A 60,948-nucleotide genomic window follows, 5' to 3' on the forward strand; every position below is an offset into this window, starting at 1 on the left:
TCGGAAAATTGCGAGCCATGGAATCGAGAGTGAAATACTTACTTGGATTAAAAACTGGCTGGAGCCTAGGAAACAGAGAGTGGGGGTAAATGGACAATATTCGGACTGGAAGAGCGTCACCAGTGGGGTGCCGCAGGGCTTGGTGCTTGGACCTGTGCTCTTTAACATCTTTATAAACGATCTGGACATAGGTACGATGAGTGAGGTGATTAAATTTGCGGACGTTACGAAGTTATTCCGAGTAAAGACGCAGGGGAATTGCGAAGATCTGAAACGTGCTATAATCAGGCTCGAGGAATGGGTATCGACATGGCAGATGAGGTTCAACGTGGATAAGTGTAAAGTGATGCATGTCGGTAACAAAAATCTCATGTATAAATACAGGATGTCCGGGGCGGTACTTGGAGAGACCTCCCAGGAAAGGGACTTGGGAGTTCTGATCGACAAGTCCATGCAATGTGCGACGGCAGCAAAAAGGGCAAACCGAATGCTAGGAATGATAAAGAAGAGGATCACGAACAGATCAGAGAAGGTTATCATGCTGCTGTACCGGGCCATGGTACGCCCTCACCTGGAGTACTGCGTCCAGCACTGGTCACCGTACATGAAGAAGGACATGGTACTACTCGAAAGTGTCCAGAGAAGAGCGACTAAGATGGTTAAGGGGCTGGAGGAGCTGCCGTACAGCGAAAGATTAGCGAAACTGGGCCTCTTTTCCCTCGAACAGAGGAGATTGAGAGGGGACATGATTGAAACATTCAAGGTACTGAATAAGGTAGATAAGGACAGGTTGTTCACCCTCTACAAGGTAGGGAGAACGAGAGGACACTCTCTAAAGTTGAAAGGGGATAGATTCCATACAAATGTAAAGAAGTTCTTCTTCACCCAGAGAGTGGTAGAAAGCTGGAACGCTCTTCCGGAGGCTGTTATAGGGGAAAACACCCTCCAGGGATTCAAGACAAAGTTAGACAAGTTCCTGCTGAACAAGAACGTGCGCTGGTAGGGCTAGTCTCAGGGCACTGGTCTTTGACCTAAGGGCCGCCGCGTGAGTGGACCGTTGGGCATGATGGACCACTGGTCTGACCCAGCAGCGGCAATTCTTATGTTCCAGGAAACTGCAACAATCATGATGCCAGCCGCAGAAGACTAAGAGAACAATATTTGAAGAGCTTATATTTAAAGATGCAGAAGAATGGCGCTGATGTGTGCTTCACTTCAAGGTTTGTCTGGCCCATGCGGACAAGAGCTGCGCCGACTGTGAAACTCTTATGCAAATGTACCAGCCACGTTTCTCCCTCTTACTTTCAGTCTCACAGTACGCGTATAATTTGAATCCCATTAGCAGATGGGGCAGGCACTGTTTGCTGTAGTGACCGAGCTTCAGCGCTGCATGCGCCTGGCAGGACTATAGAAATGATAAGTAATAGTAGCTTTAAGCAGTGGGCCAAAGAGGGAAAGAACAAGGACAATTTCTAGATTCTGCTGTAGTAACAACCCCCCCCCCCCCTCACTAACTCTTTTCCAGGCTCCCCTGAAATCCAAAACTGTCCTTCAGTCAACATACCTAGGGTTACCAGACGTCCAGGAAAACCCAGATATGTCTTTTTTATAGAGGACTGGCCGAGTGCTCAGATGGATTTTCTAAAACCCAGCAGTTTGTCCGGGTTTTGGAAAGCCCCAATCTCCGGCCGTGTCTGAAGAGCCTTCAACAAGCATGCACAGATGACGTCACACGCATGCTGGAAGCCCTCCAGATGCGACTCAGAGGTCAGGAAAGAAGAGATGAGGCTTTGTGGGGGTGGAGCTCGGGGCGGAATGGTGCGGGGATTGAGGCAGAACAAGGTGGAGCTGGGGGTGGAATAGGATGTGGCCTTGCATCTAAGATTTTACGACGATAAATGGTAACCCTAAACATACCTTCCAAACCTCCTGCATCCTGGAGCTCTGTTCCAACCACTCTAGAGTCCAAATCTACAGCTCAGTTTTAGCCAGAACCGAAGTTGAAATCCAAAATATCATACCTACCCCCTTCCCCTGATGGAAGATACACCCCTCACTTGAATGTACACCTCCCTATATTGCCCTCCAGTACATCTGCCCTGAGCATCATTGGGCTCTACCTCTACAAGTCCTGATGGTCCAGTAGTGTCTTTGGGGTCAGGAAAGAACCCCACTCTAGCCTATCCAATGCCACTGCACTGAAATATTTACGACAGGGCAACGGATGGCTTATATTTTTTTTTAAATGCAGCAGCCTTGCGAGCCTTTTCCTGCAGCAGCTTTGTGAGCCAGTTGTAAAGTGCCAGCAGATATATTGAGAGTGGCACTGGCATAAGCAAGGGAAATTTCCAATCGTTCTTGCTCAGGCCAGTACTGATCTCAAAATGGCTTCCGAGACCTCCTGCGGCAGTCTCAGCAGCCGTTTTAAAGCAGCAGTGACACCAGACAGGAAAGAGTGGGGTTCTTTTTCTGCCACTAGACCACCTTAACTTGTTAGGGTGGACCCGAGAAGGGCCTACTGATGGTTGGGTTGCCAGGTTGGCAGAGGGACTCATTTTCATCAGGGCTCAGGGAAAAGTGGTCGCTCTGGCAGCTTGGGGAGGGGGGCCGATAACATACCTGCATTTTCACTTTTTCAGTCAAAATCTGAACCCAGATTTTGGTCTGGTTTCAGTGCTGAATCTGAAACTGAAATTCAGTTGGCCTCTATATAAAGTAGCTCCTCACACTTTTAGTGTATGCTCTGGTTGATCCTTCTCCTTTTCTTTCCCACTGTCAGTCAGCATACCTCAGGGCTCTGTCTTGGGACACCTTCTTTATCTATACTTATTCCCTTGGTACTCTAAATCTCCTCCTATGCTTTTCAGGAACACCTTTATAATGATGATTCCCAGATCTATCTCTTCACAACAGAAATTTCAGCAGGAATCCAGGCCCAAGTCTCAGCATGCCTGTCTATCTCACTGCCATCTGAAACTGAACATGGCTAAGACTGAGCTTCTTATCTTCCCCCATCCTCCATTTCTGTGGATAACACTTCCATCCTCCCTGTCATGTCAGCACATAACCTTAGGCTCATCTTGAACTTCTCTCTTTCCATCAGACTGCTATAACTTGTCATTCTTTTTTTTCTATGATATCACTACAATTTGTTTCTTCCTTTTTGAGTTGGTTAGCAATAAGGCTGTTCCAACTATATCTGGATACCAGTCTGAATATTGCTAGTACATGGATAAGTGCTAGTGACCACACTAGACCTGGATATACAGCTCTGTTTTCCAAGTATAGCCTGGTGCTGAATATCCCAGTATAAAAAGCCCACAATGGCAGCATTAAAAAAAAACCCCCAAACCTAACCCTTTAGAGCAGGGGTAGGAAAATCCAGTCCTCGAGAGCCGTATTCCAGTTGGGTTTTCAGGATTTCCCCAATGAATATGCATTGAAAGCAGTGCATGAAAAGAGATCTCATGCATATTCATTGGGGAAAACCTGACTGGAATATGGCTCTCGAGGACTGGAGTTCCCTACCCCTGCGTTAGAGTTTAAAGCACTACATCTGAAAGCCTAGTTAGTATATACCAGGGATCTCAAAGTCCCTCCTTGAGGGCCGCAATCCAGTCGGGTTTTCAGGATTTCCCCAATGAATATGCATTGAAAGCAGTGCATGCACATAGATCTCATGCATATTCATTGGGGAAATCCTGAAAACCCGATTGGATTGCGGCCCTCAAGGAGGGACTTTGAGATCCCTGGTATATACAAATTGAGAATTGGTACAGTTGCTCTTTGAGACCCAGAAACCTGACCAAATGTATATCACAAATATCAAGAGAGGAGAGCAGCAGGGGGAAAAAAAATAAGTGCATAGAAATTGGCAAATTAATAAATCAAATATCGGATGGATAATGGATCAAGCATGCTCTACGCCAGGGGTGGGCAACTCCAGTCCTCGAGGGCCGGAATCCAGTCGGGTTTTCAGGATTTCCCCAATGAATATGCATGAGATCTATTTGCATGCACTACTTTTAATGCATATTCATTGTGGAAATCCTGAAAACCCGACTGGATTCTGGCCCTCGAGGACCGGAGTTGCCCACCCCTGCTCCATGCTGAACGAATGCCCATTGAATTCTGAAAGAAAGAAAATATAGGCCCCCCTTTTACTAGGAAGTCTATGAGCATTGGTGCAGCGTCAGAGCACTTAGTGTTCCAGGCAATGGTAGAAATCTCTACCATGGCTTAGTAAAAGGGGAAGGGATAAAGAGGTATGGGAACAGCTGATAATATGATAGATAATGCATAATTTTTTGGAATCAACTGAAGAATCAGGAAGAAGAACAAACATGAAGAGTGGTACATTAGCTGATGCAGAATGGTCATGCACAAATAATAATCTGAATATATCAGTGTTAGGAAAATAACAGATCGTGTGGCATATAAAAAAAATGTGAAACAGCAAGACACCACTGAGGTGGTTTCTGAAGATACAGGTCTGTGCAGTGTGTTCACACTAGAGAATGACACGGTGAAAAAATTTGTCCCAGTCCTTGCGAGCTCGGTCCCTATCCCTGCCCCATTCCTGTGAGCTCGGTCCCTATCCCTGCTCCCTCTCTGTGAGCTCGGCCCTCTCCCTACCCCGTCTCTGTGAGCTCGGTCCCTGTCTCCGCTCCTTCCCTGCAAACCGTCTGATCCCATCCGCACAAGCCTCAAATAGTTATGATTTTATATTGAACTTATTTTATTAGAGTATAAAAAGAAACAATATTCCGTACAATTGTGATTTTATAAACACAAATAATACAGAGCAAGGATCAACAAAACCCTGTCTCCCCTCCCCTTCACAAATATCCCCTCTCCACTATCGAGACAACTGAATAAGCCACATTATTACAGAATGCTACATAGAAAAATCATGCTAACAGAATACTGCAGCCACACATGACAGGAAAAGTGTTAGGAGATTGCAACTAGGTCAACTACCCCCAGTCAGAGAGAGCCCTAAGCCAACTGGATAAGGTAGGGAGAACGAGGGCACTCTCTACAGTTAAAAGGGGATATATTCTGTACAAATGTAAGGAAGTTCTTCTTCACCCAGAGAGTGGTAGAAAACTGGAACACTCTTCCGGAGTCTGTCATAGGGGAAAACACCCTCCAGGGATTCAAGACAAAGTTAGACAAGTTCCTGCTGAACTAGAAAGTACGCAAGTAAGGCTAGTCTCAGTTAGGGCGCTGGTCTTTGACCTACGGGCCGCCGCGGGAGCAGACTGCTGGGCACGATGAACCACTGGTCTGACCCAGCAGCAGCAATTCTTATGTTCATACCTGTATTTCAAATCTGATATATTCTAATCACAAAATAGAAAATATTTTTTCTACTTTTTGTTGTCTGGTCATTTTATTCTTCACATCACATTGGTCTCAGGCTTGGTTTCTGTTTCCATCTGTCTACTCTTAACTCACTTGCCAGAGTCTCCTGACCATTTGACATGTCTTCTTTCTCTTCCATCTCTGTGTATGTTTTTTCCCCCATGGTCAGCAAGCATCTCCTTTCTCTGTCTCCTATACATCCCTTTTTAGTATTTTCCCTTTGCCCATCTCTCTGCCTTCATCATCTCACTATTCTATGATCCCCTCCTCCTGTGTACAGTATCACTACTCTATATCCCTATGCCCCACCTGTTCAGCATCTTCCTTCTGTGTTCTTATTCCCCCCCATGTCTAACCATCTTCTCTCTAGGTCTATCTACCCTCCCAACATCTGGTAGCTATGGTTTGTGTTATTCTTCCCAATGTGCATCACTTTGCATTTGCTCGCATTAAATTTCATCTGCCATTTGGATGCCCAGTCTTCTAGTTTCCTAAGGTCCGCCCAGTGGCGTACCTAGGGTATGTGGCACCCGGGGCCCATCATTTTTTGACCCCCCCCCCCCCATGTAAAAATTTTTTTTTTTTTTTTTTTTTTTTTTGCAATAACCATGAAATGGAATAAATGGTCAGAATAGAAACAGGCAGTGAAAATTTTCTTTTATTGAACCTCATATATGTAACCATTATTCCAAACATAACATAACATAAATTATGTCTAAATTGTCATGACATTAGAAGTACATATGGAGTAGTTGCAGGTGATGCTTGGGACAGTTCTGATTGTGTTAGTTCGGTTTTATGTGTTTTTTGAATAGAAGGGTTTTTATTTCTTTTTGAAGGTTTTGCAGTCTGTGGTTGATATCAATTGGTTGTAGAGTTGGGGGTCGAGTGTTGCAGCTCGAATGGCTAGGAGGTTGTCGAACAGTTTTTTTCTTTTGACGTTTTTGGTTGGAGGGTGTGTGAATGGTGCACAAGTTCTCCTATGTCTGTTTGAAGTGGATTGAATTATTTAGCTGAAGAAATTAGTTACCCCCCCCATTCCACACACATTAATTCTCTTCCATTTTTGTTCCCATTATAAAAAACACTGATAAGTTCCCAGAAAAAAAATACATTAAAATAAGAAGTGAAAACAAAGGCCCCTACAGATGAGAACATAACATAAGAATAGCCTAACTGGGTCAGACCAATGGTCCATCATGCCCAGTAGCCCATTCTCATGGTAGCCAATCCAGGACACTAATACCTGGTCAAAACCCAAAGAGTAGCAACATTCCATGCTACCGATCCAGGGCAAGCAGACACTTCCCCCATGTCTTAATAACAGATTATGGACTTTTCCTCCAGGAATTTGTCCAAATCTTTCTTAAAACCAGCTACACTATCTGCTTTTACCATAACTTCTGGCCACTTCATTTTTAAGTTTAGATCTTTCCTTTCAAACAGAGACCTTGCTAGATGTCAAATACAGCACAAGGTAACTTCACATGGACTTAGCTGTGCAGGAAATGTGAATCTCCTCATACACCCACCATATAGTGCAAAAATGTGCAAAGGTCTGTTTTTTTCTTTCGATCACTACATAGCCTAATGCCACACAAGCAGCGCTGTTACAAACATATTCTGTAGGTCAATGCTAAGGATAACAAAGTTTCCTTCCTTGGACCAGAAGGAGATAAACCACTGGAAGAGATCCCAAAACAACACCCAAAGACCCACTCAGTGTGTGAATCAGTTGAGTGGAGTGGACTAACTGGGGGGTGGAAATGGGCCCGGAGTTTGCTCAGCAGAATTTCCCAGACCACCTCTTCCTCTCAACACATTGACACGCTGCCACCATCACCACTAGGAACACCTCACTGGGTAGGCCAGCTATGCTATAAACTTTATAAAACACATTATTATATTTTCTTATAAAGCACATATTTTAACTGACCTCTCTGACATCCTCAGCCTTTCCATTCACAAAAATAGAAGGAAGAAAAGTTCCCATTTCCTGCTGTCTCATGTCCCCGGCCTATACAATATTTTTTTTCTGCAGACCCTTCAAAAGTCTGACCAAATCCTCGTTTCACTTGCATTATAAAGTACTGAGGATGCCATCTCTCCCCAATCCCAGGTCCTAAAGTCTAAGACAGTAGCGCAAACTAATGCTGCCAGATACAGGAAAAAAAAATTTTGATTCGATTCAGCCCTATTGAATTGGTTTTTCAATTCGATTTTCCTGCCCAGTTGGGTGATTTTTTTCAAAACTCCTGGTGGGTTTTATAGCTTTTTCACCCCCTTTGGCTTCTCCTAACCACACTGGCGCTGTGGTGTAAATAAAATAAAGAAACAAAAAGGACTTTTCCTCTTTCTGTTAAATCCTAGCTCACGTTTGCAGTCCAACACCAGCTCTGGCAGGATACACATTTCAAATCTGACATGTTATAATCACAAAACAGAAAATAAAATTAATTTTTCTACCTTTTGTTGTCTGGTTATATTTCAAATCTTGTTGGTCCAAGGCTCTGGTTTTCTTCTGATAACTTGCTTGCCAGGGTCTCCTTCTTTCTGCATGCTAACCATCCATCTGCCAACTCTGTCCTCCCTTTCCATTTCCCTTCCCTTCCCAGGAAGTCTGGTATCTTTCCTTTTTTTCATCTCCCTCCACAGATCCACCTTTTCTTAAATACCCTTTCATCCGGCATCTCTCCCTCCTTCCCCACCATCCCAGAGTCCACCATCTCTCCGTTTCTTTTCCTAATTACCCTCCTATCCAGTATCTCTATCCCTCCTCCACACCATCCCTTGTGTCCAATTTCTCTCCCTTTCTGTTCCTTCCCTCCCTAAATCCCATGGTCCATCATCTCTCTCCCTCTCCTCTATTTTCAGACCCATTATTTCTTCCCCCCCCCCAAAGTTTGGCATATGCATGTCTCTTTGAACACCCCCTTCCCTCCGTGTACTTCTAAATCATGGTCCCCCCCCAAAGGCCTGTCCCCCCTTAAAGGTCTGCCTGTCCCACCTTGAAGGCCTGCACCCCCCTTGAAGGCCTGTCCCTTCCCCTTGTAGGCCTGTCCCCCCCTTGAAGGCCTGCCTGCCTGTCCCCCCCTTGAAGGTCTGCACCCCCCGAAGGCCTGCACCCCCCCGAAGGCCTGTCCCCCACTTGAAGGCCTGTCCCACCCCCTTGTAGCTTCTCCCCCCCCCCCTTGTAGGCCTGTCCCACCTTGAAGGCCTGCCTGCCTGCCTTTCCCCCCTTGAAGGCCTGTCCCCCCTTGAAGGCCTGCACCCCCTTGAAAGCCTGCACCACCCCCCTCGAAGGCCTGCACTCCCTTGAAGGTCTGCACCCCCCCCCCGAAGGCCTGTCCCCCACTTGAAGGCTTGTACCACCCCCTTGTAGCTTCTCCCCCCTTGTAGGCCTGTCCCCCCCTTGAAGGCCTGCCTGCCTGCCTTTCCCCCCCTTGAAGGCCTGCACCCCCTTGAAGGACTGCACCCCCCCCCGAAGGCCTGCACTCCCTTGAAGGTCTGCACCCCCCCGAAGGCCTGTCCCCCCCTTGAAGGCCTGTCCCACCCCCTTGTAGGCCTGTCCCCCCCTTGTAGGCCTGTCCCCCCTTTAAGGCCTGCCTGCCTGCCTTTCCCCCCCTTGAAGGCCTGTCTCCCCCTTGAAGGCCTGCACCCCCCTTGAAGGCCTGTCCCCCCCCTTGTAGGCCTGTCCCCCCCCTTGTAGGCCTGTCCCTCCCTTGAAGGCCTGCCTGCCTTTCCCCCCTTGAAGGCCTGCACCCCCTTGAAGGTCTGCACCCCCCCAAAGGCCTACACCCCCCCCGAAGGCCTGCACCCCCCTGAAGGCCTGCCTGCCCCCCTTGAAGGCCTGCACCCCTTGAAGGTCTGCACCCCCCCCCCCGAAGGCCTGTCCCCCCTGACGTCAGAGGAGGGGCGGGATCGCGGCGCAGGAAGCAGCGCAGGGATGCTGACGCTGACTTCGCGATCCTGCTGCGGGCTGCTTCACAGGTGGTGCAGGAAGGTCAGTGGGGCGAGCGGTCCTTCGGGGATGGCGGGGGACTGAACGGCAAGGCCGGGAACACCCCCTTAGGGCTGGTACCCGGGGCGGCCCGCCCCCCCGCCCCCCCCCTAGGTAAGCCACTGGGTCCGCCTACAATTTTTCATAATCCACATGCGTTTTAACAACTTTGAACTGTTTGGTGTCATCTGCAAATTTAATCACCTCACTTATTCCAATTTCCAGATCATTTATAAATACGTTACTGTAAATAGCACCGGTCCCAGTACAGATCCCGGTGGCACTCCATTATTCACCCTCCTCCACTGAGAAAAATGGTCATTTAATCCTACCCCTCTTTTTCTATCCAAGAACCAATTCCTAATCCACAACTGTACATTGCCTCCTATCCCATAACTCTTTAATTTTCTCAGGAGCCTCTCAAAAGTAACTTAATCAAAAGCTTTCTGAAAATCTAGATACACTGCATCAACCAGCTTGCTTTTACTCATATGCTTATTCATACCTTCAAAGTCAAGCAAACTGATGAGGCAAAATCATGCGCTGAATCTGTCCCGTTAAATGATGTTTGTCTACGTGTTCCACAATTTTATTTTTTTATAATTGTTTTTAGAATTAATGCTGTCTGTTTCTACTTGTCCTGATTTGTTTTAACATTTTATGTATGCAACCATTTTTAAACTGTTTTGATATAAAAAAAAAAAAATATATATACAGTGGTACCTTGGATTATGAGCATAATCCGTTCCAGACAATAGTGGCAACAGCAACGATTGGTTCCAGAACGCGGGGTCTGTACCTGTCGGGACGGGTCCTCTATCTGCCTCCTCCGTCCGTCATCGGAAGAAGAACCCAAAAGTGCCGCTTCGGGGGGGATGCCAGCCGCCGGAGAACCCCACGGTGCCGCTTCGGGGGTGGGGGATGCCAGCCGCCGGAAAACCTCGCAGTGCCTTCAGAGGGATGCCTCCTCCATCCGCCGGCCAGCCCTCCACGTCGGATGCCCCTCGCATGCTGCAGAGCCCCCACCCGAGCCCACGCAGCTGAGCGCCACCCCATCCGCACGCCGCCCACAACACCGATGATTGACGCTGTGCGCGTCACATGCAACGCACAGGAGGGACAGCACCCGGCCGCACAGGCCCAGACAGAGGTCCTCCAACCTGCGGAAGGCACCCGATGTAGAAGGCTGGCCGGAAGATGGAAAAGGAATCCCCTGTAAGTGCTCGTTGATTGGGGCAGTGCTCGGTTTGCGAGTCAAAAGTTTGCTGAGTGTTTTGCTCGTCTTGCAAAACACTCGCAAACCGAGGTACCACTTTATTTTGCCCAGCAATGAAGTCAGGCTTACCGGTCTGTAATTTCCTGAATCTCCCCTGGAACCCTTTTTAAAAAAAAAAATCAGCGAACGTTGGCCGCCCTCCAATCTTCAGGCACTACAGACGATTTTAGCGACAGGTCAGCAATTTCAGTATGACAGTATCATAAATCAGATGAATAGTTGCAAGGCAACAGGTTGGGCATTCCTGACTGCCTATGTTATTTGCAGACCCAACCACGGTGGGGGGGGGGGGGGGGGGGGAAGAGCTTTCTTAATTGCTTCTTTTTGAAACTTACGTGTAGCTTGTAATTCATCGTTTTTGTTCTTGTCATTAATTCTGTTTATTTGGATTCCTAGCGATTCCCTAACCTACCCCTTCTTTTACTAAGGTGCGCTAACCGATTAGTGTTTAGCACGCGCTAGTGTGCTAAAGCCCTTCCGTTTCTTCCCTCCCTTTTAACATTTTAGGTTTTCATTGTTTTCTTTCCCATTTTTCCCATTTCCCATTTTTCCCTTTTATTCCAGTAAGTCTATTTGTTTTGTTGTCCCGTCCCCCCTCCCCCACTTTTTTTACTTTGAAGTTTATATTTTATTTTAACAATATTTTGATAAACGGTATATCAAATAGTAAATAAACTTGGAAACTTCTCATTTGCCATTTTCCTATAGTACATTTTTCTTTACCTTGTTGCTCTGCTACTTGTTTTGGTTAAATCAATGGCACATGCACATACGTGTATATTTTGTGGGGCAACAAAGTTTCTACATCATTGATGTTTTCATAGCAGCACTAGTTTGACGAGTTAAGTTGTTTTAGTCCAGTCTTTCATTAATAGAATCCGTAATACATGGATAGGGTTGCCAGATTTTCCATTTGGAAAATCCAGATCCCTAGACCCGCCCACAGGCCCGCCCATTTCTGCCCATCCCCGCCCTGTAATGCCCTAGCCCTGCCCCCGGTCCTGTCCTAGCCGCCCCCCCCCCCCACTACCTGCTCTTGTCAGGCAAGAAGTCCACGCATGCATGCCGCAAGACATCATCGCATGGCATCTGTGGACTTCCTCCCTGCCCGACGCGATTTGAGGAGGCTTTTCATAACCTAGGCAAAGTGCTTGGTTTTGAAAAGCCATCCGGACCCCCGAACATGTCTGGGGAAATCTGGACGTCTGGTAACCCTACGTATATAAAGCTTTTTTTCCTTCCCAAAGTATTTTTCAGCAGTCAAATATTTTTCACGTTGGGCTTTCTCATCTAGCCTTTACCTTGTCCTCCTTTTTTTTTGGTTTTGTTTAAGTTTTAGAATAAATTGGCTATCACTTTTAGGTGATTATGGTGTTGTGTTTCAGTTGTAAGAAATGTTATGCGAGCCACACATTTAGGACCAGGAAGTGATGTCAGAGGGACAGCCGAGGCCTGCGCGGGCAGCAGGTTGGAGATGCTGCCTGTGCTGGTGAAGGGTTTAAAAAAAGTACGGGGAGAAGGGAAGGTGCATGTGCGGCAGAGGGGCGTGGGTGGAGAAGAGGGTGGGGGGCACCACCGCCCCGGGCACCCCTACCCTCGTTCCGTCCCTGCCTACGGTGAGGAGTTAAAAGCAACCGCGAAGAAGTGGGTATTGAGCCTGAGACGGAGCTTGACGATATGATTCAGGGAGTCTTTTCCAGGCGTGTGGCACAGCAAGAGAGAAGGAACAGAAGGGCTAGATTCACTAAGCAAACTGATCGTGTACCGATTGGTTTGCGACCCCTTTGTGACCCAATTTTACTTCGGCCCGATTCACTTACCTCTCTGCTGACCGTCCTCCGATCCACGCATGCAAAGTAGGCAGGGATGCGATTCACTAACCAAAACCCTGCAACACTGACTGGACTGGCCGATCACAAACAAGCGACTGCTAAAGACCAGTCGCTGAGGTCCTTTCCGACTGCCCTGCTTCTTGCTCTCAGCCCCGATCTTCTGCATTCGCCATGGACAAGCAATATAAGTCAGCCCCACTTTTGGTGACGTCATCTACGTTCTACCAATTCAGTGTGGCTGACTTATCCTGCTGTCCACGGAGAACTCCCGTTACAGGTAAGTAACTTCGCTTTCTCCTGCCTGCCCCAAATCTCTCCTGCTGCCCCGCTCTCGCCCCAAATCTGAACTCTAGCCACTTTCTGCAGGGATTGAATGCAATGCAAACCCCCCTCCAGTGCTGGAATAGCTGTTCTTCTCCTGCCTGCTCTGAATCTCTCCTGCCCTTCCCCGCACTTTGAGCACATGGTTTTAACCCACGGAGTAAAACCCAGGGCTCCATAAAAGTGAAAAAAAAAAAAAAAAAAAAAGATCTACAATGCACGGAGGTCCAGCGTATGCGCAGACCATCTACAGGTGGTCTGCGCATGCGCTGGGATCGCTATAGAGCGATCTGGGCAGGCAGTTGGGGGCGTGATTCCGATCGCCCTCATTTGCATGAGGGCGATTTGTGAAATCAGCCCCCCCCGGACACAGATCGGATCAGATCCCTCACGGATCGGATCTGATCCGTGCCCTTAGTGAATCTAGCCCAGAGTATGGAGCTGGTATTAGTGGAAAAGAGTACTGATAGGAGAGACTTACCCGACGAATGGAGTTTCAGGGGTTCATAGACAACGGCGCGAAAGACAAAAGCGCGTGCCGACAATTGAGCGCAGCGCGCGCCGCCGCGCCGCTCTAAATTACAGTTTTTAGGGGCTCCGACGGGGGTTTTTGTTGGGGAACCCCCCTAGTTTACTTAATAGACATCGCACCGGCGTTATGGGGGGTTTGGGGGGTTGTAACCCTCCACATTTTACTGTAAACTTAACCTTTTCCCTAAAAACAGGGAAAAAGTTAAGTTTTCTGTAAAATGTGGGGGGTTACAACCCCCCAAACCCCCCACAATGCCCCCACAATGCGGCACAATGTCTATTAAGTAAAGTGGGTGGTTCCCCCCCCACGCCCCCCCCCCGTCGGAGCCCTAAGAACAGTAATTTAGAGCGGTGCGCACCTCCGCGCTGCGCTCAATTGTCTGGGCGCGCCTTTGTCCCGGCGCGCTTTTGACCTGACACCGACAAATGGAGTTTCAGGGGAGGAGTATATGAAGTGGGAAGAGATATTTAGGAACTTCAGAGTGAATGCATTTATGTCAGTAAGAGGAGTGTGAATTGTGTGAAGTCATGGATAGGGCACTAATGGAGTGATTTGAGGAGAGGAGTGATATGGGTGTAGTGACTCTGTGGAATGTAAATTGGATAGCAGAATTTTGGATAGACTGAAAGAGAGAGATGTGGTTTCGAGGAAGACCTGTGAAAAGCAGGTTGCAGTTGTTGAAGTGAGAGGTGATAAGGGAGTGGATATGAAAGTTTGTGCTCCGAGATGAAGAGTCAGACTTTTGATGATATTATAGAGAAAGAAGTGACAGGTTTAACTGCTCTTATGAATCTTAGGAATTTTTCTACTAAGGTGTGTTAACAGATTTAGCACATGTTAACTAATTGGTGTGCATTATGTGCCAGCTGCACAGCATTTAGCATGCCTTAAAAAAGGACCCCAATGACCTAAATGTGTGTCCCCTTGAAAGAAGGGGGGCATTTGATATTACAGTTAAACCTTGGATCGTGTTTTGCAAGACAAGCAAAACATTTGATTAAATTTTAACTTGATATACAAGCAATATCTTGCAATACAAGTACATACGGTATACACACATCACAACTGAGCCGATGGTTCTCTCTCTGACACTGCAAGAGTGTAGTGACTGTTCTAAACAAGCAAAGTTTTGCAATACGAGTACGTATAATATTTTGTATTAAAGTTTTGGGATTGTGGAATGAATCGTCTGAGTTTCCATTATTTCCTATGGGGAAATTCGCTTTGATATACGAGTGCTTTGGATTACAAGCATGCGGTTCATAGACAACAGCGCGAAAGACAAAAGCGCGCACCGACAATTGAGCGCAGCGCACGCCGCCGTGCCGCTCTAAATTACAGTTTTTAGGTGCTCCGACGGGGGTTTTTGTTGGGGAACCCCCTCAGTTTACTTAATAGACATCGCGCCGGCGTTATGGGGGGTTTGGGGGGTTGTAACCCTCCACATTTTACTGTAAACTGAACTTCAAGCAATGGAAAATTAAATGATTTGCCCAAAATCACAAGGGGCAGTAGTGGGATTTGAACCCTAGCATCTCTAGTTCTTTAAATACTTTAAGACATTATCGATATAGAAATGGCATTTTCCATGGAAAGAAAGTTCTAGAAGAAAGATGACAAAATGGCATATTTAATGTATATTATATTATTTATTTTATTTATTTATTTTGCCCTTCCTCCCAAAAGAGCCCAGAATGGGTTACAGGAGTACATACAGAGTATAGTTAAGACAAACATGGACAAGACGTATTTGGAAAGCTAGTGGTACAATGACCAAGTTAAGGTGAATAGAAAATATTTGAGATACACTAAGGGAGAAATAAACAGCCGAGATACATTAATTAACTATACATGCTATAGTAAAAATATACATCCAAGATACACTAATCAACTATAGTATATTTAATCATCTGAGATGCTCTAAATTAACTATACATGCTTTGGTGAGGAACTTAGCGTTATGGTCTAATCGATGACTTTATCTGTGTTCAAGTTTCAAGTTTATTCAAAATTTTGCTAAAACGCAAATCAAGGCTTCTAAGCGTTTTATTACAATTCATATTAAAAAAGGGCGAGACAAACAGGTAGATACCCACGGGACAATATTTGACCAACATAAAACGATGGGAAAAATTGGGAGAACTACAAAATATGAGTAAAAAGTACATAAAAGGTAACTCCCAATAGGGAATATAGGAAATAAGAATTATTGAACCTCTCTGGCTGTAACCTAGTCTGTTTAATAGTCAAATGCATCTTTGAAAAGGTAACTCTTTAGAATTCCCTTAAATTTATCTAAATTTTTTTCTGCCCGGATGTAAAGAGGTAAGGAATTCCATATCATTGGTGCCATTATTGCGAATGAGGTGGCCCGGCGTGTGCTAATGATTTTTAGAGATGGTGTATGAAGAAGGTGCTGGGAAGAGGATCTTTGGACTCTTGTAGGTTCATGTGGGATAAAAAGTTTATGGATAAAGGACGGTTCTTTAGTGTTTTGAGTCTTGAAAGAAAGAATAGCTATTTTATATATGAAACGATGTGGAATTGGTAGCCAATGAGCAGTTTTTAAACAGAGGAGTGACGTGATCAAATTTTTTCCTGTTCGTTTCCTGTTCATTTATGCTTGTTCTTTTCACGGAGCCGGATTTGTGAAGAGGAGGGTTTTCATGGCCTTCCTAAAGTTCCATAGGTCGTCCAGTTCTCTGATAGATTGGGGGGGGGGGGGGGGGGGGGGGGGGGTGGAGAGATGAGGTTCCATAGTTTGGGTATGAAGTGTGAGTAGGTGTGCCTGCAGGCTGATTCTGTTATTATTGTCGAACATTGCTGTGAATGCTTTCAGTTTTTTGGGGGGAAGGCAATTTATAAATGTGTGAAATAGAAAAAAAAAATCTGTAAAGAAACTAAATGAAATGAAGTGGATCCCAGGGGCAAGGGCAGTGGCAGATGCATGCATCCATGTAGTGCAGGGCTGCCCAAGTCTGGTCCTCGAGATCTACTGGCAGGCCCGGTTTTTAGGATATCCACAATGAACATGCATGAGAGAGATTTGCATACCAAGAAGGCAGTGGAGGCAAATCTCTCTCAAGCATATTCATTGTGGATAGCCTGAAAACCTGGCCTGCCAGTAGATCTCGAGGACCGGACTTGGGTAGCCCTGATGTAGTGTGTAGGCTTATTTTGGGGAAGGAAATCATTCACAGCAGCGATAGGACCAGTTCACTATTAGCATCTGCAACATGGGGAGAGGGGCACTGCCTCCATATACCCACCCCAAACTACATCTATGGATGTATGGAACAGCCTCCCATTGGGGCCAGCACCAAGTCGGCTGAGGCTTGGGATGGTTTGGAAGCAGGGTTCACAGCTTCTGGGAGCGAGGGAGACATTTGATAACCAGCTCTAGAGACCATAATGCAAGGTTCCAGCCCCCAGCTCAGGACCATTGCTGCGGTGACCAGGATAGGAATGGTAGGAGGGAAGATCCTATAGAATGTGTAGGGGTGGGGAAGGTGGAATCCTTAGGGAACTATGAATAAAGACTAGTAATGCCACGTCCCAGCACCGGTTCTCATTTAGCCTTATATAAAAGAAAAAAGAAGGAACTCCTAAAGTAGTGGTCTCCAACGCCTGGCCTCGGGGCCACATGGCCCTCAAACAGTTGGCTGAAAGGCTCTTCAAATCCTGTAAATGTGTTCATTTCAGTCTTGCCCACATTCTTTTCAGGGTGTGACCCAGGTGTCTCGTTTATGGAATTTGCTGCTGTTGGCAATTCAAAATAAAGTGAGTTTAAAAAAAAAAAAATATCCTTGAGATGTTGTAGCATCAATGTTAGCATTAATTTTTCATGTTTAATACCCAGCGGATCAAGGTGGTTTACACTCTGCCCGTCCTACTATGTCTGCCTCACTTTTGTCAGTCCACATGTTTTTTTTATTGTGCATAGATCTTACTGGACGCCAACTAAGCTTTGCTACAATTGCATCTCAGCCCTTTTCAAATCTATGTCGGTCCTGTAAAAGTGAAGCCGGTACACTTTCCCATGTTTTAATGCATTGCCCCAATGGAATCTAATATGGTGGAGAATCAGAAAAATATTGAACCGTGTTCATTTTTTTTACCCTTTTCTTATGAAACTCTTATTCTGCGTTCCTCAAACCCTAATATTATCATTCCTAATAGTCAAAGGAAACTTTTTAACATTCTCCTCGCTACTGCCACTCATCTTATAATCCATAACTGGAAAGATAACACTAAGCTTAATTTTAGCGAGTGGTGGAGTTATGTGTACCCTATATGAAAATATGAAAGTATTATCGCTTTAAAATCTTGTAAAATAGCAAACTTTTGTAAAACTTGGGCATCCGTTGATAATTTCTGTAACTGCTTCTGAGTTTTTTGCCTTTTTGTATAGTTTGCAACTTGACCGCATATTTAAGTAAATATCTATATAGATATACATATATCATATATTGCTTGTAAATATTTATTACATGTTACTTATAAACCACTTATTATCCTAATTGGTTTACATTCAGGTACTTTATCATATTTCCCTATCTGTCCCGGTGGGCTCAAACTCTATCTAGTGTACCTGGTGCAATGAGGGGATTAAGTGACTTGCCCAGGGTCACAAGGAGCAGCGAGGGATTTGAACTCACAACCTCAGGGTGCTGAGGCTGTAGCTCTAACTCCTGCACCACACACTCCCACCACACTGTTTATGCGCTTCTATTGTTAACTTTAAAAATGCAATAAAATCTTTTTTTTAATTTTTTTTTTTTAAGGTGGTTTACAAAATTAGTAGTATGTGTAAGCTTGAAATCTTTTGGTGGCCTCTCAGGACTTTTTTATAGCCACACTCCGGGCCTGTACATGAAAAAAGTTGGAGACCATTGTCCTAGAAAAGGGGTGTCAAAGTCCCTCCTCGAGGGCTGCAATCCAGTCAGGTTTTCAGGATTTCCCCAATGAATATGCATGAGATCTATTTGCATGCACTGCTTTCATTGTATGCTAAAGGATTGTGGTCCTCAAGGAGGGACTTTGACACCCCTGTCCTAGAGCAAAAGAAGAGCCTGTGAGAAATAAAGAGAGCTCTGGAATTAAAGTACCGTAATCCTGAAAGAGGATTTTTTTTTTTGCACACAGCACATAATGTAGCTGTGGAACCTGTTGTCAGAAGACAGAGTCACGGGTGACTAACAAGAGGTTTGAACAAGTTCCTCAATGAAAAGTTCATACAAAATGATTAACCAGGTTAGGAAAACCATCACTTAACCCTGGAAATGAGTTAGAAGAAATATATTTGCTTTCTAACATAAGAATTGTCATACTGGTCCATCATGCCCAGTATCCTGTTTCCAACTGTGGCCAACCCAGGTCCCAAGTACAGGCAGAAACCCAAAGAGTAGCAACATTCCAGAACTGAGACTGTGATGTCATAATGCCTCATTCCACCAGTGCCTAAGAGTCAAACTCATCAGTGATGTCACAATGGCTTGATTGTCCTATACCTGGCTCACATAAGAACATAAGAGCTGCCATACTAGGACAGACCAAAGGTCCATCAAGCCCAGTATCCCATTTCCAACAGTGGCCAACCCAGGTCCCAAGTACCTAGCTAGATCCCAAGTAGCAAAACAGATTTTATGCTGCTTATTTTAGGAATAAGTAATGGATTTTCCCCAAGCCATTTCAATAATGGCTTATGGACTTTTGTTTTAGGAAATTATCCAAACTTTTTTTTTTAAACCCTGCTAAGCTAACAGATTTTACCACATTTTTTGGCAATGAATTCCAGAGTTTAATTATAGTTGAGTGATGAAACATTTTCTCTGGTTTATTTTAAATCTACTACTTAGTAGCTTCATCGCATACCCCCTAGTCCTAATATTTTTGGAAAGAGTAAACAAGTGATTAACATTTACCCATTCCACTCCACTCGGTATTTTGTAGACCTCTATCATATTTCCCCTGAGATGTCTTCTCCAAGCTGAAGGGCCCTAGGCACTTTAGCCTTTCCTCATAGGGAAGTTTTCCCATTCCTTTTATCATTTTGTTTCCCTTCTCGGTACCTTTTCTAATTCTGCCATATCTTTTTTGAGATAGGGCGACCAGAATTGAACACAGTATTTGAGGTGCGTCCAGTATGCATGACCTGGACTGGGAACGGCCTGAGGAAGGAGGCTGTGCTCAGTGAATTTGGGCCACCTCAGCGTGGCTTTTCTTATGTTATTATGAAGGGGTGGGGGTTCAGTGGAGCATACAGAGAGAAACTTTAGCTGTCAGAATAGGGGATAAAACATGGGAGAAGCACTGAGAATTCAGATCTGTGGGTAAATGGGTGAAATAGACTAAGCAGGATTTGTAGTATTGCAATAGAAAGGAAAAATCAAGCAGATGACATGAATCTTAGGGCTCCTTTTACAAAGCTGTGCTAGCGGTTTTAGCGCATGCTAAAATGCTGCGTGTGCTAGCCGCTACTGCCTCCTTTTAAGCAGGCGGTAGTTTTTCGCCTAGCGTGTGCTAATCATGTGCGTGCGCTAAAAACACTAGTGCACGCTAATCTTGTGCGTGTGCTAAAAATACTAGTGCGCGCTAATCTTGTGCGTGCGCTAAAAGTGCTAGTGTGTGCTAATCTTGTGCGTGCGCTAATAACGCTAGCACATGCTAATCTTGTGCGTGCGCTAAAAACGCTAGCATGCGCTAATCTTGTGCGTGCACTAAAAACGCTAGCATGTGCTAATCTTGTGCGTGCACTAAAAACGCTAGTGTTTCAAGTTTATTAGGATTTTATATACCGCCTATCAAGGTTATCTAAGCGGTTTTTACAATCAGGTACTCAAGCATTTTCCCTATCTGTCCCGGTGGGCTCACAATCTGTCTAACGTACCTGGGGCTATGGAGGATTAAGTGACTTGCCCAGGATCACAAGGAGCAGCGCGGGGTTTGAACCCACAACCCCAGGGTGCCGAGGCTGTAGCTCCAACCACTGCGCCACACACTCCTTTAGTGCACGCTAATCTTGTGCGTGCGCTAAAAATGCTAGCGTGTGCTAATCTTGTGCATGCGCTAAAAACGCTAGCATGTGCTAATCTTGTGCGTGCGCTAAAAACGCTAGCATGTGCTAATCTTGTGCGTGCGCTAAAAATGCTAGCGCACGTTAATCTTGTGCGTGCTAAAAATACTAGTGCGTGCTAATCTTGTGCGTGTGCTAAAAATGCTAGCGTGTGCTAATCTTGTGCGTGCACTAAAAAGGCTAGTGCACGCTAATCTTGTGCGTGTGCTAAAAATGCTAGCGTGTGCCAATCTTGTGCGTGCGCTAAAAATGCTAGCGCACGCTAATCTTGTGCGTGCACTAAAAATGCTAGCGCGTGCTAATCTTGTGCGTGCGCTAAAAACGCTAGCATGTGCTAATCTTGTGCGTGCGCTAAAAATGCTAGCGCATGTTAATCTTGTGCGTGTGCTAAAAATACTAGTGCGTGCTAATCTTGTGCGTGCACTAAAAATGCTAGCGCGTGCTAATCTTGTGCGTGTGCTAAAAATGCTAGCGTGTGCTAATCTTGTGCGTGCGCTAAAAAGGCTAGTGCACGCTAATCTTGTGCGTGCGCTAAAAATGCTAGCGTGTGCTAATCTTGTGCGTGCGCTAAAAACGCTAGCATGTGCTAATCTTGTGCGTGCGCTAAAAATGCTAGCGCATGTTAATCTTGTGCGTGTGCTAAAAATACTAGTGCGTGCTAATCTTGTGCGTGCACTAAAAATGCTAGCGCGTGCTAATCTTGTGCGTGTGCTAAAAATGCTAGCGTGTGCTAATCTTGTGCGTGCGCTAAAAATGCTAGCGCACGCTAATCTTGTGCGTGCGCTAAAAACGCTAGCGTGTGCTAATCTTGTGCGTGCGCTAAAAATGCTAGCACGTGCTAATCTTGTGCGTGCGCTAAAAACGCTAGCGCACCTTTGTAAAAGGAGCCCTTAGTATATGTCTGGAGGCAGATGCTTGAATCCTCAGCTTCAGCTATGTTTAGGAGATGGGTGCAAGTGTACCTGTGTGTGTTTGGGATGAATAAAATTGCTCTGCGCTTATCTATGTGTTTGGCGCTCTGTCCCCTTCCCCTATCTCAGCTTCCTGTGTGTTTGGTGGGTTGGTCTTGGTGCTATGAGGGTCTTTTAGGCTGTTAACTCTTTCCCAATGTTGTCATTCGAAAATGTTTATGCTGCCATAATTGTCCACTCCTACCCTAACACTGGCGCTAGAGGTTTTTAGCGTGTGCCGGCGAGGTAAATGCTCCGATGCTTATAGGAATTTTATGAGTGTCGGAGCATTTACCTCGCTGGCCTGTGCTAAAAACCTCTAGCGCTGTTTAGTAAAAGGAGCCCTCAACTAATATTCAAGCACCTGTCTGACCTAGAGGTCTGCACAGGAACGGGGGATCGCGGGAATCCCACGGGTCCCGCGGGGTTCCCGCAGGAATCCCCCCTAACCCACAGGGACCCCCCTCTAGCCAACGGGACTCCCACGGGGATGGAAGGCTTTGGAAGCAGGGTTCGTCCATATAATATAATGGGCACGTCAGCCTTAGTAAAAGAGGGGGTTTATAAGTTAATTACCTGAACAGAAAACAAAAAAAGGGTTCCACCAAAGAGATTCCACAAGGAAAACAGCAGTGCAAACACAAAATATCCTGTCAGAAGTAATTGCTGCTTTTTATGGGGACGGGCGGGGAGGGAGGTAATTCCTTGCGGGGATGGGTGGGGACGGAGAGGATCCTGATGGGGACGGGTGGGGACGGAGAGGATCCTTGCAGGGACGGGCGGGGATGGGTGGGATTTCTGTCCCCGTGCAAAACTCTAGTCTGACCTCATGTGCTACTTTCTTTAAATTGGCCCCCTTCTTTTTTCCAATCCAATCCTTGGTCTTATATACAAATTCATCCCTATAATAGGGCTCGACTCGGTTCACAAAAATTAATTGTAGAACAAGGAGAACACAATAATGAGGTACGGGCTTCATCATGTATAAACCTTGATTTAAATTGGAGAGTCAGTTAAGGATTTCTTTTTTTTTATTTAAAAATTTTATTAAAAAAAAAAAACTACAAGATTTGACTGAATATAGAAAAATATTACAGAGATTACACCTTTTTATACAATTAGTATATAGAACATAACGTTACCTACCCACCCTTCAATCAATTATTAATAACTAGCTGATGCCCCGGCGTTGCACGGGTATTTAATTATAGCAATAACACTGTAAATGGATTCAAATAAAGATACTTTATAGTGGTGAATGAAATTATTTTTTTACAGCTTAATAAAAAGTACAATATTCAAATTATAATGTGAAATATTTGACAAAATGAATACAATACAACTAACGCAAAACGTGATTATAAACAACAATTTTAGTTTCACCTCCTGGAGCAAGAACATATAAAATCTTGGGTGAACCCACCCTTGAGCAAGCAACATAGAGTTGTGGGCCACGAGACCCCCAGAACATATCACCCCCAGGTAGTGAGGGATCTGCATACCAAGTTTCGTTCAAATCGGTCAAGGCGTTTTTGAATTACTGTGAGAATGGCAGCTTTTTACATTTTTTCCATTGACATGAATGGGTGAAATCTGATTTTCTGTTTGTAGCTCCGCCCACGTGTGCAGGTGGGCCGCGAGACCCCCAGAACATATCACCCCAGGTAGTGAGGGATCTGCATACCAAGTTTCGTTCAAATCGGTCAAGCCGTTTTTGCGTGATCGCGGCACATACACACACACACACACACACATACATACCTCCGATTTTATATATATAGATACAAGACAACTTTATTACATTGATACGAAGAATTAATATAAATTATTCAATTACCTCTCCCTCTCCTACTCCCCCATCCCACCCCAGGATGTGTAAGGAAAAACTTAGGGAAAAATACATAAACCATTAATATGAAGCAGCAAATAAAGCCAATGGACTCCATACTTTGTTAAATGAAACACTGGACCCCAAACATTCTGCATTCATTCTCTCATATTTGTATGTATTACATACATTTGTCCACCAAAATGTGTAGTTTAATCTGTCATGGCTTTTCCAGTTTTTCGTGATCAATTGAACAGCTATTCCAGTCAAAACCAGGAAAAGACGGCTTTTATATTTATCAAGGGGAGGTTTAATATGTAACATAAGGATTTCTGAAACAGGTAAGTTTTTAAAGTTTTCTGAAAAGCTGATAGAGAAGGAAGTCTGACTTCTACAGGAAGATCATTCTAAATTCTCTTAATAGAGGGGAAGGCGAGGTTATATTTATGAATTCCCCTGGAATGTAGTGGCTGCTGGGAACTGAATGAAAGAACATTCAATGGGGGGGGGGGGAGAGGGGGGGAGGGGGGGAAATCCCCTACAAGATTTTGAATACTATACTGGTACATTTAAACTGGATTCTCCAATAAACTGGAAGCCAATGCAAGGCTTTCAACAGGGGAGTAACATGATCATATTTACTCTTGCCAAATATCAGTTTGGCTGCCGTATTTTGAATAAGTTGCAGCCTTTTCATGTTACACTTACTTAAGCTAATATAAAGAGAATTAGCATAATCCAAATGAGCCAGTATAATCGCCTGAACCAAGACAGCAAAATGTTGTAGGTGAAACAAATGATGGACCCTTCTCAACAGCCGAAGACTGAAGAAACATTTTTTCATTATATTATTGATTTGACTTGATAGAGAAAGGGAAGAGTCCAGAAAAACTCCCCAGGATTTTTTTAAATGAAAATTTAATCATCGCCAGAATTTAACAGCAGTGAAGAAGGCAAATGGCCTAATTTGGGGGCCAAACCATAAAAGTTTCGTCTTAATGGTATTTAGTTTCATTTGCACTGAAAAAGCCCAATCTTGAATTCTTGAAATACAGGAATTAATATCCGCTGTTAAATTTGTCAACAAGGGATCAACTTCGAGTAAGATGAAAATATCATCTGTGTAGGTAAAAATTGATTCCAATTACCCCTGCTACTCTGTCTTATCTATCTATATGTTCCATCTTTGCTTACACCCTATGCCATCTATTAAAATGTTTTATTGCACATCGTGTTGATAGTATAATGTAGCATACTACCCCATACTTTGTACAGTAGGACACCGATTATCCAAACTCCAATTAACCGGATTACTTCTGTTCTTTACTGTTTAAATTTTTGTATCATAATCACAAATAGTTTGGCCATGCCTAAACTGCAAAGCCAACACTAGGGCCCAAGATTAGGATTACCAGATTTTACTATTGTAAAATCGGACCCAGTCCATCAAAGTTATGCCCCGTTCCACCCAAATCACGCCCCTAGCTCCGCCCCCTCAACCTGCTCTCATGCTCGGAGCCACATGGGGAGGACATCTGTGCATGCACATGTGATGAGGTCACACGCAGGTGTGCAAAGTCACTGCGTTGCATTCATGCATTGCAGGTGCCCTCCCGACATGGTTCCGAGCTGGAAACTTTTCAAAACCCGGACAAAGTGCTGGGTTTTGAAAAGCTGTCCGGACATATCCTCTAAAAAGAGAACAGGTCTGGGAACATCCGGACGTCTGGTAACCCTACCCAGGAGGCACATTACGCTCAGATGCGACAGTGCCGGTAAGCAAACACATCGCATAAGAAGAAGAAAAAAATGCCGGAACAAAGCTCTGTCAGAGGAAAACTGCCGCAAACCCAAGCAGCCAAAAAAATCACCTTCCCAAACTGGAGCAGCCTCATCGATCTCACACCCAGACACGGGTACCGAATTTTGCAATCCCCAAACCCAAGCTACTTTTTTCCCCAAACAGAATAACTGGGGGAAGGGGTAAAACGCGGACCTTACGGACCTCGTGGATCTAAAGCTGCACGTCCTTAAAAATCCGAGGTCCGCGCCACTTTTGAGGTCCGTGCCACTTTTAGTCTCTGGCTCTGACAGAGCTCTATGACAATTTAACTCTGACGGATCCTAGCATAGGGAGAGAAAAGCATTAGGATCCGTCAGAGTTAAATTGTCATAGAGCTCTGTCAGAGCCAGACTAAAAGTGGCACGGACCTCAAAAGTGGTGTGGACCTCGGATTTTTAAGGATGTGACGTGCAGTTCAGATCCGTGAGGTCCGCGAGGGAGCCGGGGGCCTGAGCTGAGCTGCAGGGAAAGCGAAGGTGGACTTGTCAATGCACGGACCTCGGATTTTTAAGGACGTGCGGTTTTAGGTCTGTAAGGTCCGTGAGGTCCGCGTTTTATCCCTTCCCAATAACTAGCTTTCAATCACCATCTTATTACTTCCCCGCTCCTTTCACACTACCTAAATGCCCCACGCCTGACAAATCTTCTCACAACAGCCTTCAATATAATGCTCATCATGCAATACTCAATGTGTGTGTTCTTTTCAAAAAGGAATGTCCAATAAGAACATAAGAAGTGCCATCCCTGGAACAGACCCTAGGTCCATCAAGTCCGGCGAACCGCCCACGCAGAGGCCCAGGTGTACCCTGGCATAGTTTTAGTCCACATATCACTCATAAGGAGAAGTGCATCTAGCTTACCCTTACCCATGTCACTTTATGCCTCTCATAAGGAGATGTACATCTAACTTATCCTTAAATCCTAGAACGGTGGATTCCGCAATTATCTCTTCAGGGAGAGCATTCCAGGTGTCCACCACTCGTTGCGTGAAGCAGAACTTCCTGATATTTGTCCTGAACTTGTCCCCCCTTAGCTTCAATCCATGTCCTCTTGTCCGTGTCACATTGGACATTGTAAATAATGTTTTTTCCTGCTCTATTTTGTTGATTCCTTTCAGTATTTTGAAAGTCTCGATCATATCTCCTCGCAGTCTCCTCTTAAGGGAGAACAATCCCAGTCTCTTAAGTCGTTCCTCATATTCCAAGTTCTCCATGCCCTTTATTAGCTTTATTGCTCATCTCTGCACCCTCTCAAGCATTTTTATAACCTTCTTTAGGTATGGAGACCAATGTTGGACGCAGTATTCCAAGTGTGGTCTGACTATTATCCAGACTGCTCGCTGCTGAGATTAGTCTGGATAATCGGCGTCCTACTGTACTGTTATTTAAATATTTTTACTGCTGTAATTGTCTATTACTTATGTTGGACTTATTCTTGCTGTACATGGCCTCCAGTGAATTCCTTCAAAAAGGCAGTAAATACATCTTAATAAATAAATTGTATAAATGCCCCAAATCCCCACTAATATTTTAGCTCAATTAAAAAAAACCTGTTTCCTCTCCCCTCCCATCCTCCAGCTTTATATTCTCACCTGAGAAAGTTTTCATCCAACCCCTCCCCCCCAATGTTCTTAGCAGCAGGGTGGAGTAGGTGTATCAGTGAAATTAATGTGGATTTCCAAATTGGGATGAATGGCTTTTCAGCAGTGAGAACCTTTCCTTAGGGCGCTTCCTACCTGGTGTTCGACAAAAGAGCTGGGGAAGGGAGCTGCGTGGATGGTTACTGCTTTGCAGAAGTGTTTTTTTAAGGAAAAAGTTAAGTTTTCTCTATAATGTGGGGGGTTGCACCCCCCACACCGGCAGCGCGAAGAGTATGAAGTAAAGGGGGGGGGTTCCCCCCACACACCCCCGTCGGAGCTCTTTAAAAGTAACTTTTTCAGTGGTGCGCCGGGGTCTTGCGCCGAATTGTCTGCGCTGCAATGTCGGCGCGCTTTTGTCCCGTCGCCTGTCAAATGCAACAGTTCTCGAGGGATTTCTGCTTGGTCCCTCACCTGCCCCATACGAGGCTTCAAGTTTAAGAGCACTCAACATCATTTTTATATTTGTCTTCTGCATAATGCAAAATGAACACAGGGAGAACGAGAGGGCACTCTCTAAAGTTGAAAGGGGATAGATTCCGTACAAACGTAAGGAGGTTCTTCTTCACCCAGAGAGTGGTGGAAAACTGGAACTCTCTTCCGGAGGCTGTTATACGGGAAAAAACCCTCCAGGGATTGAAGACAAAGTTAGACAAGTTCCTGCTGAACATGAATGTGCGCTGGTAGGGCTAGTCTCAGTTAGGGTGCTGGTGCGCGTGAGCGGACTGCTGGGCATGATGGACCGTGTCAGCTCAAAAGCGCGCCGGGAAAAAGGCGTGCGCAGACAACTGAGTGCAACGTGGAGGCGTGCGCCGAAGAAAATGACTGTTTTAAAGGGCTCCGACAGGGGGTGTGGGGGGGAACCCCCACCCACTTTATTTTATACAGATTGCGCCATGTTGTGGGGGCATTGTGAGGGGTTTGGGGGGTTGTAACCCCCCACATTTTACTGAAAACTTCACTTTTTCCCTAAAAAACAGAGAAACAGTTAAGTTTCCAGTATAATGAGGGCGGTTACAACCCCTGAAAGCCCCCCACAACGCCACCGCGATCTGTATTAAGTAAAGTGGGGGGGGGGTTCCCCAACAAAAACCCCCGTCGGAGCCCCTAAAAACACTCTTTTTCTTCAGCACACTTCCGTCTTGCGCTCAGTTGTTGGCGCGCGCCTTTGTCTTCGGCGGTTTTGTCTATGAACCAACCGATGGACCACTGGTCTGATCCAGCAGTGGCATTTCTTATGTTCTTAATACAAAGCAGCATGATAAGACAGCTCTCTGGCTAAAGCTTTTCCAGCCTAGAGGGAATACAAAACTAGGAGGAAGGAGGGTAGCAGGATTGGATGTTAGTTAATAGCAAAAGAGATGGGGACCTAGAAGAGAGCTCAGGAAGCTCACCCCGAGCAAGAAGGCTGCTGGGTTGGGCATTAAAGGACCTCCAGAGCAACACAGACCCTATCAGATCCCCGACTTGGTCTTTATTTAACTCGTTCATTTCACTGGTAGCTGTAAATCAGTGGTCTCAAACACGCGGCCCGGGGGCCACGTGCGGCCCGCCAGGTACTCTTTTGAAGCCCTTGATATGTTTATCATAATCACAAAAGTAAAATAAAAAAACAGTTTCTTGATCATATGTCTCTTTAGCTATAAATGGCAATATTATTATTAAGACTTAGCCAAAAGGAAAGATTTATAAACTATAAAGAGTTTTACCTCATGCAAAATCGTCATTTCTTTAATAAGACATGAACTATTTTTTCTGAGGCCCTCCAAATACCTACAAATCCAAAATGTGGCCCTGCAAAGGGTTTGAGTTTGAGACCACTGCTGTAAAGTGATCTTTTCCTGACTCAGAGGAGTCGCACTTTAGGGTTCACCGAAGTACCCTATTCACCAGAGGTCTTATTTTATGGAATAGGGGGGGGGGGTGTCACTTCACTTTAGGCAATCCAGTCATGATTTATTCCGTTTTCTATACCCTTCTCCCAACGGAGCTCTCAAGCATTTTTGTGGGCTTAGACGGCAACCCAGGTGGCAAAGACCGTCGGCGGGATTTGCACCCTCGCTTCTGACTTTATTGCACTTAACTGCTGTGTTCCTCCTCCACTCAACCTTAAGAAATACATTTTCTGAACTATTTTTTTTTTCCTATCTCTACGCTGGACTAAGTTGCAGGCTCCAGGGCGCAAGGTCTTTCTCACTGTAGGTATGCCTGTTCCCCCTCCCTCCCCCCCCCCCCCTCCATGTAACCGATGTGCCAAAGGGCAGGCTCACTCCAGTCTCCTCTAGTGGTCTTCTCAGCTTCCAGGCAAATTCCCCGCCTCCACCCGTGTGATACGTGCACCCCCACCACCTGCCTGATACCTTTCCCCCCCTCCCCTCGCCTGCAGACATTTGCAGCTTCTTCACCCGTGTGGTACGTGCACCCCCTCCCCCTTACCTGCCTGATACCTTTGCCCCCCTCCCCTAGCATAAAGCCACCGAAGTTCTGCGAAGATGCCACGAAGGCATAAGAAGTTTCGGCCTCAAGCTCCTCGGAGAGGGGGTAAGTAGGATCCTCCCAGACTCGGTTCCAGCTCTCTCCTTTCCTCCTGCAGCTGGTTGTTTTCCCCTTTTTTTCCCCCCCCCCCCCCCTTTGTCCGGAGCCGGACGTTTCGGTCTCCGGTCTTGCAGTTGTGGGTCTCAGCCTCTCATTCCCTCTCTCACATTGGAGCTGGATCTCTCGGCAGCTGGATGTCCTCTCTTTTCCCTCTGCAGGTGGATATCCCGGTCTCTCTCCCCCCCCCCCCCCCCTTCAGCTGGAGGTTTGATCCTACCGGCCCTTCGGTGTCTTCTCCCTCTCCCCTTGCTTTTTCTGCAGCTGGATTTTTTTTTTTTTGTCTTTCCTCTCTTCAGCTGTTGTCTGGCCTCTCCTTTTTTACATTGAGGCTGGCTGCCTCTTTTCTCTCTACAGCTCTCTGTTCCCCTATCTCTTCATTCTCCCTTTCCTATCTCTGCAGATGGCCTGTCTCTGCTTCCATCCCCTCCCAAATTGGAGTTGGCTGCCTCTGGCTTAGCTCTCCTTTCTCTGGATATTTGTGCCTTTTTGTTTTCTCCCCCCCCTCTCTCTCTCTCTCTCTCTGCAGGTGGATATCCCGGTCTCTCTCTCGGTGTCTTCTCCCTCTCTCCCTTGCTACCTCTTTTCCCTCTCCCCTTGCTTTTTCTGCAGCTGGATTTTTTTTTTTTGTCTTTCCTCTCTTCAGCTGTTGTTTCGGCCTCTCCTTTTTTACATTGAGGCTGGCTGCCTCTTTTCTCTCTACAGCTCTCTGTTCCCCTCTCTCTTCATTCTTCCATTCCTCTCCCTGCAGATGGCCTGTCTCTGCTTCCATCCCCTCTCAAATTGGAGTTGGCTGCCTCTGGCTTAGCTCTCCTTTCTCTGGATATTTGTGCCTTTTTGTTTTCTTCCCCTCTGCAGCTGGCTGTTTTTGGCTTTTCCCCTCTGTAGCCAGCTATGGCTGGCTCTCTCCTTCTGCTGCTGGTTGTCTCTCCTTTCTCTCATTCCATGGCCGGATGCCACATTGCCTTCCCTCCCCCCCCCTCTCACTCTGAAACTAGCTGTCTTATCCATCTCTTCCGTACAGCTGTTTAGTGATGTGGGTCCCCGACCAGGTAAAGAAACTGAGAGCTGTCTAGTGCTAAACTATCGGCTTCCTGCCACCCTCTCATATTGAAGTACAGATGTGTGGTAGTCATGTTAGCTCACTTGGAGATGTCGGCACTTTACAAATACGTTGTTAGTTGGATTTTACATGGAGCTAACAATTCATTTGTGGTCTTAAAAAAAAAAATTCCTTCTGTAGGTTGACTCATTACAAGTGCTCTAAGTTAGTCCAGTAAAAGTTTTGGCCTACGAGTTCCATTGTTATTTAAGAATCAGTTCTCTTCCTGTGACTGAGTGAAGTCTATAGCCCTTTAAGTTTAAAAGGATGTAATAAAATCCGGGGTGGAGGTACCTCAGCACACTCAGGTGGTGAGTTTGATTCTCCATCGCAGGGCTGCCCAAGTCCGGTCCTCGAGATCTACTGGCAGGCCAGGTTTTCAGGATATCCACAATGAATATGCATGAGAGAGATTTGCATACCAAGAAGGCAGGGCAGGCTAATCTTTCTCATGCATATTCATTGTGGATATCCTGAAAACCTGGCCTGCCAGGAGATCTCGAGGACCGGACTTGGGCAGCCTTGATCCATCGGCTCCTTGTGACTTTGGGCAAGTCACTATAACAGTGGTTCCCAACCCTGTCCTGGAAGACCACCAGGCCAATCGGGTTTTCAGGCTAGCCCTAATGAATATGCATGAGAGAGATTTGCATATAATGGAAGTGGCAGGCATGCAAATCTGCTCCGTGCATATTCATTAGAGCTAGCCTGAAAACCCGATTGGCCTGGTGGTCCTCCAGGACAGGGTTGGGAACCACTGCACTATAACACAGGGGTCTTTAAAGTCCCTCCTTGAGGGCCGCAATCTAATCGGGTTTTCAGGATTTCTCCAATGAATATGCATCGAAAGCAGTGCATGCATATAGATCTCATGCATATTCATTGGGGAAATCCTGAAAACCCGACTGGATTGCGGCCCTCGAGGAGGGACTTTGACACCCCTGATATAGTGCAATTAAATCCCTTAAATCAATGGTTCCCAACCCTATCCTGGTGGACCACCAGGCCAATCAGGTTTTCAGGATAGCCCTAATGAATATGCATGGAGCAGATTTGCATGTTGTCACTTACTTCCATTATATTTATTAGGGCTAGCTTGAAAACACGATTGGCCTGGTGGTCCTCCAGGACAGGGTTGGGAGCCACTGCCTTAAGTGTCTTTTACCTCCCTAATGTTAAATTGCTTCCACTGGAGCCACCTTTCCACTTGTATAAGCTTCTGCCCTTTTGTAAGTCTGGTGGATCTTCTTTGGGTTTCTAATATTTAGAATTGTCGGCACAAAACTCCAATGAAATCCCAAAGCAGTTGCAAGAATCCTAGAGACCTCTGTTTTCATTTCACTTATTTTTTTTTCCCTTTAAATTTATTGGAGTTTATCAAACTAAAACCAAATTAAAAAAAAAACACCACCAGGTGAAATGATCATTTTCCAAGGAAATATCCCCTTTTTTTTTACAAAGCCACTCTAGCGGCTGCTGCTGCGGTAACTGCCCCAAAGCCCATAGCGATTTATTATTATTTTAATTAAATAAATAATAAATACAGTGTACAATATATAAATTGAATAACTTCAATCATATATAATATATAAGTATAAATACAAAATTAAACAATTTATAAATTAATGGTATAAACTTTGTTTCAAATACAATTATACTAAAAGAAAGATTATTTGACTGTCACCCTCTCCCAAACCTCCCCCCTACCCATTCCCCTTCTCAAGACTGCATATAAGCCCATAGTGATTGAAGGGGCTTCGGGGCTTTTGCCACGGAGCAGCCGCTAGCGTGGCTTTGTAAAAGAGAGGGATTGATGACGGTGCCTGCGCATTACGCAAGTACTGAGCTCTCAACCACTTGTCGGAGCTGCCGCTTCTGTGACGGTTTCTTGAAGGGTGGTTTGCCATTGCCCTCTTCGATCATCTTTGCCCTGCTCCCCTCAGCTAAGGCTGGGTACTCATTTATTGGTTTAAACTGAATGACTGGCTGAGTTGGACAGGGGCTGGCTATCAGGCAGAAATTGTGGCACAACGGAGTCCTTGGCTGCATTGGGATTTTTGTCAGGTAGCCAGCTCCTGGCCTGCCCAGCCATCTATTCAGTTTTACACAATAAATGAGTACCTGGCCTTAGTTTGGGGTGGGGGTGGGGGATAAAGGTGACTGGGGAAAGCACTGGCAAACCACAAAACTGGAAGCCGGCAGCCTCATAGGCTATTCATGACTTTTGTACAGGAAGATATCTTTCTGTGTGCATGTTTATTGCTTGTTTTAATTTGGCTCATGCCCTATTCAGTTGTAGCTCAAAGTGAATTACATTCATAGGTGTTTTCTCGCCTCTGGAGGGCTAATAATGTAAAGCTGCGCTAAAGGTTTTTGGCGCAAGCTGGTACAGTAAATGCTCCAACGCTCATAGAATTCTTATGAGCGTTGGAGCATTTACCTCATCGGCCTCCGCTAAAATCCTCTAGCGCAGCTTGATAAGGGGGGAGGGATTACGTTTGTATCTAAGGCAGTGGAAGGTCAAGTGACTTGCCCAAGATCACCAGGAGCTGCAGTGGGATTTGAACCAGACTTCTCTATTATCATCCTGCTGCTCTAACCATTAGTATCCCAAGAGCAGGGACTTCTAAACTTTTTATGCCATGCTTCACCTAAACTTCAAAACAATTGACAAGACTAGAGGAAGCGTTTCATAACCTTTCCCCCACTGTCTCCTCTCTCCCCCTTCTTCTCAGCATTTTCCCTTTCTCTCCTTTCCTCATCAGCCAGAGTCCCCCTCCTCACACCAACATCTCTTATTTATTCACCCCTCCCACTGTTTCCTATCCCCCACCACCCCAGTGGCAACTCTGGGTGCTTTTTTCCACCTTTACCCAGCTGGAACTCTAGGATCCAGTTCTCCTGGCATGCAAAAATAAATGGCCATTGGTACAGTATGTATGCTGGTCTCGTATGAGGTCCCTACTGGGTTCTTGGAGAGCAAAGTAGGGAAAGCACCACTGGTCCTCAGCTACTCTGCCTCTGAAATTAGGATAAATATTAGTTTAAAGTAAACTGATTTTTACCTTGTGGGGGGACCTTGAAAATGTATTAATGGAGTCTGAGTTAAACTAGGGATTCTCGACCCCGTCCTGGGGATACACCAAGCTACAATAATCAGGTTTTTAGGAAACCCACAATAATTATTCATGAGAGAATTTGCATAGGATATGTACAGACCCAAAATTAATGTTTCTCTACAGCTGGACCATTTATGTGGAATGCGTTGTCTGGTACCTTACGGTTTTGTAGAAATCTATTGCAATTTAGAAAGCTGCTTATGACCCATCTGTTTGCACACGCTTTTCTAAGCTAATATCCTCTCTTTTAAAGTTAATATTCTATCTTCTGAATGTCATCTTCTGAAGTAGAGAGTTGCACGGGGACAGAATTCCCACCCATCCCCGCCAGGATCCTCTCCGTTCCCACCCGTCCCCGCCAGGATCCTCTCCATCCCCACCCGTCCCCGTCAGGATCCTCTCCGTCCCCACCCGGCCCCACAAGGAATTACCTCCTTCCCCGCAAGTCCCCATAAAAAGCAGCAATTACTTCTGACAGGATCATCAATTCCACAATTTCTTTTGTGTTTGCGCTGCTGTTTTCCTTGTGGAATCTCTTTGGTGGAGCCCTTTTTTTTGTTTTCTGTTCAGGTAATTAACTTATAAACCCCCTCTTTTACTAAGGCTGACGTGTCCATTATATTATATGGACGAACCTGCTTCCAAAGCCTTCCATCCCCGTGGGAGTCCCATTGGCTAGAAGGGGGGTCCCCGTGGGAGTCCCATGGGCCAGAGGGGGGTCCCCGTGGGAGTCCCGTGGGTTAGGGGGGGATTCCTGCGGGAACCCTGTGGGACCCGTGGGATTCCTGCGATCCTCGTTCCAATGCAGACCTCTATTCTGAAGATTATCAGATCTGTTCTGCTTTAGTGTGACGTAATGGTAGTAGACGAACAGCTGAGATGTAACCTAAAGGATAAGATGGTATAATTTTATGATTTTTACTGATGTATGTGATATTTTTTTTAGATGCTCAAACCTGATGTGTATGTGATATTATGAGCTGCCTTGGATAAAAGGCAGATTAGAAATGTTTTAAATAAATTAAATACAGTGATAGTGGTGAATGCATTTTCATTGTGTATATCATGAGATCAGACTGGCTTGGTGTGTGTTCTGAGGACTGGGCAGAGATCAGTTTAAATCAGGTCCCCCATAGTTTACTTAGGAAAGCCTGGAATCCAAAGCTAAGTACATTTCTGTTTCTGATATATTCTAAACTAAACCTTAAGTTTATATACCGCATCCTCTCCACAGATGTAGAGCTCGGCACGGTTTACAAGAACTTAAATATAGGAAGAGGAGAATAAGGGGTTAGGGTTGCATATAGGGGGAAAGAGCATTACAATTTTTTTGAAAAGCCAAGTTTTCAGGCGCTTACGGAATAATTGGAGGGAGCTCAGGTTTCCTAGTGGGACAGTAAGATTGTTCCAAAGCCCTGTGATTTTGAAGAGGAGGGATTTTCCTAGTTTACCTGCATAGAGAATACCATGTAGAGAGGGGAAGGATAGTTTATGTTTTTGGGTGGGTCTGGTGGAGTCAGGACTTGAGGAGTTATAAGATAGTGGGATTAGGGGGGAGAAGGATGCCGTGAACGATCTTAAAAGCCAGGCAGGTGCATTTGAAATGAACTCTGGAAATCACTGGGAGCCAGTGAAGTTTGGCCAGAAGTGGGGAGACATAATCAGATTTGTGTTTTGCAAAAATCAACTTGGCCGCAGTATTCTGGATTAGCTGGAGTCTTTGAAGACTTTTTTTTGTTAAACTTAAATAGATGGCATTACAGTAGTCTAGTTTGGAGAGGATGATAGATTGGACAAGGACGGCAAAATGTTGGCGGAAGTAGGACCTTACTTTCCTCAGCATGTGGAGGCTATAAAAGCATGATTTTGCCAAGGAGTTGAGGTGGTCATTGAAGGAGAGGGAAGAATCGATAATGATGCCTAGGACCTTGCTTGAGAACTCAAGCTGCAGTGTGGCGCCAGAGGGCAGTGAGAAGAGATGGGGTAGGTGTTCTAATTTTGGCCCAAGCCAGAGTAGTTTCGTTTTAGATTTGTTCAGTTTCATCTGTACCGAGAGGGACCAGGAGTGGAGTCTCGTTATGCAATCTGTAATGTTGTCGTGAAGGTTGGTGAGGTTCCGGTCTGTCTCGAGAAGGACGAGGATGTCGTCAGCGAATGTGTAGATTGTTTCAAGGGGAGATAGTTGGAAGAGTTTCAGGGAAGACATATAGATGTTAAAGAGAATAGGGGATAGGAGTGATCCCTGTGGGACTCTGCAAGATGGTTTCCAAGGAACGGACATGGTGCCATTTGTGTTGACAGTGTAGGAACGAGAGCGTAGGAAGTTCGAGAACCACTTTAGGATGGTGGAGTCAATGCCTATCTCGGAAAGTTGATAAAGTAGAATATCATGGTGGACGATATCAAAAGCTGCAGAGAGATCGAATTGCAATAGGACAGCGAACTTGTTAAAAGAATGTAATTGTTGCACCTTTTAGATTAAGAAGACTAGGAGGGATTCGATTCTGAAGCTGGGTCTGAAGCCATATTGGTAGGGTAGGAGAATGGAGAATCTCTCTAGGTAAGATGAGAGCTGGGTAGAGATGATGGCCTCTAGCATTTTAGTCAGGAGAGGGATATCTAGTTAGATGGTAAGGAAGGGTCGAGGTCAGCTTTTTTCAGTAGTGGGGACAAGGCAATATGTCCCATTTCTGTGGAGAACAGGCCCGAAAATAAGTCAGATGAAGCCCTGCTGCTGCCAAAAGCGGTATGGTATGGAAGGATGATGCCCCGTTGATTCCCCTCCCTGTCTCCTGGCATGTGACCGGCCTAGGTTATTGCTGGTTGATTTGGCCTGTCACCAGGGTCCTCCAGAGCCCTGTTCCTCCCGTTTCATTCCTGACCCAGTTGCAATCAACTTGTTCTGGCAGTTGAAAGCCGGTCGGGTGAGTGTCAGTGTGCAGGAATGCAGCGGTGTTACTGTGAGCTGTCTGCAAACATTTTCAGAAATGTTAATTCAGAAAAAAAAATTCCAAGAATTCCCACTCCCTCTGACATTTTTTTTGACTGAGTGCCTCTGTGTTTTCTCTCTCTCTCTCTCTTGAGATAAAAGTAATGTTTTGATCTGAGGTTATATTGCCTGGATTGCAATTAGAAAGTAAGCTGTGATCTCTAAAATGACTTTTCCTCTCACTCTGGGAATGTGGGGTCTCAGGAAAGAGCAGGGCAGAGAGGGACTGAAGGACTCCAGTACAGATCTGGTGCCTTGGATTTCTGCCAGTTTTTAGTCTGGGCCATACATTCCAGGGTCAGAACCTAACTCTCCAGTGTTGACCTTAGGCAGTCACCCTCTCCCTCCTTTTTTTTTTCTTTTTTGCTAATGATGGATTTAAAGCCTAGTTGCAGATGAATCACCTAATGTCAAAATGCTGCTATTGTAAAATGCACTTCGTCATAAATTCCCAGCAGTTTTACATTCTGAAACTACCCTGATACCAGGAGAAAAGGGATGGGCAGAGTCTTACGTTAGGTGTGAAATGTTCAGGACTTGGGCAGGTTTGCGTAGGGACATTTTTCCTGGCTGACACACTCTCTCTCTCTCTCTCTTTTTTGGAAGTATTTGCTTTGCTTCCCTCTTCCATGTCTTGTCTTGCAGGTGGTGACTGGAGCTCTGAGAGCTGTGTGGTAGTAACCTGTGCCAGTATTTATCGGAAGCTAGAGGACGGTGCACACCTTGGACCCCAAGCGGAAGTCACTGGGCACAGGATGAGCGATGCCCTGGATCTCTGCAGTCAGCTGCTGGAGCCTGGCTTCTTCCACAAGGCTGAGCGGTTGGTTAAATCCGAGTCGGAGGATTCCGGGGTGGAGATGGGAAGTACTGAGAACTCTGTGTTCACACCTTTGGGATCTTTAAACAGTTTCCACCAGGAGGGGCCTCCAGGGTCCCCAACTCTCAGCACAGCAGAGCCACACAGCCTATCCTCTACCCCAGACCCCCTCAACCTCAGTCTGACTGCCAGCACCAAGCTTAAGGAAGTGATGCAAAGGAGCAAGAAACTGGGGGGTTTAGAGCGGTCTCCCAGCCGGCTGCCACCTTTCTCAGTCATTCAGAAACACAGTGGGAGTCTGCCCTCCCTCAGCGGTGAGCTCCTGCTTGGAAAAGATGGGGAGTCCTCGGTACGGCAGCGCAGACGCCCCTCCTTCAACATCAGGGCATTGAGTGACGATCCGGAGACCCTGGCTTTGATAAGACGGCGAGCATGGGAGCAGCGGCACATGCAGGTGACTATCATTCCTGTCACATTGCGGTAATGGGTTTATTCATCCTTTTCTGATTGCCATGATCTGGTAGGTAATCAGCACCCTTGTGTGGAGGTTAGTGCTACTGGGATTGCACCTGGCACCCCTTTAAGGAAGCTGTGGAGTCTTGAGCAGTGTTGGCAGATCTTTCTTCTAGGCATGTGCATGGCCTTAAAAAAAGTTGCCAGCCTTCATTTTGATTTTTGAGGGTTTTTGTTGTTTTTTTTTTTTTGCACATTTTGTATGCACACTTGAAATGTTTGCATGTGCGAAACAATTGTATGTGGATTCATTCATAGGTGTAGATGTGTACACATGATTCACGCACACTTAAGTGAACCAGATGCATACTTACAAATGCACGTTCTTACTTTTTTTCCTTCAGACGATCCAGTGACGGGGACACCTCTCCCAAGTCATCTCACCTTTGGTGCTTTGCACTCCTGACGCAATGGCATCACACTGGTGTGCAAGACCTTTTTATATCTTTCCGTCACTCCCTGCTTCCTTTTCTCCCCTATTCTTTGTAACAGAAACTGCCAGTGGCAAACTCTCCAATGGGTGCAGTGTTTTTGCCCTTGCCTTCTGCTATAGATACCCCTGACCTCACCCCGACTACCCTCTATCTTTTCTTCTTATCCCAGGCTTTCTTGAAGTCTGTTACTATTTTTTGCCTCTTCCATTTCCAATGGGTGGGCTGTTCCATGCACCTGCACTCTCCCCTTCCCTGACTAGCTGATGCCCACTGAAGAATCCCAAACATTTTTTCCTCCTCTCCTCCCTCACTACTTTGCTCACCCGCCCCTTGGGACCGTTTACATTTTCTTTCTCATCCTGGTGCCCTGCCCTGAGAGCCAGACCAATTCCTGTTCCACCCTTTGCTTCCACCATGGAGACACCAGCCAGAAGTTATATAGGTGTGCACTTCACTGTCATTGACAGACACCACTCTCTGAAAACTAAGTGTTGCTTATATAATACTATACGTTACTCTTAAGCATTACTCCCTGGAGCTATATAGTGTGTCCTTTTTATTTTTCTATCATCTTTCTTTGCACTGCAAAAGGTTTTGCTTTCTATGCAGTATTATACATTTTGTCCATGTAAGCAGGACTGGTGTAAAACAAGCTGGCACCTAGGGCAGAAATTTGGGAGGGAGGGAGGCTTCAAAGCCCAACAGCAGGCTGTATCTTCTTCAGCGTCAGGCAGGCTTGAGGCCCCTGTAGCATGGGGGCCCAGATAAATTATCCAGTTTGCATCCCTTCAACGCCAGCCTTGTGTTGAAGTGTCTGTCTTCTCCCTTTTACTGTCCAAGGGCCACATTTTTAGGTTCTAAAGTCTCATTTTGATGCAGGTTCTGCACTGTTTTGGCAGCCCTTCTCTGCATTGCTTCCACTCTAACCTTTATGGAGTTACAGCCTCCAGAATTGGACCTAATACTGCAGATATGGTCTCACCAGCGATCTTGAAGGAATTCTCACACTTTTTTTCCTAGGCCCCCTTTTCGGTCTTGTACTAGCCTTCCTGCCTTCCATCTGTTTCCATTATTGAGATACATGGCATGATTTCCAGTGCTAGTGACGCAGGAAACACGGGTGTAATGTAACTGCTTTTGTAGTAGACTATAAATCTACTTCACTTATGTCTTGTCGCTTGACTCAAGCACTATTCTCCAAAATGGAAGGAAAAAAGCATGGCAACAGCCATATCATTTAGCTTAAGTTTTGAGCAACAGTTTGCTCAAAACTTTTAATCATAGGCATAAAAAAAAAAAAAACAACTTCCACTGAAAAACTTTGTGGCTATTTAGCTCATGAGCACTTCTGTTTAATAGATACGGTCTGAGCTCCTTGAAGCAGCGGTTTTACCACAAAACGGTGGCAGCCGTCATCATAGATGGACAGTTGAGTGAAATGCACAAAGTTTAAGTGCAGTTTTACTAAATAAGTAGTCTGTAGTTTGGACAATGAAATTTTCAGAGCCACATAGCTGTAAATGTTTTCAGTGGGAGGTTTTTATACGCCGGTGATTATGAAGTTTTGAGCAACTATTAAGGTAAATGATATGACTTGCTATGCTCCTATAAGGCTTTTTTTTCCCTTCCATTTGACAGCATAGTGCCTGAGTCACGTGACAAGATATAAGTGAAGTAGATGTATGGTCTTTTTTTGATATCGTTTATCAAAACTTCACTTCCCCTTTAGATTACAGCAATCTTATTGCTTTTGTAATGGCACAGTGAAGGGGGGGGGAGGTGGGGTAGTTGCTGGGATGGAGGACAGCTGCTGTAAACAGGACTGCAGCAGGTTCAGACACTAGCGCTACAGAGCATGGCTGTGACTAGAGAATGACACGGGGACAATTTTTTTCCCCATCCCTGCAGGAACTCAATTTATCCCAGGACAAGCAGGCAGGTATTCTCACTAGTGGGTGATGTCATCAGACAGAGCCCCGGTACGGACGTCTCACAAGCACGTGTTGCTTGTAGAAACTTAAAGTTTCTAGATGCCCGCACCGCGCATGCGCCGGTGCCTTCCTACCCGGAGATCCGGGCGTGTCTCCTCAGTTCTTTCTTTTCCGCGGAGCTGAGAAGTTCAACTTCATCATGCGCTAGCTGAATTCAGTTAAATTTGCCTTCCTTGTCCGCGTTTTCGCTTTCTTTTAATTACAGTTAACAGTTCTTTTCTTTTCGGTAAAAAAAAAAAAAAAAAAAAGAAGATTATTTCCTCCGGCGGGTCGAACGGGCCGGCCACGTGGCTCAGGCCCACTGGCTTCGACCTCGCGGCGGAGATTTTCCGGCCTATGTCCCGGCCAATCACCGGGTTTAAAAAGTGCAGCAAGTGCCAACGCGCGATTTCACTCACGGACCCTCACTGGCGCTGTTTGCAGTGTTTGGGCCCTGACCACATTCCGAAATCGTGCAGGCCTTGCTCTACCCTTACGGCACGCTCATTCAAGCGGCGTTGCCTATTGTGGGAATCGATGTTCAAGATGGACGCAGCTAAGGATCCCTCAGCCTCCACTTCATCCGATACCTCCCCGGTTCGGGCAAAACCGGCATCGACCCCTCCTGCATCGAGCGTGGTGAAACCGGCTTCGCTCGCCCCGACACCATCCACGAGCTCGACGTCGGTGCCTGCCCCGGTCTCCTCGGTTCAGGTACCTCTTCCTTCCACAGTGCCACCAATGGTCATCAAAGTGCCGAAAGCTACTAAGCAGAAGCACTCGGCCTCGAAGGAGCGCGATGTCCGTGCAGGAGGACCCCCTTTCGGTGCGGATCCCTCCTTATCGGCTTCGCTACGGTCCGTGCTGGAAGCTCAATTCGTTGAGCTCATGCAGACCATCGGACCCGGGCTCATCGCTGCCATACAGGGTGACCTCCCGGCACCGATCCAAAGGGGCGGTCCGCCCCCTCCCCCACACCGTTCGACCTCGACAACCGACGAGGACGAACGGGGGAGGGCGGCGATGCCCACGCGGCAAGCCTCGCTTACCGATATGCCGCCATTAGAACCCATTACGCCTCCGCGCCAACATGGGACCAGACCTCCGATCGATACTCGAAGCCCTGGGCATAGTCAGGAAGAGTTCTTCCGTACTCCTTACCAGACTTGGGTAGCATCGCAAGAACCCGCATCGCAAACCCAGTTACGATCCACCGCTTCCAGCCCTATCCACTTGGGGGCCTCGGGAGACCATGCGATGGACAGACGATCCCGATCCCCGTCCCGCCACCGAGACGGGCACCGATCGAGACACTCATCCTGGCACTCCTCACGCCATTCGGAGGTGTCACCGCAGAAAAAACTGCAACGTAGGGGATACTCCTCATCAGAGGTGTCCCCTCCGAGGGGCCCGGAGTACGAGGAGACACCGGTGCCCGATTCTCCTTGTCACTCCCCGATGTCCACGGACCTGGAGGCCTCATCCTCCTCCAGCCCGTCCCACAGACCGACGCTGGCGGAACAATTGTCCTTCTCATCATTCCTCCGACAAATGGCGGATGATCTGGATGTGACCCTTGACACGGGCTCCAGATACTCCAAAGAGTATCTGGACACCATGCATTTACCTAACCCTCCAACGGAGTCGCTTCGGCTCCCCTTGCATAAATTACTGGACCAGACCTTCATGCAGTGCTTCGAAACGCCGTATTCCATACCGGCAATCCCCAGCAAACTCGATGCTCGATACCGCATCGTGCACCATAAAGGGTTCGAGGGCCCTCAACTCTCCCACCAATCCCTACTGGTCGAGTCCTCTCTTAAACGCTCTCATCCCTCCCAGGTCTACGCCTCTGTACCGCCGGGCCGAGAGGGGAGAACGATGGATAAATTTGGTAGAAAATTCTACCAAAACTCCATGATGGCGTCACGGGTGCTAAACTACAACTTCTTTTTCTCTTCCTATCTGGAGTTCTTCTTGCCGGTGCTCCGCAAGTTCACTCCGTTCATAGACAACCAAGCTCGATTCGAGTTCGAGGAAGTGGTAGCCTCCCTCTCCCAATTACGCCTCCAGCTGATGCAATCCTCCTTCGATGCATTCGAACTCTCGGCACGCGCCGCCGCAAGCGCGGTAGCTATGCGTCGCCTGGCATGGCTCCGTACTATCGATATGGATCCCAACCTACAGGACAGACTCGCCAACGTACCATGTGCTGGAGCTGACCTGTTCGATGAGTCTATCGAAACTGTTACCAAGAAGCTGTCGGATCATGAAAAATCCTTTCAATCCATCCTGCGGCCCAAACCCAAACCTCAACAGTCTCGACCTTCCAGGCCACCCCTGATTTACCAGCGGCGTTACATGCCCAGACAAACGCCTGCTGCGAGACAGCCTGCGAAGAGACAACCTCCCCAGAAGTCTCAGCAAAAACTTCAGCCACCGGCTGCACCTAAGGCTCCCCAGCCCTTTTGACGCCCCTCCCGGGAGCATAACCTCGGCCTCTCCCATAGGGGGCCGCCTCCATCTTTTTTACCACCGATGGGAGGCCATAACCACGGACCTATGGGTCCTCTCCATCATCAGAGAAGGATACTCTCTTCAATTCCACCGGGTCCCCCCGGACCATCCTCCAAGAGAGTATCCTTCAAGCTCGACGCAGACCGCCCTTCTTCTTCAGGAAGTCCAAACCTTACTTCAGCTTCGGGCTGTCGAGCCGGTCCCGTCAGACCAATTGAACCGAGGGTTTTACTCCCGGTACTTCCTCGTCCCGAAGAAAACGGGCGACCTGCGACCCATTTTAGACCTTCGGGCCCTCAACAAGTTCCTGGTCAAAGAGAAGTTTCGCATGTTGACTTTGGCTTCTCTATACCCCCTCCTCGAGCAGAACGACTGGTTATGCTCCCTGGATCTCAAGGAGGCCTACACTCACATCCCCATTCACCCGGCCTCCCGAAAGTTCCTCAGATTTCGGGTGGGAAATCTGCACCTACAGTATCGAGTGCTACCATTCGGCCTATCTTCGTCCCCCAGAGTCTTCACAAAGTGCCTGGTGGTAGTGGCCGCAGCACTCCGGGACAGGGGTCTACAGGTGTTCCCATACCTCGACGACTGGCTCATCAAGGCCCCGTCAGCCCCAGAGGTCACTTCGGCGGCCTTGGCTACAACCTACTTCCTCCAGAATTTGGGCTTCGAGATCAACTTCTCCAAGTCTCATCTACAACCCACCCAGTCCCTCCCCTTCATCGGAGCGGTCCTGGACACCACCCGACTCCGAGCATTCCTGCCCCGGCAACGCATGGAGTCTCTTCTTCATCTCTGCCAGTCGGTGGCTACTCGCCAAACCCTACCGGCGAGACAACTGATGGTGCTCCTGGGCCATATGGCCTCCACAGTACACGTGACACCCTTTGCCAGACTCCACCTCAGGATCCCCCAGTGGACCCTGGCATCACAGTGGAATCAGACATCCGATCCACTGTCCAAACGCATCGTAGTCACACCTGCTCTTCGGCAGTCTCTACTTTGGTGGATGACCTCTTCGAATCTATCCAGAGGTTTGCTGATGCACTCTCCCCCCCATCAGAAAGTTCTCACAACCGATTCGTCGAATTACGCATGGGGGGCCCACCTGGAGGGTCTCCGCACCCAAGGATTCTGGACCAGTGCGGAAAGACTACACCAAATCAATCTATTGGAACTCAGAGCCATCTTCAATGCGCTCCAAGCTTTCCAACACCGACTCCACGACATGGTAATCCTCATTCGCACAGACAATCAGGCCGCCATGTATTATATCAACAAGCAAGGAGGCACGGGCTCGGCCCTCCTTTGCCAGGAAGCTCTACGAGTCTGGGACTGGGCGGTGCGCCACAACGCCCTACTCAGAGCAGTATACATCCAGGGGGAGAACAACGTCTTAGCAGACAAACTAAGCCGTCTGCTACAACCGCACGAATGGACTCTCCATTCCAACCCCCTTCACCAAATCTTCACGCAATGGGGGACGCCTCAGATAGACCTCTTTGCGGCCCCCCACAACGCCAAACTGCCTCAGTTTTGCTCCAGGATCTACACTCCTCATCGCCTCGAGGCAGATGCTTTTCTACTGAACTGGGGGAAACGATTTCTATATGCGTTCCCACCATTCCCGCTGATCCAGAAGACTCTGGTCAAGCTGAAACTCGAACGGGCCACCATGATTCTAATAGCTCCTCGGTGGCCCAGACAACCTTGGTTCTCCCTCCTACTTCAACTCAGCAGCAGGGAACCAGTACCACTTCCAGTGTTTCCTTCACTACTTACTCAACATCAAGGATCACTACTTCATCCCAACCTGCAGTCTCTCCACCTGACAGCTTGGTTCCTCTCAACGTAACCCCTCACCAATTCTCACAAGAAGTGAGGGAGGTCTTGGAAGCTTCCAGGAAGCCCGCCACTCGACAATGCTACTCCCAGAAATGGACCAGATTCTCCTCATGGTGCGTTTCTAAGTCAAAGGAACCTCAGCGAGCTTCCTTATCCTCCGTGCTGGACTATCTCCTACACCTATCTCAATCTGGGCTCAAGTCCACATCCATACGAGTCCACCTGAGCGCTATTGCGGCGTTCCACCAGCCTCTACAAGGGAAACCCCTCTCGGCCCATCCGGTGGTCGCCAGATTTATGAAAGGACTCTTCCATGTTAACCCTCCTCTCAAACCACCCCCAGTAGTTTGGGACCTCAATGTAGTCCTTTCCCACCTCATGAAGCCCCCGTTTGAACCACTCAACAGGGCCCCTCTGAAGTATCTCACCTGGAAAGTGCTTTTCCTTGTAGCCCTTATGTCCGCTCGCAGAGTCAGCGAACTCCAGGCATTGATGGCGGACCCACCATTCACAGTATTCCACCATGACAAGGTGGTCCTCCGCACTCACCCGAAATTCCTGCCTAAGGTGGTCTCCGAATTTCATCTCAACCAATCCATTGTACTTCCAGTATTCTTCCCTAAGCCTCATTCTCACCACGGAGAATCGGCCCTTCACACTCTAGACTGCAAACGTGCCTTGGCTTTCTACCTGGATCGCACCAAGCCACACAGAACCACTCCTCAACTTTTTGTCTCCTTCGATCCTAACAAGTTGGGAAGACCCGTATCAAAGCGCACCATCTCTAATTGGATGGCGGCTTGTATCTCTTTCTGCTATGCCCAGGCTGGATTATCACTTCCTTGTAAGGTCACAGCCCATAAGGTCAGAGCAATGGCAGCCTCAGTAGCATTCCTCAGATCAACACCAATCGAGGAAATTTGCAAGGCTGCCACCTGGTCCTCGGTTCACACATTCACCTCACATTATTGTCTGGATACCCTCTCCAGACGGGATGGACAGTTTGGCCAAACAGTATTGAAAAATTTATTCTCTTAAGTCGCCAACTCCCCCTCCATCCCACTGAGGTTAGCTTGGAGGTCACCCACTAGTGAGAATACCTGCCTGCTTGTCCTGGGATAAAGCAATGTTACTTACCGTAACAGTTGTTATCCAGGGACAGCAGGCAGCTATTCTCACGTCCCACCCACCTCCCCTGGGTTGGCTTCTCAGGCTAGCTACCTGAACTGAGGAGACACGCCCGGATCTCCGGGTAGGAAGGCACCGGCGCATGCGCGGTGCGGGCATCTAGAAACTTTAAGTTTCTACAAGCAACACGTGCTTGTGAGACGTCCGTACCGGGGCTCTGTCTGATGACATCACCCACTAGTGAGAATAGCTGCCTGCTGTCCCTGGATAACAACTGTTACGGTAAGTAACATTGCTTTCCCTGTCCTGTCCCCGCGAGTTTTGTTGCAGTCCCTGTCCCATTCCTGTAAGCTCCGCCTTACCTGCACAAGCCTCTAACACTTATGATGTTAAGGTGTCTGAGGCTTGTGCAGTTGAGGACGGAGCTTAGGCATTGGTGGAATGAGGCATTATGACATCACAATCTGAGCTCTAGAATTTGCCACTTATGATTTTAAAGTGTGAGGCTTGTGCAGAAGAGGACGGAGCTTAGGCATTGGTGGAATGAGGCATTATGACATCACAGTCTGAGCTCTAGAATGTTGCTACTTATGATTTTAAAGTGTTTTAGGCTTGTGCAGAAGAGGACAGAGCTTGGAGGAATGGGGCAGGGATATGAAAAGAACTTGCTGGGCTGGGACAATGAGTTCCTGCGGGGACGGGGAAAAAATTTGTCCCTGTGACATTCTCTAGCTGTGACATGAAGGTGACTTAGCTCCCAGTTGCTCCTGTGGTTCATGTGGCATCTTAGGCCTCTGCTTATTTTAGCAATGCACATCTTTGTTATCAGCATGTCAGTCCTGTGCAAATTTGGAGACTGGTCCCTCTGTGACCATGCGTGTGCTGTTTCTTTTTATTGCCGCCTCTCTCCCAGCTCCATGTTGGTGGGAAGGCTGCTGCTGACGAATGCTTAGGGAGAATGTAGTTGGACAGCAGTGGTGTAATGAGGGAATAAGAATTAGAATAATACTGTAGTTGTCACCAGGGTAGGAAAGGAGTAAGCACATTCACCTTTGTTTCACAGGAAGATGAGAACCTGCAGCTCCTTCCTGGACCGGGGCTCCATTATCTGGAACACGTGTGCCAGATGCTGGAGAAGATTGCTCACCTACAGCAGTATAACCTTCGACTCCAGCAAGAAAGGGCAATGCTGGAAACCCAGAACTTGGGCGCTGAAAATGTAAGCATTGAATCTCTGTTGCAGAAAAGAGGAGAGAGTCTGCGCAAGGCAATTAGACACACTAAAGAGTGGCCTAGTCAGTGCCAGGCATCCGGAGGTTTCTGCCTCAATATCACCGCTCTTTCTTGCCAAGACCTCTTCCCTCCCTACTCCCCATCCTCCTCCAAAATCATCCCTGGATATGTGAAGACTGAGCATCTGATACTGCATCGTGTGTGTGGTGGTGGGGGGAGGGTGTCTGTGATGGTTTCCAGCCCTACCAGTATAAGGACTGAGACCCCCATTGTATTAGGAGGGGGGTGTCTATGACACTAATTGCTACTGACAATTTAAGGACTGCATCACTGATATTGCATAGCCCTGGTATATGGCTTTCACCTTTAATTTTTGTGCCTAGCACCCTTTGGCAATCATGTCTGATACGGTGTCAGTGCTCCTGGCCATCCTTTGCTTTTTCCAGTTCAGGGCTTGGGGCAAAGGAGGGGAATTGTCTTTAGACACATACAAACTAGAGATTCAGAAGCTTCCTTTGTTCTGCAGGGCAGGATCTTGGAGACGTGTGTGCCTGGGGATGAGGGACACCTATGGACGCTGCAGAAGGATCCTCCTCTCCACACAGACAAGACACAAGAAGCACAGAATCCCTGCAAGGCTTGGCACAGCCTGGGCACATCAGTGCCGAACAATGGAACTGGCCTGCACGCAATTCCTGGTGAGTTATTGCAGCAGCACTGATCCTGAAAACTCAATGGTGCTAGTCACTGCTCTCCCTCATGCCCACCCACTTAACACAGGCTTGGCCCATACATTTGGATAAATAAATGTGTGTAGCACAAACATGATGTTGCTCAGCACTTGGGCAGTTTTCAAGGGTAAATTTTTGTAAGAGGCGTTATATTTTGTTTATTTGATCTAGTATATTACAAAATACTGCATAAACCCTGAAGAAATGACACCTAAATTGAAGGTAAATACATGTGCATGTAATATGATCATGTATGTATATGTGTAAATCATGTCTCTGCCTTGAGCACATCTACTGTATAAGTATGTGCAGTGACCTAATTTTATAGAAGCCTATTTATGTGCATAAATCGGCATTTTATGTAGCTTATTATATTTATTCCATATACAAACCTTAGTTTATGAGCATAATTCGTTCCGAAAACATGCTTGTAATCCAAAACACTCGTATATCAAAGCGAATTTCCCCATAAGAAATAATGGAAACTCAGAAGATTCATTCCACAACCCAAAAACTTTAATACAAAATACTGTATGTACTTGTATTGCAAGACCGTGCTCGTTTAGAACAGTCACTACACTCCTGCGGCGTCAGAGAGAGAACCATCAGCTCAGTTGTGATGATACGACATGTTACTTGTTTAGAACAGTCACTATACTCTTGCAGTGTCAGAAAGAGAAGAACCATCGGCTCAGTTGTGATGTGTGTATACTGTATGTACTTGTATTGCAAGACATTGCTTGTATATCAAGTTAAAATTTAATAAAATGTTTTGCTTGTCTTGCAAAACACTTGCATACCAAGTTACTTGCAATCCAAGATTTTACTGTGTATATATATATATATATATATATATATATATATATATTGCAATTGCTAAGTGTAAGCACAATATATATATATATATATATATATTGTAAGCACAATATATATATATTGCATATGTGTATATATATATATATGTAAGTGTAAGCACAATATATATATATTGCAATTGCTAAGTGTAAGCACAACCCCCTCCAATGTACAGGCTGCATCTCTTTTGGTTTATTGATGGTATTAAATGTAGTTCTGTCTTCCCTGCAGATATGGAGTTGCCCTTGGAGAAAGCTCCAGAAACCTACACCCACTCCTTGAGCTTGCAGGATGAGAAAGATGTGCCAGGCTCCATCCGTATGTCATCTGCAAAATACAAGGTACACCTCTTAAGAATACTTAGCCATGCGCAGGGAGCTGGCTTCAAGTAGATGGGAGCAATCTGAGGAAACACTGGGTGGGTTGGTAGAGGCACTAGACCAGTAGCTAGTTTGGAGCTATTTGTGACGGCTTCTTGAGTTGGAGATGTTGGACATGCTTCTGGCCTCACGGCACATGATGTTTTGAGAGTTTCATGCCTTCTGTTTTTTCACAGCATCAGATATCACAGTGGAATAAAGTGAAAGCTCTGATCACAAAGCTAGCTGGAAAAACATCTACAGAAACCTTGGGACATCCCTTCAGTGACCCACTACAGGTGCTGTGTGTGTGCGTTTTATAATGACCCCTTGTTTTTGGCTCCACTTTGATTTCCAGCTGTCAGCAGCAAAAATTTTATATATTTATTAAAAAAAAAAATTTTTATACCGCTTAAGAACTAAACGGTTCACATGAGTTAAAACAAACATAATAATTATGACAAACTAATATCTTAAAATCAACAGGGGAGAACTATCTTTTCTTTTTAAAAAGACTGTTAAGTCATAAGAATGCAATTGGATTTTTAGCTGTTTCTTGAATCAAATCCAATCAATATATTGTCATAACATCCAGCAAAATGTTGCTGACTCCAAGGCCACAAACTTTCATTTACAATTAATCAAGGGGTTTTCCTCTTTCATTTTTAAATTATTTATCTTCATTCTTTCCTAGCCTCAGTTCTCAGCTAAGAAAGGGTTAGACTAGAGCTATGGAGCTGTGTATGTGTACATCTAACGTCTGGCCAGTAGGTGGCATAACTGTACAATAGTTAGAACTTGGGCCTTTTTTCACTTCGGCATCCTCAAACTTGAGTTGGGAATGACAGGAAAGAGGGAAGACATACTGGAAAAGAATACTTGTTACAATCTCCTATAATAAAACCCTTAGCGCGCATGCGCACTTCAAAATCAGTGGGTCCGTGATCCATGGCGCCGTGCCTCCGCATGCGCAGTAGACCGAGGCTGTGTCAGCTTGCACGCGGTGGTTTCCCCAGCAACAGGTTGTGTTTTGCGCAGGGCTGTGGAGTCGAAGTCGAGGAGTCAGAGTCGGAGGAAATTTCGGGTACTTGGAGTCAGAGTCGGAGTCAGAAGTACAAAAAACTGAGGAGTCGGAGTCGGAACATTTATCTACCGACTCCATTTTTGAACTTGGCATACCAATCACGAGCGATTCTTTCAGCTATAGCACCCACTATATACACAGCACAAATGTTGCGAGCAACTTCTGCGGCCTTAGAACCTTGATTAAAAGCAAAAAGAAGGTGATGTCGAAAATGCTCATTTCTCTCAACTTGACATTCCATTTTAACGATCTGAAAATTAACCAGTGCTGTGGAGTCGGAGTCGGAGGAAATTTCGGGTACCTGGAGTCGGAGTCTGAAGTACAAAAAACTGAGGAGTCGGAGTCGGAACATTTATCTACCGACTCCACAGCCCTGGTTTTGCGTGTGGCAGTTTCCCCTGCTAAAAAAAGGAGCCTGTGGCAGGCCCTGCCAAAGCTGGGAATCTACGGCGGTTGAGGTTTTCGTGCAGTGGTTTACAGAGCTGAAAAATGAGCCTGCGGCAGGCCCTGCCAAAGCGGTGGGCCCTGCCATCCTGTGGCGGTTGAGGTTTTCCTCCGGTGGTTTCCCAAGCTGAAAAAAAGAACCTGCGGCTGCCCCTGCCAAAGCTGCCTCCGAAAACAAAACAAGGGAGACTTCTCAGATAAGTCTGCTTGGGGAAGAGAGCTAGGTGTGCTGCTGGACAGGGGGGAGGTAAAATGAAGGGAGAAGGGCTACTGCTGGACAGGGGGAGCAGGGAAGGGGTGCTGCTGGACAGGGGGAGGTAAAAGTAAGGGAGAAGAGCTAATACTGGACAGGGGGTACAGGGAAGGGGTGCTGCTGGACAGGGGGAGGTAAAAGGAAGTTGGGCTACTGCTAAACAAGGGGAGCAGGAAAGGGGTGCTGTTGGACAGGGGGGTAGGTAAAAGGGAGAAGGGCTACTGCTGGATAGGGGGAGAGACAGAAAGAAAAAAAATACCGCCAGACAACGGGCATGGAGAGAGACAAAAAGAAAGAGAGAGAAATAAATAAATGCCTAAATCTACACATCTATTCTAGAACCCACTAATGTAATGGGCTACAATAAGTGCTGCATTCTATTTGGCAGAGTTGTAGTTGTAGTAATTTAACGTTTTGGTTTTCTTTTCTCTACAGAACAGAGCCAAGATGAGAGAATGAAGGAGATCAGCCCAAGAAAGAGCTCCTGCTATTTTTTAGTGAAAAAGCAAGTGGTTCCAAGCATGGCATATTTTTTTTCCTCTGCCTACCATGTTGGTTGGATGTGGTGGGACTGTTATCAGCCACAGAGTAGAGTTGGTAGGGCATAATACAGTTTGTCTGTTTGTCCTTGGCCAGTTCTGCTGTAGCAGCACTCAGCGATGAGGATATTAGGAGCAATGCTGGGATGGAAGCGATCCATGCAATTTCTGGACTTTTTCACTGGAGTAGAGTCTTTCTCTGTTCTTGTATGGACTAGTCCTGATGTAATAAGAGAGCGCTAAAGCTGGGAGTCCCCTCTGGATGTGCCTGACCTAGTAGGCAGGATCAGGAACAATCCACTAGGACCAGTAGGCATCTGAAGATGTGATTCATACAGGGGTGCATTGCAGACATTTCCTGGCTTTATTTTTAAAGCTACACTATTTTATAAAAATATTTATAAAAATATTTTTTTTTACATATATTAAGATATAAAAATGTATATTTTTATGTATAAGTATCTTCATAAGAAGGGTTGGTAGTTAGCGTGGCCTAAAGGGAAAACATGAGCTTCTACCTATGGTCCCTTTTGTGGGCAGGACTGGTTTTAACCATTAGGCAGATGAGGTGGTCAACCTATTGCAGCTGCTTCTGGGGGCAGGAAAGGGCAGTTGCAGTCAAAGTAAAATAGATCCTAAACTCAACAAAGCAGCAACATGTACTTTTACCATAGGGATGTTGACCAAGTTTCAGATGGGCCATGTACAAGAGTAAAAGGCTTTTGGAAATTACCCTCAAACTAAACATATATAATACATATACGTGAAAATATGTTGACTAATTATAGTCAAGGATTCTTCTTGCAAGGGTGGTATTTGGGTAATCATGATGAGTTTAATCGCCAAAATCTCAGGGAGAACCCTAGGGCTGTGAAGGTTAGTGAGGGGAGGACCTGAGTCTGAAGTTCACCAAGGGCACCTGACACCCCTGTACTGGTGGGGCCCTGCTCCACTTTTTATAGAAAACAGCCACTTCCCTCTGGCACAGCAGATGGCTCTAGTACGGGGCTGGTGCTAGACATGATGGGGCCCAGGGCAGACCCTAGGGAGAGGACCCCAAAGCTTGGTTGCAGTTTGTCCTTCTTTGAACTTCAGATAGGTTTGGGGTGCCCAGGTGCCCTGTTTGCCCACCCTTAACGTCTAGTATGTGGTTCAATAGGGCAGCCTGCGGCTGGATTCATGAGTTTTCCACTCTTTGCTTTGCCTTCTGGATTATATTTTAGCCAAGCTGTAGTGAGAGAAGAGGATTAATTATCATCCTCCTTATAATCTCCTCTTGTCCCTATTTCTATATTTAATGCCACTAGCAAGCCCTATTTCCTTTTGGTTGCTGTTCTCTGGATTGTTGTTTTACTAAGGTGCGCTAAATGCTAAGATGCCCATAGAATATAATGGGTGCCTTAGCGTACCTTAGTGAAAGGACCTTCATGTATCTGGATGCTAAGTGATGGTCTGCAAACTTAGCATGCAACTGCAAGGGGTGTCGGCACGGGTGAGGCTTAAGTGCAACAGTTAGCGATTGTGCCTTTCCAAGCACAAAAGAATACTAGTCTTCTCAGTTGGCAATATTTTTTGTACAGCACAAAGAAATGATTTTTACATCCATGATCGTTGTGTTGGGTCTGCACATGCACAGTATTTGCTGTAGACAAAAATGTGATTTTTTTTTTGCGGGGGCGGGGTTAGTAATTTTCAATTATGAATGTACAAAAGTGTTTTTAATACAAACAGATCCATGTTTCCTGAACCCAGCCTTTCATCTTTTCTGGCAGGTAGTGTGGGGATGTTAGGAAACAATGGTCTACTTGACCTAGAAACAAAAGTCAACCCATAAGGTCCATAGGGCTTTTATCTTCTCATTTCTTTCTGCTGCTTGAACTGTGAACGAGGAGCTAGAGTTAGGAAGATTAAAGAAAGAGACCCTAAAATCATTGAACAGAGTATCAAGCTACTTAACCTGAATTTCAAAATGGGAGGGGAAGGTCTGTCTACCTCCTGTTTGTAGGAATTGCCATCACTGCTGTTTTGGGAGATGTGTGAAGGACAGATGGTAAAGATTCTTAAGTTGGGGGGAAAATGAATTGTAGACATTTATTCCTTCCAACTTCTGGGTGAAGACTGCATGCCACAACAGGCTCCAGTTAGAGAATTGCTTAGGTTGAAAGAATAGGGTTACCAGACTTTTTAGAGGACTCTCCAGGTGCCCGGATGGACTTTCCAAATCCTGGAAGTTTGTCCGGGTTTGGGAAAGCTCTGGTTGCATTTGGAGGGCCTCTGAGCATGCGCGGATGATATTTCAAGTGTCCGTGCATGCTTGGAGGCCCTTGGACGTGGCCCGGATGTCGGGGATTAAAAGAAGAGGCTTGTTGGGGGCAGAACAGGGCGGAGCTAGAGGCGGAATGGGGTGGGGCTGGAGGCAGAACAGGCGGGGCTTGGGGCAGAATAGGGTGTAGCCATGTGTCTGGGAGTTTGGGATGCAAAATCTGGTAACTATGACAGAAGAGCAGTGTCCTAAGGAAGGATATCATAATCGGTGGATAAGATACTCCCATTGTATTAGTTGGGTGGCACACTAAAGAGGCTTCTATTGTATTATCAATGTTGTTCAAGGTGGAGTTGCTGACCAATATATCTTAGTGGTCAGGGGACAGAGATTCTCTTTGATGGGGAGGGGCACTGCATTTGTTGCTAGTCAAGAGGTGATTAAACAGACCACAAGCTGCAGAGTGCCTCAAAAGCTAGATACAAGTGAAACAATGTAAATAGTTTACTGGTCCCAGTTTAAAGGGGGCAGCACATTTAATAAAAAAATGAACACATTCATGTGGTACACAATTGTCTACCTCAATAAACAACCATGTAGCACACTAAGATAATTGTTTGGTGCAATTTGTATTTAAATAGGTGACTCTACCAAGGGGCCACAGCCTTAAGATATACCATTCTGGATTAGAACAAAAGTTCATTGAGCCCAGCACTATTTGTCCTGGAGGGACCCCAGCCAGTGAGCAAATCCACAATTAATATGCATAAGATTACTTCCAGGGCATGCAAATCTAAATTTTTTTTCATGCATTGTGAATATTCTAAAATCACAACTGGCCGGGGGCTTTTCTAAATCTGCTTGGTTAATAACTGTTTATGGATGTTCTTCTATCACATATTTTTTCACTCAGAGAATAGTTAAGCAATGGAATGCATTGCCAGAGGATGTGGTAAGAGCAGTTAATGGAGCAGGTTTAAAAAAAAAGGTTTGGACACGTTCCTGGAGGAAAAGTCCATAAACTGCTGTTGAGACAGACATGGGAGAAGCCACTGCTTGCCCTGGATCGGTAGCCTGGAATGTTGCTACTATTTGAGTTTTTGCCAGATATTTGTGACCTGGATTGGCCTCTGCGAAGACGGGATACTGGGCTAGATGGACCATTGGTCTGATCCAGTAAGGCTATTTCTTATGTTCTTATCTAAATCCCTTTTAAATCCAGCTATGCTGAATGCCTCGTTGACATCCTCCAGGACCGAAGTTCACAGCTTAATTATGCATTGAGTGAAAAAAAATTATTTATCCAATATGTTTTTGAACCTGTCATCTTCTAGTTTTATGCAGTGTCCTATTATTATTTCTATAGCGCAACTAGACGTACGCAGCGCTGTACAGAGTCATAAATAATAAGAAAAAAGCCCCTGCTCGAAACAGCCAAGACAAACATGGATACAGTTAAGGGGAACGGTTAATCTGCTGACTGGATTGGAGGGCAGAGGGGATTACAGGACAATCAAGCCATTGTGACATCACTGATGAGGCTGGCTCTTATTGGTGAAATGAGGCATTATGACATCACAATCTCAGCTCTGCTTCCCAAAGACTGAAACTCTTCACTCTATTACAACTACAGTACTATGAATTATTTCTATAGCGCTACAAGGCGTACTCAGCGCTGTACAGTCACAAAGAAAAAAACAGTCTCTGCTCGAAAGAGCTTACAATCTAAACAGCCAAGACAGACAAACAGGATGTCATGGATACGGTTAATCAGCTGGCTGGGTTGGAAGGCAGAGGAATAGGTAAGGATTGAAGGCTGTATCAAAAAGATGGGTTTTCAGTCTGCTTTTAAACAATGGAAGGGGCTTGGCAGACAAACTCGGGTAACTTATTCCAGGCAATGGGGGGCAGCTAGATGAAAGGAACTAAGTCAGGAATTGGCAGTGGAGGAGAAGGGTAAAGTGTCCCCTAATCATAGAACTGTCTGAAATGGTTCTGTAGTTACCTGTTCTACTGCACTTGTGGTTTTATAAATCTCCAGTGCAGCACCTTTTTCCACCTCTCCTCCAAGCCAAAGAGCTCTAAGCTGTGGAGATTTTCTTCATGAAGGAGCTGTTTTATCCCATTTTTGTTGCCTTTTTCTATGCATCTTTTCTAATTTTGATTTTTTAAAAAGATTTTTTGGGGCCATTTCCAGCTCCAAGTTCAGAATTCAGCCTAGAGGCAGGGAAAATGTGGCATGGACTAGAAAAGAAAAGGCATGGTGAGAGATAGAAGACGAAGATTAAAGCAGGAAAAAAAGGATCTTGAACTGACTTAAGAGCAACATCAAGCAAGGAGGAGGTAGCTAAAGTACAACTACAGTTGACTACACCAAGTGCACGTTGGTTAAGTGCACGCTTCGGTTATTTGCAGTCCTGGTTTGTTTTTTTTTTTTTTACAATGGATGTAAACTCTGGATATTTGCAATTCAGATAAGCACACAATCCGCTTATGCGCACTGATGTCATAGGTCCAACTTCTATTCTTTCACGTTATGTTCACTCCGGTTAAATGCACTCACGTTCTGACTGGGAATGGCTAGGCTTCACACAGCAGCTTAAGCGCTGGGACAGCTGGGAAAGTGAGTGCTCTGTTTCCACTCAAGCTGCAGGGAATAGCTTTCCTGTACTTTAGGTTCCAGCAGCCCACGTGCCATATTTAAACTGAGCCGGCTTAACTACAGCCTCCCACTCCCCTCCCCCCCCCCTCCTATTAAGCGCACACTCTGTCTAAGCGCACGTGGCGACCCGATCCTAAGGGTGTGCGCTTAAGCGTAGTCGATTATACACTGCTGCTACCCTTGCTAGAGCCCATGCCAGAAGTTACACAGTAACACTATAAACAACAGCAGCTAACGCCTTGCATGGTCATCCAGTCTAACCAATAAGGTGGTCAGAGCTATGGCACGCTGCGGCTCCAGTCACCCAATCTTTAATGCCAGTTGTCAAGACTCCGTAATGCCAACCATACAGGCAGCTTCACGTGTCTTTTGCCGAAGTCTGTCTGGCATCAGCCTCAGTTATCCCATGCTAGATTTTCTGTTAGTCTTTTGCCATTTGGGAGAGACACAGACTCTCTTAATTTTTCCACCACCTACCCCAAACAGTATACATCAATTTCATAATATTAGAATCAATAAAAAAAACACCAAATTTTAAGGTCTTGTCAGCATCCTTTTTAAAGCATGGCCTAGGTGGAAGATTATCAGAGCATTTTCAAAATATTAAAGACGTTAAAAAAGAAATGGCATAAGCTGGAGCTTGGATGTTTTTCTTGCCAAAACGTGTTTTGGATGTGTTTAGACTTTGATGTCTTGCCACGATAATTGAACTTTTCCCAACTTAGACATAAGGAGCTAAACCTGTTTTAAAAGTGCTGAAGTGCTAAAAAGATAGCCAAACTGACCAGATGATCACTGGAGGGATTAAGTAATGATCTCCAGTGGTTACTGACCCCCTCCCCAAAATTTGAATGAAACAGTACAAAGCTGTATCTAGAACATCTGGTATGGGAAATCCTAGTAGAGCACAGAGCATCACACAGGTGTCTTAAGTAGCCTGGTGGGTGGGGCTAGTGAGCCATAGAGAGCCCAAAAGCCAGGGTTTCTCAATTTGGTCCTGGAGTACCCCCCTTGCCAGTCAGGTTTTTAGGATATCCACAATGAATATGCATGGAAAGATTTTCATACAATGGAAGCAATGTATGCAAACCAATCTCATGGGATAGGTGGCAAAGTTCATTTGTGGATTAGGAACTGATTATTGGTTAGAAAACACCACTCCTAAACATTTTTCCAATGTGACCACATTTTAAGCATTGAAAATCCACATGGCTCCAGATGATAATTAAAGCCAGTTTTTACTCAAATAAGCATATTCATTAAGTTTCTTATATCTATATTTGTTAATTATCTGATGAATTCACCATACTGAGACACAGCTTACAAACAGATTCAGGGGTAAATGAGTGTTTGAGTGACTGGATGCTGTGTGATTTTTGAGAGACTGGGGAAGTCTACAAGTGTGAAGGTGGGATCGCTCTAGATCAGTGGTCTCAAACTCGAACCCTTAGTGGGGCCACATTTTGGAGGGCCGCAGAAAAAAATAGTTAATGTCTTATTAAAGAAATGACAACTTTGCATGAGGTAAAACTCTTTATAGTTTATAAATCTTTCCTTTAACAGTTAAAGGAAAGATTTATAAACTATAAAGAGTTTTACTTTATGCAAAATTGTCATTAACTATTTTTTTTCTGCGGCCCTCCAAGTACCCTATTTTTTCTGCAGCCCTCACATTTAAAGTTTAATATCTTTCCTTTCTCAAAACTGACACATTTTAATCACTATATTGAAAATAAAATCATTTTCCCTACCTTTGTTGTCTGGTGACTTTATTTTTCTGTGCATTTAACTATGTTTCCAGGGTCTTCTTGTCCTTTGACTGGTTTTCTCTCCATCTTCACTTTCTGCCTTGCATCCATCTTTGGCATTAACTGCTTTCTTTTCAAAATCTACGTTTCCATGTCTTACCTTCCCTTCTGTCTCTCCTTCTGTCCCTATTTCCATGATCTGACATCTCTTTCTTTCCTTTCTCTCCCCTCCTTCCTTCCTTCCTGCCTTTCCCCTGGTCTGGCATTTGTCTCCTTCCCTCCCCCAACTTTTTATTTCTTTCACCCTGCCCCCTTCTTTCTTTCTCTCTCTCTCCGTGCCCCCTTTCTTTCTCTCTCCATGCCCCTTTCTGTCTTTGTCCCGTCTCCCTTCTTTCTTTCTGTCTCCCTGTCACCCCTTTCTTTTTTTACTTCTCCCTGCCCTCCCCCAAGCCACTACCATCAGGGAACAGGCCGCCATCGCCGCAATCAGGGAACAGGCCGCGCCGAGGTCTTAACTCTCCCTGCTTATCTTCCCCAGCGCGGGGCCGACCAATTCTCGCCACCCGACGTCAATTCTAACGTCGGGGAGGGACTTCCGGGCCAGCCAGGCAGGGATTGGCTGGCCTGGAACTTCCTCCCCGATGTTAGAATTGACGTCAAGTGGCGAGAATTGGTCGGCTCCGAGCTGGGGAAGATAAACAGGGAGAGTTAAGACCTCAGCGCGGCCTGTTCCCCGATTGCGGCAGTGGCGGCCTGTTCCCCGATGGTAGTGGCTTGGGGAAGGGCAGTTGGAAGGGAAGTAGATTAGAGACCCCTGCTTTAGTCTAGGACAGATTGCGGGCCGCAAAATAGTCCCTGGGGAGCCGCATGCGGCCCGCGTGTTTGAGACCACTTCTCTAGATGGCCAAGTGTGTAATGGAGTGAATTAGAAGAAAGGAGCATACACTACATTCTTGTTTTCCCCTCCATTCTGTTAGAACATATGAATTGCTGCTGCTGGGTCAGACCAGTGGTCCATCGTGCCCAGCAGTCTGCTCCCGCGGCGGACCCCAAGGCAAAGGACCAGTGCCCTGAGACCGGCCCTACCTGCGTACGCTCCAGTTCAGGAGGAACTTGTCTAACTTTGTCTTGAATCCCTGGTGTTTTCCCCTACAACAGCCTCCGGAAGAGAGTTCCAGTTTTCCACTACTCTCTGGGTGAAGAAAAACTTCCTTACATTTGTACAGAATCTATCCCCTTTTAACTTTAGAGAGTGCCCTCTCGTTCTCCCTACCTTGGTGAGAGTGAACAACCTGTCTTTATCTACTAAGTCTATTCCCTTCAGTATCTTGAATGTTTCGATCATTTATCCCAGGACAAGCAGGCAGGTATTCTCACTAGTGGGTGATGTCATCAGACAGAGCCCCGGTACGGACGTCTCACAAGCACGTGTTGCTTGTAGAAACTTAAAGTTTCTAGATGCCCGCACCGCGCATGCGCCGGTGCCTTCCTACCCGGAGATCCGGGCGTGTCTCCTCAGTTCTTTCTTTTCCGCAGAGCTGAGAAGTTCAACTTCATCATGCGCTAGCTGAATTCAGTTAAATTTGCCTTCCTTGTCCGCGTTTTCGCTTTCTTTTAATTACAGTTAACAGTTCTTTTATTTTCGTAAAAAAAAAAAAAAAAAAAAAAAGAAGATTATTTCCTCCGGCGGGTCGAACGGGCCGGCCACGTGGCTCAGGCCCACTGGCTTCGACCTCGCGGCGGAGATTTTCCGGCCTATGTCCCGGCCAATCACCGGGTTTAAAAAGTGCAGCAAGTGCCAACGCGCGATTTCACTCACGGACCCTCACTGGCGCTGTTTGCAGTGTTTGGGCCCTGACCACATTCCGAAATCGTGCAGGCCTTGCTCTACCCTTACGGCACGCTCATTCAAGCGGCGTTGCCTATTGTGGGAATCGATGTTCAAGATGGACGCAGCTAAGGATCCCTCAGCCTCCACTTCATCCGATACCTCCCCGGTTCGGGCAAAACGGGCATCGACCCCTCCTGCATCGAGCGTGGTGAAACCGGCATCGCTCGCCCCGACACCATCCACGAGCTCGACGTCGGTGCCTGCCCCGGTCTCCTCGGTTCAGGTACCTCTTCCTTCCACAGTGCCACCAATGGTCATCAAAGTGCCGAAAGCTACTAAGCAGAAGCACTCGGCCTCGAAGGAGCGCGATGCCCGTGCAGGAGGACCCCCTTTCGGTGCGGATCCCTCCTTATCGGCTTCGCTACGGTCCGTGCTGGAAGCTCAATTCGTTGAGCTCATGCAGACCATCGGACCCGGGCTCATCGCTGCCATACAGGGTGACCTCCCGGTACCGATCCAAAGGGGCGGTCCGCCCCCTCCCCCACACCGTTCGACCCCGACAACCGACGAGGACGAACGGGGGAGGGCGGCGATGCCCATGCGGCAAGCCTCGCTTACCGATATGCCGCCATTAGAACCCATCACGCCTCCGCGCCAACATGGGACCAGACCTCCGATCGATACTCGAAGCCCTGGGCATAGTCAGGAAGAGTTCCTCCGTACTCCTTACCAGACTTGGGTAGCATCGCAAGAACCCGCATCGCAAACCCAGTTACGATCCACCGCTTCCAGCCCTATCCACTTGGGGGCCTCGGGAGACCATGCGATGCACATACGATCCCGATCCCCGTCCCGACACCGAGACGGGCACCGATCGAGACACTCATCCTGGCACTCCTCACGCCATTCGGAGGTGTCACCGCAGAAAAAACTGCAACGTAGGGGATACTCCTCATCAGAGGTGTCCCCTCCGAGGGACCCGGAGTACGAGGAGACACCGGTGCCCGATTCTCCTTGTCACTCCCCGATGTCCACGGACCCGGAGGCCTCATCATCCTCCAGCCCGTCCCACAGACCGACGCTGGCGGAACAATTGTCCTTCTCATCATTCCTCCGACAAATGGCGGATGATCTGGATGTGACCCTTGACACGGGCTCCAGATACTCCAAAGAGTATCTGGACACCATGCATTTACCTAACCCTCCAACGGAGTCGCTTCGGCTCCCCCTGCACAAATTACTGGACCAGACCTTCAT

At 46.4% G+C, this 60,948-nt stretch overlaps 1 protein-coding gene across 1 annotated transcript; it reads left to right on the forward strand.

Moving 5' to 3' along the window:
* Positions 1-29,048: 29,048 nt before the first annotated feature.
* Positions 29,049-54,443, forward strand: C6H8orf58 (chromosome 6 C8orf58 homolog). The gene is made up of 7 exons (XM_033949961.1): positions 29,049-29,201; positions 37,108-37,733; positions 46,753-46,908; positions 47,449-47,620; positions 48,740-48,849; positions 49,065-49,166; positions 51,084-54,443. The coding sequence occupies exons 1-7, from the start codon at positions 29,153-29,155 to the stop codon at positions 51,105-51,107; spliced, it is 1,239 nt and encodes a 412-aa protein (XP_033805852.1). The 5' UTR covers positions 29,049-29,152; the 3' UTR covers positions 51,108-54,443.
* The last annotated feature ends 6,505 nt before the right edge of the window (positions 54,444-60,948 follow it).

This window comes from Geotrypetes seraphini, chromosome 6 (assembly GCF_902459505.1).
Source record: "Geotrypetes seraphini chromosome 6, aGeoSer1.1, whole genome shotgun sequence".
NCBI lineage: Eukaryota > Metazoa > Chordata > Amphibia > Gymnophiona > Dermophiidae > Geotrypetes > Geotrypetes seraphini.

Excerpts from the sequence above, each read along its gene's own strand:
- C6H8orf58 (XM_033949961.1), top strand. The coding sequence starts at position 29,153 with ATGCCACGAAGGCATAAGAAGTTTCGGCCTCAAGCTCCTCGGAGAGGG. Across the intron at positions 29,202-37,107 it reads TCAAGCTCCTCGGAGAGGGG|GTGGTGACTGGAGCTCTGAG; the intron begins GTAAGTAGGATC and ends CTTGTCTTGCAG. Across the intron at positions 47,621-48,739 it reads TGGCCTGCACGCAATTCCTG|ATATGGAGTTGCCCTTGGAG; the intron begins GTGAGTTATTGC and ends TCTTCCCTGCAG.